We start from the raw sequence: 72,089 nt of genomic DNA, 5'->3' as shown, positions 1-72,089 counted from the left end.
AAGGATAGATTTTGTCTTCTCTTACTTATGGCCCCCTTATTTTTTTCTCTTGTCTTATTGATCTAGCTAAGATTTTGGCACTATATTGAATGTGAGTGGAGAAAGTGGCCTCATTGACTCATTCCAGATTTTAGAGGAAATTTTTCAATTATCCCCCCAAAATGTAAAGCTGGCTCTAGGCTTGTTGTCTAGAGCCTTTAAGATAATGGCTTGTGCTCCTTCCACTTCTAATTCCTTCAGCGCTCTTCTCATGAAGGCCTTTTCTGGGAGCCAGTGAGATTGCTTAGTGAGTAAAAGAACTGTTTTAGTTAGTTGTCCTCTGAACGCCACATGCATGGAGTGTCATGAGTGTATGAACATGCCCATACAAATATACACTAACAAACCATACACATACACACAACAATAATAAAAGGTTTTTTCTACAGAAAAAATTAAAGGAAGTAGAAAGGGGACTTGTATTAGTTGGGAACAGTAAGAGGATTGGCAGAAGCGGGAGGGGGACAAGAGGCAGCCAGGAGTGACATGGCCAAAATGCAATACATACATGTATGACAATGTCAAAATGAACCCATTATTTTCTATAATAAACACGTAACCATTGAAAGAGTGGATTCAGAGCTGTGTGGTAGCATGCCCCTGCAGTGCCAGCTACTCGGAAGGCTGGAGCTGGGGGCTCACTTGGGGCCCTGAAGTTCAGCCCCAGCCTGGGCGGCCTGACATGACTTTGTTTCAAAACAAAGAAACATGAGTCCAGGTCTAGGGGTGGCTATTAGTGACAACATGCTTACCTGGCACATGCTGGGCCATAGATTCAACAGTCTCCGCATTACACACAGACACCCAGGAGATTCACACTCAGGTTTAGACGTGTGCCAGCAATTTGAGTGACTCTGAGTACTGCCGGGCCGGGAATAGGGGAGGAGGCAAGGTTATCACCCTCAGTACCTAGTCTTAGCTAAAGAGCAAAGAAACTACGGAGTGCCAGGGCTTAGAACGGTACTGGGGGACTGAGGAGACAGCTCACGCAAGCACGGGAACCTGAGTTTGGATCCCCAACTCCCATGTAAAAAGCCAGGCACAACTGTGCATGGCTGTGACTGAGAAAGCAGAGGCAAGAGGATCATGGGGACTCATGTTTGCCATTAAGGAATTTCTAGGGTCACTGAGGGATTTTTTTTATTGAGCTCTAAATTTTTCTCTGCTCCCCTCCCTACCTCTCCCCTCCCCTTCAACCCTCCCCCAAGGTCTCCATGCTCCCAATTTACTCAGGAGATTTTGTCTTATTCTACTTCCCATGTACATTAGATCTATGTAAGTCTCTCTTAGGGTCCTCATTGTTGTCTTGGTTCTCTGGGATTGTGATTTGTGGGCTGCTTTTCTTTGCTTTATGTCTAAAAACCATTTATGCATGAGTACATATGATATTTGTCTTTCAGGGTCTGGGTTACCTCACTCAATATGATGTTTTCTAGCTCCATCCATTTGTGTGCAAAATTCAAGATGTCGTTATTTTTTTCTGCTGTGTAGTACTCCATTGTGTAAATGTACCACATTTTCCTTATCCATTCTTCAGTCGAGGGGCATTTAGGTTGTTTCCAGGTTCCTCTGAAGGATCTTGTCCAAAAACCAAGGTGGAGAGTAACAGACAATGAGAAAGGAAGATACCGATACCAACTGTAAATGAAGACACTCGCTGCCCTAGTCTGCTTCTCTATTGCTGTGATAAATATCATGATCAAAAGCCACATGTGGAGGGACAGGTTTATTTGGCTTACACATCACAGTTTATCACTGAAGGAAGCCAAGACAGGAGCCTGGAGCAGAAACTGAAGCAGAGACCATGAGGTACGTTGCTTACTGGTCTGGTTTCCCAGCCTTGGTTGGCTTGTGCTTCACACAAGCCAGGACCACCTGTGACGGGATGGCACTTCCCACAGTGGGCGTGGCACTTCCCACAGTGGGCGTGGCCCTCCCACATCCGTCAGTCAGTCAAGAAAATGTCCTAGAGCCATGCTGGCTGGCCAATCTGATAGAAGCAATTCCTCAGCTGACAGTCCCTCTCCCCAGGTGACCAGTTTGTGGTTCCATAACCAGAGCAGCTGGGCGAGCTGAGCAAAGCCCAAACTGAGTAACTAAAATAACTTGTCTCCTGAAGTTCATCATCCCCTGTCAACTCCTCGGTGCGGAGGCAGGAGGGAGAGCCACTGAAGATGAAGAGATGAATAGTTCAATCTCCGGATGCCTCAAACCTATGGGAACGACAAAGCCTTCCGTGGGTGAGGCTGGCCTGGAACTCTGGAGACCAACTTGGCCTTAAACTCACAGAGATCCGCCTACCTCTGCCTCCTGAACACTGGGATTAAAGGTGTGTGCCACCACCACCCTACTCCAAAACAGAAATTATAAATGGTGGAACTACTTCGATTTTAAAACAGTAATTAAGAGGACCATGAGGACAGAAAAACCATCTAACTTTGGTGGCAGGATTTGCTGGCACCATAGCTAAGGATGAAGATGCCCATACACTGCAGGGATGTTGAAAGACTTCACCTGCAAAAGGACATTCAGTTCTTGAAAATGTCCCCTGATTACATGATTTCCAAAATTAGGGCTCTTCTGAGAACTGTGAACTCTGAAAGAAATCAAAATCTTTTCTTCTTTTTCAAAAGCCACATAGTGAAACTGCCGACAAAAACACTAATGATTTCTTCACATTGAAGGGGAAAATATCCAGAAAGAGCAGCTTCTGCCTCCGTGAGGTGACAGTGTGCTGGAAGCTGCTTGTCACCTCTGCTGTTCTTGGCATTTGTGTCATTATTTGGTGACATGCTTTCAGCACTTACTTCGGTTTTCCTTTTCTTTTCTTTTTTTCTTCCAACCTACATGTGTGATTTCTCACTGAGCATAGTTTGGTGAGGCATGGGCGAGCACAGTAGAAGACTCCAGGAGTGTGGGACCACCGCTTATCCAGGGCACCACGATTGGGGACACAGGTGACCTCATAGCCACCAAGAATGAGCTGTTTCTCAGCTAGTATGTCTTCAGTTCATCTGCATCAAACTGGCTGAAGCTCGGCATCTTTGAGGTATGGATCGTCAGGCAGACAGAGAACTCGAACTTGGCTCTATAAAGGGCCTCAATCACGTATTTCTTCTTCTGTAGTTTGGAGCAGGTGGATATGATGACCTAGCCGGTGTGAAGCCTGGTCGGTGTGCACAGTGCCTAAAGGCACTCATACCTGTCTGGAGCCTAGACTGGGGTTAGCACTGAGATTAAAGACGTGCGTGCATGCATGCCAGGAAATTGTCTCCAAGGTCTGTCCCTTAGGACAACCCATATAAGCAAAAGGCTATGTAAAACTACTAAAGAAGCCACTCTTTGTAACCACTGCACACTAGGCCCACATGGGGTTGCTTGGCTTTTGAGACAGTCTCCCTCCGTAGTCCACAGTGGCTTTGAACTCACTGCCTCAACTTACTGAATGCTCTGACTCAAAAGCAGGCGCCACCATAGACAGCAAGAATGGGTAGGTCTCAATGTTATCCTCCACAAGAATGGGTAGGTCTTAATGTTATCCTCCACAAGAATGTAATTCTTTTTTTTCTTTTTTCTTTTCTATAATTCTTACTACATAGGAAAACACAAGTCAAAATTTATTGTTAGAAGCAACAAGAATTAATCATCACAATTTTTAAAGACAATTTTATATTTTCAGAACATACTTAGGTCAAGTGCAGTGGCACATGCCTTTAATCCCAACACTTAGGAGGCAGAAGCAGGTAGGTCTCTGTAAGTCGCAAGTCAGCCAGAGTTATTACCTAGTGAAACTGTCTTTTAAAATAACAACAACAAAAAGAAAAGTGCTGGATGTAATGGCACAGGCCTGTAACCCCAGCATTAAGGAAGATGAAGCAAGATCAGGAGTTCAAGACCAGTTTGAGCCACATAGAAATCTCTCAAAAATAGTCACTTAACTGTATGCAGCTAGGTTTTTGTCTTGAAAAGGCATTGAAAACATAAAACATTGTAGCAAGCAATCAACACTATTTTTTTTAACGCTCATTAAGATACCATGTATGAGAAATGTCTTCATTATTAGCAATCCATTGTTTCATGATGCCAATATCACTGTTTTAAAAAGAACAGCTCAGCGTGGTGGTACACACCTACTTTTCCCAAGACAGGGGTTTTCTGTGTAGTCCTGACTGTCCTGGATACCAGGCTGGCCTCGAACTCCCAGAGATCCACCCGCATCTGCCTCCCGAGAGCTAGAATTAAAGGTGTGTGCCACCACAGTCAGCTGGTAACACACACCTTTAATCCTCGCACTTGGCAGAGAGAGACAAGCAGATCTCTATGAGTTTCAAGCCAGCCAAGCTACATAGGGAGACACTTTCAACTAACTGAAACCAAATACACTTTGTGTTATGGGGTATTCACCAGAGAAGATTGCTCAGACATGGGTTTAGCCAATAGAAAGTCTTCATTAGGGCGCCAACTACACTGGGTGTTCAGGATCCCAGTGTAGCCCTGATCCTTTCTCAGGGTGAGCTTTTAAGCACAAAAGCCATGTCCTGAGTTGACATACTTCAGCTAACAAGAACAGTTAGCCAGAAGCAGAACTACAGAAGCCAAAAAGCAAAGTTAGTACATTTAGAACCTTTCCCAGAACTATGGACTTTGATGGATTGGGTCTTTGTTTTAGTTTTGGCAGGCGGTGCTGTCTATGTTCTCTGAGTATTACAGCCTGAATGGTACTTCCATCATGGAGTCAGTTGTGCTAAGGTCTGGGGCCCTCTAAGTCTTTGCGTGTGATAAAATTGTGAAATTAAACTAGGAGCTTTTTGAGTATGGTAGTGGGCACTTGTAATTTCAACTATTTAGGACACTAAGGCATGGGGAGAGGATCACGTGAGCCCATTAAGTTGGAAGCCAGCCTAGGCATAAAAGAAAAACCCTGTCTCCAAAGACAACTAGGAGGGGTTGAACACTATTATTGAAACATGGTCCACAGTAATTTTTCAACTTGAGACAAGTTTTACCATCTTGGGGTGAGTTGCTTTTTTGTTTTATTTTTTATTTTTTGTAAGAATTGACATGATGTATGTGTAGATTGTTTATATAAAATAGAAAGGGGTAAATATGTCTTTAACTGAAATTTTCCAGAGAGTTGGATAATTTATATAAAGGTGATTTTTCTTGAGGGAGGGTCATCTTAGCTCAGGGTTATCTCAAAATATCTATGTAGCCCAGACTAGTCTTCAGCCCATGATTCCCCTGCCTCAGCCTCCCAAACACCACCACACCCTACTTTAATACTTTTCATCTCTGCATCATTTAAATTCCCTTCATTTCAATAAATTTAGTAAATATTTTAAAATAGAGATCTGGGGAGATAGCTCAGTTGGTAAACAGTTTGCCACACAAGCTTGAGGTTAGAGATGATCCCCCAGATCCCACATAAAAAGCAATACATGTTGGCACCTGCTTGTAATCTCATTGCTGAGAAGGCGCCAACAGGAGGGTCCCTGGGGCTCACTAGTCAGCCAGCATAGTCTAATTGCTGAACCTCAGGTGTCAGTGAGGGAGATACTGTCTCAGAAAACAAGGTATCCAGTTGCTGAGCTAAAACAACTGAGGTTGACTTCTGACCTTTATACCCCCCCCCAACACACACACACACTTGCATTCCCTACCATTTTTTTTAAAAAAAAAGAGTATGGTACATGGGAAATGGCTCAGTGGGTAAGAGCACTCGCTGTGAAAGCATGAGGCACTGAGTTCAAATCCCCAGCACCCATGTGAAAAGTCGGACATTGTTATCTGAGTCTGTAAACCAAGCATTGGAGGGACAGAGACAGATCCCAGAAGTTTCCTAGCCAGCCAGCCCAGTGAAGACAGCTAGCTTGTGATTTAGTGAGAAATCCTATCTTAAAGAGTAAGGTCAAAAGTGATGAAAAAGATAGCCTGTGTACACCTCCGGCCTAGAGCTCTTAAACTTGTACACACATATGCATATGCGAGCCATAGTCCAAACTTTCAAGGGTTTGGGGGGCATTTCAAATCCAAACTGTGGGCTGGAGAGATGGCTTAATAGCTAAGAGCAAATGCTGCTCTCGCAGAGGATCTGAGTTTGGGTCCCAGCACCTATATCAAGTGGCTCACAAGCATCTGTAACTACACTTCCAAGAGATCCATCATCCTCATTTGGCCTCCGAGGACACCTGCATACAGGTAGCATTCATTCACACAGGCGCACATGCACACACATATTTTAAAAATAAATTTTTAAAGAATATTTTTAAGATCCAAATCATAGCACACAGTAAATAAGACAATGTGGTGTTGACACGGGGATAGACATATTTCTGGGAGAAATAATCTTGCTGCATTTCTGTGGGCAATTTGGTAAGAAAAGGAAAGTGTTGTGGAACAATCTTTTTGCACACTGTGAAGATGTGTTGCTCTCATTAGTTTAATAAAGAGCTAAATGGCCAATAGCTAGGCAGGAGGAGGTATAGGCAGGAGAGGCAGACAAAGAGAACTCTGGGAAGGAGTGTAGAGTCGTCAGGAGACGTAGGGAGAAACAAAATGAACATGTCATGCTGAAAAAAGGTACTGCCAAGTGGTTGAGTGTAGAGAAGAAATATGGTTAATTTAAATTGAAAGAGCTAGTTAGTAATAAACCTAAGTTATTGGCTGTGCATGTATAACTAACAATAAGTCTCTGTGTGGTTATTTGGGAGTTGGCTGGCAGGACAGACTGTTCTGCCTACAGGAAAGTATTTACAAGTAGCATCAGCACAATTGAATAACTAGAGTATTTTTGCTAGAGAAATGAGAACTTATGTTTACCGAACCTCATGCACACACGCGTATGGCAGCTCTATTAATAACAACTCCAAGCTGGAAACAACCCAAATGCTCTTCAGTGGTTAACTGGATAAACAAACTGTACCACATGTGTGCATAAATATAATAAAAAGAATAAAACATTGATTTGCTCAATAACTTGGATGAAACTCAATGGAAAAAGAAACGCAGTGAAATCGTGCCAAGTGCAATAGTCTCAAAAGGTAAGAGACTGGATTACCTCATTTGTAAGCCTTTCTTGAAAAGACAAAAGCAGAGTGGTAAAAGACTGCAGAGACTTCGGGCCAAGAAGAAGGTGTGGTGACAAAGAGATTTTAGGCTGTGGGATCATTTCTGAAATGTTATCCTGTCAGTTACATGAACCCATGCAGGTGGTAAACTACATAAAATTCAAAGTGAATTCAATAGGTTTCTAATATATTCATTCACTCACTTTCTCTTTTTGTTTAAGAAAATTCTTATTTATGCCGTATCAATTCCATACAGGTAAGGAATGTATCTTGACCATATTCATCCCAAACTTCTCCCCTCTTGCTCCTTCCAGTCATCCCTAATATATGTTTTTTTTTTAATTTTCCCCAGTGAAACACATTAAGAATCCTTGTTTTCTCCAAAACTGTTTTTTCTGCAGGTATTTATATGCCTAGAGATTAGTTCTGTTTGCTTCTGAGCCATTCATTTTTCTCCACGATATTTGTAAAGAATCCTGCTGCATTGCCTCTTTTGCATCTAGGTTTTTTTTCTGGGTATGACATAGCCCTAGGTGTTGAGATAGCACAATCAACTTATGCATTTTCTGTTGCTATAGCATCAGGCAGTTTTCGTCTTTTTTCTATTACAATCAGTTTTAGTGCATGAAGATTCCTGTATTTCTTGCATGGGCAAGAATACGAGGGGTTAGGGTGTAATGCATTGTTAGAGTGCTTTGCCTAGCACGTTTAAGGAACTGGGCTCAATCCCCAATATCACACACACAAAAATAATGTTCACTTTCGCTAAACTAAGACAGTAGAAAAGTAAATCACTGTCTATCCATCATGTAGAAAGATAGACAATGTGACGATAAATTAAGTCAAGTCATGAGAAACATTTGAGACGACACTAGCCACCACTTGGATACATTACACAAATGTCAGCTTAGTCACTCTTGTAATGACAACTCGTGACTCTTGATGGTCTGTGGGTCAAAGTAAACAATGTGACATTAAACTCCCTCACATAACCTCAGAGTTCCCGTGATTAGATACGAGGACCAAGAGGCAAAGTCTTGTGACCGTAGCAGCTGGTTTCATCAGAAAACCATAGAGATGACAGGCCCATGGTTCCTATTGCAGCTTAAGCACTAACTCTACCTGGTTACCCTGGGCCTCTAGCGATCTAAGTCAGCCCGTCCCCCATCGACTCTGACCTGCTCTTTCTGATCTTGGGCCAAATCTATTCTCCCATGGCTTCAGCTGTCTCCTCCCCATGAACACAGCCTGCAGGCTGAGAATGTCCTTACACCCAACATGCAGATGAGGGTGACAGGAGCTGGGCCTGCAGCTGCATTTTAGGCCTGGGGGCAGCTGGTGGGTGAGATCCTGCTTACCAATAGCCAGACATCCCTTGAGCCACATGGAGATTTGTTGGTTTGGCTTTTCCAAGTGGGATCTCAGTCCCTAGGCTAAGTTGGCCCTGAGCTTGTGGCGGTCCTCCTGCCTCAGCCTTCTGAGAGCTGTCACACCCAGATCATGCAGAAATCTTGATCCCTTCACTTCTGAAGAACCCTCCTGGCCTGCGTGTCCATGCAACACCAGCTGGGGCTCAAGATAATAAAAAGAATGAAATATTGACAGGCTCAGCAACTTGGATGAAACTCAATGGAAAAAGAAACTCAGTGAATTAGTGCCAAGCAAGTGAAACAGTCTCAAAAGGTAAGAGACTGGATTATTTCATATTTTTATTAATAGCATTTATTATCAATTTATTTGAATTATAACTTTATTAGATACTAAATTTATTAAGTAATATTAAATTTTGAATTTACTAAAATTACAAATTTACTAGATATTAAATTTATTAGGTGATATTAAATTGTAAATTTATTAAAATTATAACTTTATTAAAATATGTATTATTTTTACAAATATCAGGCTTTGCTGGTACTCAGTATATTCACAGTCCAGGCATGCACTCTTTGAACTGCTCACAGAGCCAATATGGAAAAAAATAACGCATATTTCTCTTTTACTCCCTTTTTGGAATGGGAGATAAAACTGAATCTCATGTAGCCCAGGCTTGCCTCCAACTTGCTATGTAGCTGCGGGTGATCCTCCTGTTTCCACCTTCCAAGTTGTGGGTAGAATTACAGGCATGGGCTACCACACCTGGATCAAAAAGTAAATACTAGTAACAACAATAATAAGTTTTAAATGGAAAAAAGGACTCAAAATATGAACTCTCCCTTTAGTAACATAAACAAACTCCTAGTAGGAAGGAAGAACAGAAGGATAAGGAAGAAGAGGACTGCGTATGCAGAACACACACACACACACAAGCACCAACTGGAACCTGAACCCTTCAGGAAGCAGTGGAGCTTCTGCCCACACCTATCCACACACAGCAGGCTCCGAGAAATATCCCGGCCTCTACTCAGGAACCCAGAGGTCTGCAACCCCGACCAGGCGTGCATGTTTAACACTGAAGCTGGCCTGCTCTGGGCTCCGCAACTCCAAGGAGGAGCAAGCCTGGGAATCTAGAGTGACAGATATCAGGCCAGAGCACCCACCAGCTAGATGTCTTGATATCAGACAAGAACAGCCTTCAAAATCTGAGGCGTACAACCTTGTGGTTACCTCTCACTGGCCCTGTTAAGAGTCTGAGACATTGACTTTCAATGCTCAGGTAAGGATCATAAGAACAGCCCTATTACACGTGCTCAACTATGTTCATAACAGCATTGTATGTCATAGCCAGAAGCTTGAAACAACCTAAATGCCCCTCGACTGAAGAATGGATAAGGAAAATGTGGTACATTTACACAATGGAGTACTATGCAGCAGAAAAATATAATGACATCTTGAAATTTGCAGGAAAAGGGATGGAGCTAGAAAACATCATTTTGAGTAAGGTAACCCAGACCCTGAAAGATAATTATCACATGTACTCACTCATAAGTGGCTTTTAGACATAAAGCAAAGAAAAGCAGCCCACAAATCACAATCCCAGAGAACCTAGACAACAAAGAGGACCCTAAGAGAGATATAGATGGATCTAATGGACATGGGAAGTAGAAAAAGACAAGATCTCCTGAGTAAATTGGGAACATGGGGACCTTGGGAGAGGGTTGAAGGGAGGGAAGAGGCAGGGAGGGGAGCAGAGAAAAATGTAGAGCTCAATAAAATCAATAAAAAAGAACAGCCCTGTTTTCTAGATCCACCTAGTTAAAAGAACCGAGAGTATTGTGACAAGAAAGGAGGGCCAGTGAGCTGGCTCATCAGGTAAAAACGCTGACTGCCAAAACCTGACTACCAGAATTCAATTTTCCAGGACCTACAAGGAGAGAACCGACTCCCACAGGGTGTCATCTGGCTTCCACACATGTAATGTGGCACATATAAGCATGCATACACACACACACACACATACACACACACACACACACACACACACACACACACACAGCATTTTGGTACAAACTGCATTGCTATGTGGTAGATAATCCCCAGGCAAGTAAGAAAAGACAAACTGTCCTAAATCTGGTTGAGGAGTCAATGAGTTTTGTCCATGTGATTCGCACTGCTCTGGGGAGGTTGGGACTGTGGCTGGAGTTACCACAGCAGGTGCATCTCAGAAAGACGTGAGATCCAAAGAAAACAAAGACAGGCCATGGAGTAGTCATAGCTCCCATAGGAGTGATTCTGCTGTCTTAGAGAACCATCCATGTCCATCCCAGAAGAGACACTACCGCACACCCACCCCTCCTACAGCCAGTGGCCCAAGGGCTGGGAGTGTAGCCGTTGCCTAGGACACTGTACACTTAAAATCATACGTTTGCAGTCCCTCCATATCTCTTTGCCTGCAGCAGGCTCTTCCTCCAGTCAGCCATCTAATCCTGTGCTTTTGTAGCTTTCCAGCAAAGTTCCTCTCTAAAATTAATTAAAATTTTAATTTGAGTTAATTTAATTACTCTCCTCCTGCTGCTACCTCAGCCCTCACCCCATCCCGGTTTGGAAACGACGTTGGCAGTCTTTTGTAGTAGAGGGCTGTTTTGTGCATTATATAATATTTGATCGCATCCCTGACCCACCCTAGTTCTGACACCCAAAAACGTCTCCAGAGATTGCCAAATGTCTTGAGGGGACAAACTACCAACAGTTGGGAATCACAGCTCTAGTGTCAAAATGTGTTTCTCTTAATGAATTTCCATACATGTGGCCTCATCTGGCTATTCATCTTAAGCTTAAGCCTCGGTTGAGCTAGGAACCCCTTGTAGAGAAAGCTCAATAGAGCTGAGTGTAGTCCCTATTCAGATATGCTGCTTGTGCTCGCCAGGGCTCAAGCCTCTGTGATGGACATGTACATGTTCTTCATTTTTGAGCTGCGGAAAAGGGGTTCCTGCATTGTGGAAACGTGAACAGTGTACGCGAGGATCGGAGACGTGGGGGACAAGGCAACAGAGACACCTAGCTAGGCTGTCCACTGTCTCTGTTTCTACTGGTGATCCTTGAACCAAGCACACAAGTCCGGGAATTTTATTGGAAGCTAAGTCCTACTGCCAAGATGGCTGCTGTATGTGAGAAAGCAACACTGGAGCGGAGCTTTCGGGGCTCTGAGTTTCAAATGTGTTTTTGTTCTGGCCCTTAGCTTGCAAGGTAATTAGAAAAGCCAAAGCAGACAGATGAGCTCTGACCTTTCTCTAGACAAGAGTCTGGGGTGCTCATTAGCTCTGTTTCAGGAAGCCAGTTTATGGTAATGGGGTCATTCTTGCTGGTTCCACCTTCCATCTAGTTTGCCCCACTTAGCAAACTGAGGCTTTTAATCTTTTCAAATGTCAGTTACTTTCTATAGATTTTCAGGCTCTGAGCTCAGCCATGGTGCTCCATTCCCAATTTATTTTTGATTCCAGTCAAGCTACTTGCTCTGAAATGAGGGTTGCGCTGTTGCCCGAGTCTGAGGTTAGACTGGCATTCTAAAGGGCTAGCAGATAGGGGCAGCAGAAAGGGTGACCCCCAGTTACTAGCCTTGTCTGGCTCTTTTTCCAGTCTCCACTTCGGTGTTCTCTTGCTTTGGGCTGCCTTCTCTACTGTGTACGATACCCCGCCCCGCCCCCCCCCCGCCCCCGCTGCTTTAAACAGGTCACTAGCATGAATGTGAGAGTCATGATTTACGTGAAAAAAAATGTTGTGGAGGAGCTGGGGAGATGTCTCAGCATTAGCACCCGGATGGTGACTCCAGTTCCAAGGGATCTCATGCTCCCTCTGACCTCTGTGGGCACCAGACATGCATGTGGTACACAGACCCTCATAACACAGAATAAAGAAATGGCTCTTTAAAATGCACTTGCTGGGGGCTGGAGAGCTGGCTCTGTGGTTAAGAACGCTTGCTGTGCAACCATGAGACCCGAGTTAGAGTGGCCAGCAATCACACCTGGTCTGATCTTGTGTGTATCTTGTCTGACCTCCATAAATCATGTGCATAAATGTATACATGCTTGCACACACACACACACAATAAAACAATAAATTGCTGAAATTTAAATAATTTTTTTTCAAAATAATAGTAATTTTTTTCACTCAGTGAGTTTGAGGCCAGTCTGATCTACGAAGTGAGTTCCAGGACAGCTAGGACTATTACACAGAGAAACCTGTCTCAAAAAACAAACAAACAAAAACATGTTTTTCAAATAACAAATATAAAAAGGAAAAGACTGACCCTCCTTTGTGTCCTCTGAAGCCTTCCCTATTTGGAGATAGGTGGACATTGCTATAATGTGGGCTGTCCAGGGCTAAACCATGTCTGATGGCAGTACAGCCCCACTGCAGGACCATGACCACCATGGGCCACAGGCTTCCCTGGGGAAGGGAAGGGAAGGGAAAGGAAAGGAAAGGAGAGGAGAGGGGAGGGGAGGGGAGGGGAGGGAAAGGAAAGCAGAGGAGAGGAGGGGAGGGGAGGGGAGAGGAGAGGAGAGGAGAGGAGAGGAGAGGAGAGGAGAGGAGAGGAGAGGAGAGGAGAGGCAAGGCAAGGCAAGACCACTTTCATTAACAGGAAGGTCAGCTATGGAACTGTCCTCATTCTGGACCACAGCCACCCTGTAGAATGGAGGTAGATGTCAGCTGGGCTGAAAACTGAGAACAGAAAGAACAGGGACCATTATGAGGTGCAGATGCTAAACAAGGAAGAGGAGGGAACGGATGACCCGGAAAGGCCACAGCGGACTGTGCTCAGGGCTGAGGAGAACACAGAGCCCGCAGAGCCTTGGTTTCTTCATCTGTTAGTTCGTAGTCAATGTAGACTCTCCATTCCTGGGCTTGGTGTAAGGAAAACACGGCTCATGAGGCATGCTCAGCCGCACCTGGGGCAGAGGGAGGGCGGGGGAAACGCTCACAGTGTCATTACCACCAGAATAGCTCCCTGTCATTTGACTTTGCTATGCTGTCCACCACAAATTCTGTTCTCCACTAGACTGGCCATGACTGGCTCCGAATATTGGGCATGAGAACGTGAGCCAAGGGCTGCAGGATGCAGCTACAACTCAGGGAGGCAAGAAGATGAATGCTCCCCCTGGAGCAGGAGCGTCAACCATTTAATACGACTCCTCATGTCGTGGTCACTCCCCCGCCATGAAATCATTTTCGTCGCTACCTCATAACTGTAATCTTGCTACTGTTATGAATTTTAACGTAAATATCTGATGTGCAGGAGAACTGATATGCAACCTCACAGGGGTCCCGACCCACAGGTTGAGAACCAATGCCCTAGCTCCTCCTGAAGGACCAGCCTACAAACCTGTGAGACCTCAGACTGTTCGAGTAAGCCTTGACCAAACTCTGCCAAACCCTGATCAAGACCCTATGTTGAAACTCCAGCCCCTCCTCCCTCACTGCTCCTGTCACTCAATCAGCCACTATCACCCACATCCTGGTAGCCAGGACAAAGCAGTTTCTAAAGGAAAAAAAAATTGCCTTGTCTGGACAAGCGACTCCATGAAGGCATACATGTAGCACCAGCAGCTGCATTTAATTGTCCATTCTCCAAACCTACTATAGAAACCCTAAGTACCCCTTCCCCTTCAGCAGACACCCTTTTCCTGCTGTCTGCTCCTTGCTGCTGGAAATATACAGTCCAGGGCTTAGAATCAGGGTCTGGAGAAGGGGGTGTCTGGAGGCGCCATATGGGGCAAAAAGAAGCCCCTGAAGCAGCCCAAGAAGCAGGCCAAGAAAATGGACGAGGAAGATAAGGTTTTCAAGCAAAAACCAAAAGAGGAGCAGAAGAAACTCGAGGAGCTAAAAGCCAAGGTCGTGGCGAAGGGACCGTTGGCCACAGGTGGAATTAAGAAATCTGGCCAAATGTCAGCTGTTCCTCATACCTGAGATGATGGTGACCCTCTTCCATTCCTATTTAAACATCTGGATTCCCTGCCATAACATCTTTGCCATCTACAGCTCGGATGAAGTGTTATCCTGGAGCCTGTGAAACATCTGGATTCCCTACTGTAACATCTTTGCCACCTATGGTTAAAATGAAGTGTTTATTCCGGAGCCTGTTGTACATTGTAATAAACTTTTTAAAAAATAATAAAATAAATAATACAATGAAAAAAAAGGAATATACAGTCCAGTCTGTTGAAGTCAGTTTCTAGTCTCTTTTGGCTTCATGTCTCTTTATCTCAGAAATCTAACATTTTGCTGCTTCAGAAATCTAGCAGTGACCATTTGTTGGTCTGGGCCTTTCTAAGTTTATTGTAAATCTGCAACAGGAGCAGAAAACTAATTCAGGCAGGAACATGAGCCAATCTCTCATCCTTCCCTGTTCCTCTCCCTCCCTCGGGGCCATCTACGTCAGAAACACCCAGCCTACCATGTGGTGGGCCTATGCCCTAATCAGCCTCAGTGACAGAGCCACTGGGCAGGTGCTAGTCCCCAGAGACCAGGTCAGGAGGTCCTTGGAGGTCCTCACCCTGCACATCATTGACACTGTAACAATCCATGCACAGATTGGGAACAATTGTTGTGAGGACATCAGCTAGAAATCCTTATGAGAGATGACAATGGCAAGCTCAAAGAGAAGCTTGTTCTGTGAAAAATGGCCATTGTCACTGGCTGCGGTGCTTTTGGTCCCCAGTTGGTGGCTGTTTGGCGAAGCTTAAAAAATGGGGCCTTTCTGAAAGGAGACAGAGACAGAGACCCACATTGGAGCACCGGACTGAATTCTCAAGGTCCAAATCAGGAGCAGAAGGAGAGAGAGCACGAGCAAGGAACTCAGGACCGCGAGGGGTGCACCCACACACTGAGACAATGGGGATGTTCTGTTGGGAACTCACCAAGGCCAGCTGGCCCAGGTCTGAAAAAGCATGGGATAAAACCAGACTTGCTGAACATAGCGGGCAATGAGGACTGCTGAGAAGTCAAGAACAATGGCAATGGGTTTTTGATCCTGCTACACGTACTGGCTTTGTGGGAGCCTAGGCAGTTTGGATGCTCACCTTACTAGACCTGGATGAAGGTGGGTGGTCCTTGGACTTCCCACAGGGCAGGGAACCCTGATTGCTCTTAGGGCTGACAAGGGAGGGGGACTTGATGGGGGAGGGGGAGGGGGAGGGAAATGGGAGGTGGTGGAGAGGAGGCAGAAATCTTTAATAAATAAATAAATAACAAAAAAAATGCAGCCTTTCTGGAGGAAGTATGTCACAGGAGGTGGGCTTTGAGGTTTCAAAAGACTTACTACAGCCGGGCGATGGTGACACACTCCTTTAATCCCAGCACTCGGGTGGCAGAGGCAGGCAGATCTCTGTGAGTTCGAGGCCAGCCTGGTCTACAAGAGCTAGTTCCAGAACAGGCTCTAAAGCTACAAAGAAACCTTGTCTTGAAAAAAAAAAGACTTATGTCATTTCAAGTTCCACTCTCTCTGCTTCCTGTGTGAGGTTTGAGGTGTGAGCTCTCAGCTGCTGCTCCAGCCAGCACGCCCGCTGCTGCTTGCTGCCATGCTGCCTGACCATGACGGACTCTTAGCCCTCTGGAAATGTAATCCCAACAGAAACCCTTCCTTCTATAAGTTGCTTTGGTCATGGTGTTTTATCACAGAAATAAAAACGTAAGTCAGTGACTGACAGACTTGTCTCCTTTCAGTTTCAGAGAACCGTTTGAGTTACTCCCTGCCAACAGATGAGCCAAGGGAGGCAGAAAGAACGGATCCATTAGGCGATGGCTGGGAAGACTCAGTCCAGGACCCTGTCATTCTAGCCCCTGCCCTTGCCCGTCCTGCTATGCTGTATCAAACACTGCATCCACTAAATGAATGTGGGTCTGAGGAAGGTCGTGTTACAAGCGTCCCCCAGAGGGTGCAATCACCCAGTCCAGTGGGTACCAAATCCCTCTTAGGAATGAAGAACTGAGGCTCTGAGAGAACTAATAATACTCTTCTAGCCCTACCAGGCTTTTGGATGTCCTGGTTAATGATGGCAGTAACGAGGCCCAAGAGGACATGAACTTCATCATCTGAGGACAAGATGAGCATGTGTCACCCGTGGCCTGGGAGATAGGAGGCCCTGCTTCACAACCATTTCAGGATACAGGCTAATTCCTCATGGCATCACCTACCCAAACAGGGATGAGGAAGCTCCTGGGCAGCCAGGAAAGAAGGCGAGAGACTGAACCCAGGGGGGCTTCAGAAGGCTGCAGGTCCCCTGGGATTGCTGGGAGCCTTGTGCTACTCCCTCTCCTCACCAAAGTTTGGCTCGATTCGTTTTGTTGCCTGAGACTCTAAAATACAAATATACATTTTAAGATCTACAATGTTTTAATTATGTGTAGGTGTGTATGTGTGTTTGTATGTTCATGTGTCTCGTGCATGCATGAGTGCAGGTGCCCGCAAAGGCCAGAGACATCAGATCCCCTGGAGCTGGAGTCAGAGACGGTTTGTCAGCTGTTTAATGAAGATGCTAGGAACTGAACTCAGGCCCTCTGAAAGAGCAGCAAGTACTCTTAACTACTGAGTCATCTCCTCAGCCTCTAAACGTACATAATTGAAAGTGAATGACTAGACAAAACAAGCTGTACACCCATGAGTCACAGCCAAAGTGAACGATATTGAATGAGGGACGGCTCCTTCCTAGCCACACCCCTCCCTCCCACAGAGGGAGTGCACAGTGACTTTGTAATCACCCCCTCACCTTTCTTTACATTTCTTTTCACGTGGTAATGCATTAGTTTTTCTTGTTTACGAACTTTGATTAAATGGTTCACATAATGTATTAATATATATTTGGCTCTTTTTGCTCAACATCACAGCCGTGTGATTCACCCAGGTCAGGCAGCGGGAGATCTTTCCTTCTCGTTGCACAATATTCCATTTTGTGGGCGTCACAAGTCATTAATATACCTGCTTGGGCCCTGGGTTTTCTCTTTGTAGTTTTCAACACATTCTAGGATTAAGCCCTTCATCAGTTAGACATGCTTCCATTGGCTTCTCCCAAAATGTCACTTGTATCCCTTGGTCAGTAGGCATTCCTGATGGCATTTAATGTTTTACAGTTTTCATATATGGTTAGTGCTCTTTGTGTCTTGTTGGCAGAAAATTTCTCTATCCTGAGCATACAAACGCTTTTCATGGCTGAGGGTTAGGTATAGCTGGGTTAGAGTGCTTATCTTTGCACAGAATGAAAAACTTGACCCCCAACACCTCAAAGAACAACTTTGGGTCATATTATAAAGTGATTTGCTTTTCCTTTGCATATTTATGTTTTAATTCACAGAGAGATTTTATTTATGATCTAGGGATCAAAATTCATTTCTTCCAAAGTAGACACCCAATTGTTCCATTCATTAAAAGTTTCACTGTTCCCCTACTGGTCTAGAATCTTTTCTTGATCACTGATTCTATGTCTACATGTGAGTGTTATCTGAGACCACCTATTTACCTAGGCTTGAATGACATTGCATCACCTGGATTAATGTACCTTTATGTCTTATTCCATACACATTGAAGAATTAATTTGTCGCCAGACGGTGGTGGCACACGCCTTTAATCCCAGCACTCAGGAGGCAGAGGCAGGCGGATCTCTGTGAGTTGGAGGCCAGCCTGGTCTACAGAGTGAGTTCCAGAACAGATTCCAAAACTACACAGAGAAACCTTGTCTCGAAAAAAAAAAAAAACAATGCACCCACGAATGGGTTTACATTGAATTTACAAAAGAGTTTGGAGCAGTGGTTCTCAGCCTGTTGCTCAGCCCATTCACAGGGATCACATAGCAGCTATCCTGTATATGGTATATTTGCATTACAATTCATAACAGTAGCACAGTTACAGTTATGAAGTAACAACAAAATAACGTTCTGGCTGGGAGTCAGCACAACACAAGGAACTTAGTTAAGAGCCGGGCGATGGTGGCGCACGCCTTTAATCCCAGCACTCAGGAGGCAGAGGCAGGCGGATCTCTGTGAGTTCGAGACCAGCCTGGTCTACAGAGCTAGTTCCAGGACAGGCTCCAAAGCCACAGAGAAACCCTGTCTCGAAAAACCAAAAAAAAAAAAAGTTGCAGCATTTAGGAAGGTTGAGGACCACTGGTCAGAGGGCCACGACGGCGTTACCATCCTGATTCTTCCAATGAATATGTGAATCTATTTCAGTTTTTCAAATTCTTCAATTAGGTTTTGTAATTTTTCCAAAAAGATATTGCCCTCAGATGCTAAGTTCTAAGCTGTTTAGGAATTGTTTATTAAAATTTTCTGTGTTGTCTGACTATAAAACCCTATCTTTCTGGTCTTTGTGATGGGACTGGGGTTTGCACCTGTTAAGCATTCTACCACTGAACTACAGTCCCAGCCCAAGCCAAAAAGACTTTTAAATATAGATTTTGTATACAGAAATTTTTATCCATTAATCAATCATCCTAAACTCTTTGGCAGACTATTTTGGCTTTTCCACAGACATAATGGTATAACCTACAAATAATGATAATTCTCTTCCTTGTTTCCAACATTTAAATATTTTCTTCTTCATAAAATGTTAAACGTTTGTTTATGGGGGCCATGTCTCACAGCATGTGTGTGGAGATCTCTTATTATACCATGTGGACCTCAGGGATTGAACTCAGGTCATAAGGCTTGGTAGCAAGTACCTTTAACCACTGAGCCATCTCGCTGGCCCCTACATGTGTTTTGTTCATGCCTCATTGTGTTGGTCCTTGAGTACAATGTTGACTATAAATGACAGCAGCTCCAGTGTCAGATTCTATTCGACATTTCAGCCGAAGTATGCAGTCCATTGAAAATTTTTCTAGATAAGCTTTCTGCCAAGAAAATTCATTTGGCAGTTTTGCTAAGATTTGAAAAAAATCATAAATAAATGTTAAATTTTATCTAACTCTCTCTAAATATTGATACAATTGTAACTTTTCTTTTTTTATTTTGTGTATAGGTGTTTGCCTGAATGTGCACAATGTGTGTGCCTGGCGAAGGCCAAAAGAGGATTGGATCCCCTAGAACTAGTATTTACAGATGGTTGTGAGCCAGCAGATGTGTGATGGGGGTTGAACCCGGGTCCTCTGAAAGAGCACCACGTCCTCTTAGCTGCTGAGCCATCTCTCCAGTTCCTGTGGTTTTCCTCCTTTAATATGTGTTATTTCAAATATTAAAATACATGATATATTAGAAATAAATCCAACTTGGTCTTTCTCTTTTTTCCCCAAGTTTTTTGAGACAGTGTTTTGCTCTATAGCCAAGACTGGTCTTGAACACATTCTGTAGCAGAGGCTGGCCTCAAAGTTGCAATCCTCCTGCTTCAACCTTCAGAAAGCTGGGGATTGAAGCATATATCACCATGCCAGGCTCAATTTGCTCACTTTAGAATTTTTAAAAAATATATTGGACTTAGCAACCATTTGATTTAGAATATTTTTGTCTATATTCATGAGATGGTTTGTTGCTATTCATTTTCAGTTCATCATATTCTTAAAATATTACGATTCTATCAGCCCCATTAGATGATCTGAGCGTGTACTCCTTTTCTACACCACGGAATTACTGTTGGAAAAGTGGAGTTGTTTGTTACTTGGGTTTTAAAATAGCAAAACCATCTGGTCCCAGAGTTTCTGTGCAGGAAAACTTCTGTTTCTTCAATGGTTATAGAACTACTTAAAGTTTTCTGCTCCTTTTGGGGACACATTTCATAAATTATACATTGATAGTAATTTGTCTTTTTTTCAAACATTTTGGCATAAGGAACACTTTCAAACAATCATAAACTTATCAAATCAAAGTCAGGCACGCAATCCTAGTACCTGGAAGGCTGAGGCAGAAGGATGGACAGATCAAGACCAACCTGGGACTACAAAGCAACAGCTAGTCTCAAAAAAAATCACATCAAAAGAAACTCATAGATATCTGGACTGTGACCGCTGGTGATATGCCAACTTGACATACAAACTAGAGTCATCTGAAAGAAGGGGCATCAGCTGAGAAAAGTTCTCCATATGCTCCAGCTGTAAGGCATTTTATTAATTAGTGATTGATGGGAGAGGACCCAGCCCATTGTGGGTGGTTCCATCACTAGGCTGGTGGTCCGAGGTTCTATAAAAAAAGCAGGCTGAGCAAGCCATGGGGAGCAAGGCAGTAAGCAGCACTGTTCTGAGGCCTCTGCGTCAGCTCCTGTCTCCAGGCACCTGCCCTATCTGAGTTCCTGACTTCCCTCAGTGATGGACTATACTGTGGAACTGTAAGCTGAAATAAACCCTTTCCTCCGCAAGTTGTTTGTCGTCATGCTGCTTTGTTGCCAATAGAAACCATCACTAAGACACAGACATTGGTATTTGAGAAGTCAAAATACCTTCTTGAGGTCAGACATGGTAATTAATGCTGTAGACTCAACACCCAGGAGGCTAAAGCAGGGGGATCATTATTCAAGACCAAGTTGGGCTACAAAGAAGCTGTATAAAAAAAATAATGCTTGAAACCCAGGTGTGTTGAATTTCTCACTAGCTGTTTTTTGCTTTCATGCCACAAAGCTATTCCTTCTGACTGGTCCTCTTCTCCCCTTCACTCTTTGCCAGACTCTTCCTCACTTTGGGGAACTCAGGCCAGATATCAAATCCTCCAAGATTTCCAGCCCATAATACTTAACACTGTTAGTGCACTGAGCACACTGCTCAGGGACTTCTTATCTGTACCTCTCGCCACCACAGGACTGCGAGATCTTCACTTGGTGTCCACAGAGCAGAGATGCTCAGTCAGTCACTACTTGCGTAGCTAAGCTGAAACTGTAACCACAGTTGTCTGTATTTCTTTATATACATATCTGTTCCTTCAATGGTCATTTCCTAGGCAGACATACTTGATGGGCACTATTCTAGACTAGCTAGTGGATAGTGGGAAAACTAGGAGCGTGTGGCATCCTGGAAACTAAGTGAAGAAAAGGCTGGGAATAAAGATAACAACCGTCAGATGCTGCCGGGAATCTATGTAAGATGAGATCTGGGACGTAACTGTTGCTGGAACAGCAGCAGCAATTTTTAAATTGCTGGGGAAAAAGATACAGTTTGGGGCTATTTGAGGAAGGCATGGGGTGTTAGCAGAATAGAAAAGAATAGAGAAATATCTGGGGCGCAACTATTGCTATAACAACAGTGCCACTTTTTAAATTGCTGAGGAAAAAATACAGATTGGGGCTGTTTCGGAAAGACATAGGGGTATTGGCAGAATACAAAAGAATGGAGAAAGCTGTTAAAATAATTCTTTTAAAAAGTTTTGTTGTACCACTAGGCGTATATGCTGACACACATCTGTAACCTCACTGCTAGGAGGCTGCATCAGCAGAACAGTGAGCTCCCAGCCAGTCTGAGACCCTGCTAAATAAATAAATAAATAAATCACCAAAACAATTATCACTTTTAAAAGGTTTGCTGAAAAGGGAAGTAAATAAATATATTGTGTTTTATTTTGCTGTGCCAAGAGTTTTTATTTGCATGCAATAAATGTATCTAACCTTTCTATTAAAGCTTCTTAGTTTCCTGTTTGGAGCAGGAATGCAATGTCTGTGGACAGCAAATCTGATACAAATTTTTCACAGTACATTAATTCCTTTCTGGGGCCTTCCCCATTTAGGGGCTTGAGGGGTCTCTCTGCTGGTATCAAAAGCTTTTATTTTTCAGTAACCTCAAAACCTTGTGGCTAATCCATGTCTCCACATTTACAGATGACCACAGTCACCACTGCAGACATGTGACTAACACCAAAACTTCATGTGGTCAATACTCTTCTTCTTGGCTCCCACACAGACACAGGCTCCCACAGACAAGATATGCACGACCAAAGCACCACATATATTAGGACCACAAGGCAAAGAGATACAGATCCTCAAGAACACATTGAGGAGGCAGCAGTAGGCATGGCCATGGCCATCTCCACTCCCACCATGGACCATGCTAATTCCCCAGAATGTGACCACCCTACACACTCAGGCCCAAACAGGAGACCAGCACAGCAAGACACATCATTTCTCATAGAGCTCTATTGTGGCATATAATAATAATAGGTACTCTATATAAATTAAATTAAAAATAAAGCTCCAGCAGGTTGCACAGATTGGCTGTTAATAAATATATCTCTGGGTAATTGTGCCCCAAGACCAGCTCATGACCACTCTCCCTCATCCAGAGAATTATACAAAAATAAATACAGGCTCGGGGGTCGGGGGGGGGCATGCCTGGTTCATTCTAAAATTTCTCACACAATCCGCCATTCCTTCCACTGCACAAGCTCTACTGCGGGAAGCCTGGCGCTGACTACGGAGAGCTCAGAGCTGGGAAGGCCTCTCTCCAATCAAGCACTCTCAAAACCAAAGGACCCAAGTCCCTCACTACACAGGCTACATTTCACCTCCTTGGGGTGACAGAGGAACTGCAAATCTCCAGACCCCGAAGAGGAGGAAATCTGCTGTCACTGATCCTACAGGCAGTCCCTACGAGAACCAGGCCAGAGAGAGGCACAACACAAGCACCAGAAGGGACATACCACTGTTCAAAGCCACAGGAACCACAACTAGCCCAGCCAGGACACCCAGAGTTTGAGTCAAGGGCCCCCAAAGCTGAGGAGCCAAGCCACACATACATTCTGCAGGGGCAGCTGGCATGGGAGACCTCTCTGGGGACTCAGGGTTTAGGCTTCTACCCTCTTCATCCTGGGAGGTCACATGACGGTTGGCTACACTAGAAGGACAAACTTCAGTCCCTGGGGGACTAAGAAGAGCAGCGTGCTGCTCTGGCAGAGCTGGGGCAGCAGGCTCATTATCAGAAATACATAGCAAGCTGCCTGTCCACCCAGTAGGAACCTCCATCCGGGCTTCTGTCCCAGCTTCCCCTGGGGACCTGGCCACCCCAACTATGGGCCTATTCATATGCAAAGAGTTGACATCCTTGCCCACCCCTTTCTCTGGATTCTCAGTAAACTGTCCCTGTGTTCCCAGAATCACAGGGCTGTCACATCTGGAGCCCCCAGCCCATGGGAGCCACACATCTCCCACAGAGCGCGCCCCAGAGAGGATTTCTGGAGGTGATTCCTTAGGGCTGTCTCCGTCGGGGCTAGAGGGAGTGATGGAGAGCCCCTCTTCGCCCTCCCCCTCGTCATCAGGGTCCTCAGTGTCCTTGATGAGCTCCACGCCACACCCCAGGCGCGCATAGTGCAGCGTGATCTCCTCGGCCAGGGCACTGTTCAGGGCCCTCTCGGGGCCAGGCCACTTCAAGATCAGGTCACGGTCCGTGAGTATGCCCAGGGAATGGCTGGGGGACGTCCCTCCATCTGTAGAGCCCTCCCCGCCACCCCCTGCTGCCACAGCAGCCCGCAAGCGGCTCAGGTGAGACAGGTAGAGCTGCTCCAACTCCTGGTCAATGGTGTCTTCACCAAGCAGCTCCTCCAAGCCACTCACAATCTCCAGACCCCGAGCGGGCTCATCTGTCACAGCCCCCATCGTGGGGGCCTTTCGACCCCCTCCGCTTTCCCACGTGGCCTCCACCTGGTGCTGACTGGGTTCCAGGAAGGGCCCAGTGATTCTATCGCTTGCATCTGGCCCTGAGGCCTGGTCCCTGGGAGGGCCACCCAGGCCACGGGTAGATGGAGGAATCCTGATGGCTGGTGTCTGGAGGACCTCTGTAAAAGCCACAGGTGGGTTGCTTCTGGGGATGTCGCCTTCTTCTTGAGGGTTTCTGGTCACTGTAGCTTCAGAAACCTGTTTACAGTATTGCACAGGGAGAGAATGAGAATGGAAGTAGAAGAGGGGAGGGAACAAGAAGAGACAGTAAGAACTGGTAACACCCCACAACCAGTCCCTAGAGTTTTCCAGGCAAAAAGATGTCCAAGAACCCCCTGTGATTCTCTAGCTGCCAAAGACTTGATCGTGTTCGGGCAAGTACACAGAGACCTCTTCTTGCAGTGATAGTGTGAAGTGATTCACTGGGTATCCGTACTCAGTGAATGACTGTCAGGAGCAAATGAATTCATGATGGGTTTTCTCTTTTAAAAATATTTATTTATGAGTTGGTAGGATTGCTCAGTGGTTAAGAGCACTGCCTGCTCTTCCAAAGGTCCTGAGTTCAATTCCGAGCAACCACATGGTGGCTCACAGCCATCTGTAATGAGATCTGGCGCCCTCTTGAGGAAGAGACCTGGTCAGTCGTCCTCATCAACTTAGACCGTGAAACCCAATATGAACAAGTTCAACAGAACCACCATATACGGGCTGCCCACGCATGCTTCAGCATTGCCAAGGCAGACATTTCAAAATTTCAATTTTAGGATGGGTAACAGCATTTGCTGCCAAATATGATAACCTGAGTTTGATCCCCAGGGCCCCTGTGTTGGAAAGGAAAGAGCCAATCCCTACAAATTGTACACACACACATGAATGTAATAAAACATTAATATTTACTTCCTAATTGTCTTTTAAAACAATGCTCAGTCTAGTAGCAACAGTCCCGCTGAACCCCGTCTGAATCTCCAGACATGGTTCTCCACTGAAAGGAACCCAGGCTTCTTAGTAAGACTGCTTTCTCCAGGTTTGGAGCAGGCAAAAAGTACAAAACCGTGATATATAATCATAGCAAGATGTGAGAAGAGGTTCCCAGAATAACGGGAAGTGCTAATAAGTACAAAGAGACAGAAAAAAGACTACTCCTGGCCAGAAATACTTCCATGGAACCATGAAAATAAACAAATGCAGTGGATTCAGAGTCAACAAATAAGTTTTGAATCCATGAATGAATGAATGAATGTGTCATAAGTTTCTTCAGAGAAAAAGTCCAGCCAATAAAAGAAGTAGAATGATAGAATTCAATAGAACTTAATGGAATGAGCTCTGTTTAAGTCAATTTCATAATGCTAGACAACATTGAACAAATATATTTAGCAAAAATAATGGTTTAGTAAATGCAACTTAATAAAACACTAAAGTAAATAAGATTAATGAATTAATGAAAATAGAGTAAGACGGTTATGGTTAGCAAGATGTCTCAGTAGGTAAGGGCATGTGCCACCAAGCCTGAAAGTCACCATAGAAGGAGAGAACTAACTCCTACAAGTTGTCCTTTGACCGTGACACACACACTGTGGCATGCGCACACCTGTGCACATACACAAAAACACACACACACACAGTAAATAAATAGCCGGGCGGTGGTGGCGCACGCCTTTAATCCCAGCACTTGGGAGGCAGAGGCAGGAGGATCTCTGTGAGTTCGAGGCCAGCCTGGTCTACAGAGTGAGTTCCAGGACAGCCAGAGCTGTTACACAGAGAAACTCTGCCTCGCAAAACCAAAATAAATAAATGTAATTTTAAAAATTTTAAATGGAATGAGAAATGTAGTGGGTAAAAAGGAGGTTGGGGAAGGAAAGGGAATGGGAGGAGAAGAGGAAGTGGAAACTGTGGTTGGTACGTAAAATAAAGTTTAAAAATTTAATAAAAAAGAAAAGAAATGTGTTTCCACCTGAATGTAATCAGCCAAACCCAGACTGCATAGAACTCTACATGACAAACAGGGTTTAGTAATAAACAAATTGCAATGAAGAAACTTTGGGATATTAAAAAGTAAAGACACCTATTGAGAGGAAATATAATGTATCAGCTGGGCAGTTTAATCTCAGCACTCAGGAGGCAGAGGCTGGCGGATCTCCAAGTTCAAGGCCAACCTGGTCTACTGAATGAGTTCTAGGACAGCCAGGGCTACATAGAGAAACCCTGTCTCAAAAAAAAAAAAAAGAAAGAAAGAAAGAATAGGAAAAAATAAAGAAATAAGGAAGAAAGAAAAGAGAGAAAATAGAAAAGAAATTGAAGAAGAAATACAATTTATCACCTTGTTTGGGTCCTGGGAATACGCATAAGAAAATTGGATCACTAACCCAATCATTAATGATAAGAAGGAACACTGTTAATTTTCAGAGGTGTGATCATGGCACAATCATTGGGGTTTGTTTTGTTTTGTTTTACAGTTATTTTTCTGAGAAACAAACTACAGAATTCACAAATAGAATGGAATCTGAATTTTTTCCAAATCATTCTCTAGGAAATGGGAAGGGAAAGAGCTATGCTATAAAGTAGGAATGGGCACATGCCAGTATGTGTCGAAGCTGGGTGATGAGTGTTCATTATACTAGGCTCTTTACTTCTATATATACTTTTACTTTAAAAGTTTTATAAACAAAAGTTAAAACACGCACATTTTAAATGTCTCTTCCTCCCCTGCCAACAGCATCATGGTTCACCAGTTTCCTGTTCCCTGGTATCCCTGCTTCTCATCCTCCTCCAACAGGGTCTCACAGCAGACCGCATTCCTCTTCTGCTCATGACCCTCCCTTGTCTCCTCCTCACTGAGAGTGAAAATGCCTAAAGCCTCACCTTGCCTCCCGTGCCCCACCCAGTCTGTCCGCTGCCACCTCCCTGACCTCACTCCTCACCACTCCACTTTGAGCCCCACTTCATTCTACTTTCACAATAGTCTCCTTGCTTTGCTTTGCTTGTTTGTTTTTTCAAGACAGGATTTCTCTGTCCTGGAAGTTACTCTGTAGACCAGGCTGGCCTTGAACTCAGATTCACCAGCCTCTGCCTCCTGAGTGCTGGGATTAGAGGCTGTGCCACCTCTGGCTGGCTCACTCTTATTTCTAGCATACAAGAGTTGAAGCACACCTTAGGAACTTGGCACTTGCCTGGAAGGTTCTTCTCTCGGTTTGTCATGAGGCTCATTCTCTCACCTTTAAATTTCTCTCAAGCCTCATTTCTCAGGCCCCTCCCTCCTCCATTCCCCCTTCCATTCCCCCTCTTGCTCTCCCTCCCTCCATTTTCCCTAAGCAGTCATCTTCATCTCAAATACAATGTATGTAATTTATTATTTCATTATGTCTCTGCCCAATCATGTAATCCCCTTAAGGATGTCATTTGTGTTAAGTTTTCAGTGTCTATAATATGGAACAAGTATTCCCTAACTGTTTGCTAGTTAACAATTAAACCCAATGAATAATTCCAGCCTTCACTTACCCTCATCAAATTCTGGGATTTGTGATCTCACTCCCACCTCCAACTCCACCTCTAGGATAGACAAGAGCTTGTCAGCTCTACCACTGGATCCAGTTGTAGTCACACTGGGAGCTATCTATCAGGCTATTCATACCGAGGTTAAAAGGACCTGCTTACCTGAAGTGTCATCTGGGGCATGGACGGAGAGGGGTGGGGGCCACCAGGGGACCCAGTGACTCTTGAACATCAGGATGTTCTGCCAGAGAGAAGAGAAGGGCAAGGTTGAAGCAAGACAGATATACAAGCAGCCTCATCCTGTTCATCTAGGAAACCAACTGGAAGTTTGCACTGGAAGCTTTGTGTGGCAGTCCAAGGAAGGTGACCTTTTCTTTTTTATAGAAAGAAACAAGGAGGAAAGAAATAGTAAAAGGCCACTAGAAAGGTTAGGTGACATAGCTCCGTAGCAGAGCATTTGCCTAGCGCACACGAAACCTGGGTTCCACCCCCAGCACCATGAAAAATAGTTATGGTATGAAAATGGGCCAGAACTCCCAAAGCCTGGCAGATGCTTACCCCCAAGGGTATTGTCCTCCATGCTCTTCATCCTCAGCTCCTCCTCAAGAGGCCTGTAGGGCAGATGAGACAGCACATAAATCTGACACCCTGAGAGGACAGTTCTGCCACCTATGGGCACTTTCTGTGCCTCTGTGGTGACTCATCCTCACCTAACAGCTATTTTCTCTTCTGCTACTTTTTAATCCCTGACCATAAGAGTCCTATACACTCACTGTAGAAATTTTACAAAATACAGAAAAACATAAGGATGCCTGAAACAAAACAATCACGTGAGCCAGAGGCAAGCACTGTTACAATTTGGAAATTTTCATTCCAGACATTCCCTGAAACCATTTAGATTCTGCGAACATGCTTTCACAGCTGGCTTTGTCCATTAAACAGTGAGAAACATCATTATCGACTTTCGCAAACATTGAAAAATGGCAGCTTTATGCTCCTATCAAATGGCCTTACCATTATCTATGTAGCCATTCCCTTCCTACTGAGTAGCTAGCTTGTTTCCTTTATTTTATTGTTTCAAACCAAATATCAATGGGTAGTTGGGGATCGTTTCTTTAGGGTTTGCTCCTGGCTATCACAGAAGCTATTTTTAAGGGAAGGGCAGGCAGAAAAGACTAGGGGACACAGGAAGCAGCAGAGGCGAAGAAGGAAGGCAAAGGGAGAATGGGAATGGGAAGGGAGCCCGAAAGGCCTGTGTCCCCCTCTCCACCCCTCCTTGGTCCCCATACCAGTCTGGTAGGACCCATTGCCTCCTTGTATACAACATAGGGAACATAGGGAACTCCAGAGTAAGACTCAAAAGCCAGATATCTGGCCTGGCACAGAGCAGTAGCTAAATCAATGGGAGAAATCTATTGGTCTAACTGCTCCTCTGGCAGCCAAGTAAGATCCTTGAGAGGCCTAGGCCAAGTATGTCAGCCAGATCCTACCAGGAGCAGGACTTAATCATGGCGCAATCACTGTTCATATTCCTACATGGGAGTCTCAGATGTTCACAAATAAGACAAATGAAGGAAACAATGATTACAAGAGCAATGATGACAGGATTCAGAGACCTGAGGAGAACTGAAACGATCAACTCTTTCTTCCTAAGAGCTAATAGGGCGCTGCTGACACTTTTGAAAAAGGTTGCAACTGAGAAAATACCTAATCAAATGCCTCACTCACCAAAATTATCTCCACAGAAACAGAATGCCACTAGCAGGTCTGGGCACAGTACTCTGGTGTTAGCCAATGGGGTACATGTAACGCATGCACCGAATTAATAATCATGGTGACTGCAAGCCAACAACATATAAATTCTTTGAAGTGGGTAGTTCTGCTAGCCCCCCTTGTGGATAATGAAGCAGAGGCTAAACTCAAGATTCCACGGGCAGGATCAAAACCCAGAGTTAACCAAGCTCATGCTGTTTGGATAAGAGACTGTGATTGTACCCAACCCAGCCTCCAGCCCTATCTAGAAACAGAGGGAAGAAGCAATAATAACAGACAAGTAGATGCCCTCCCTCCCTCCCTCCCTCCCTCTCAAGGGGATTGTTTTCCAGCTGCCCATCACCCACAGTTCCATTACTTGTCCAGTTCCACGGCATGCATGGCTAGACTCCAGAGAGCAGTTACAGGAACCTGTTCTCAGCACACTGGAGGAAGGAGCTTTAACTAATACAAGGGCCTAGAGGCTAGAATCATTGGAAGGGGTACTTAGTCCTTCTCTGGAGTCTAGGACTCATGGATCCCAGCAGAGGTGCTTTTGTCTGAATAGTAGAGAGCCTTGGCAAGCGACTCTGGGAGCCCAGCCAGAAACTTCCACATAATACAGATGAGAAGATTCAGGAAAAACTACTTTAGTCCTGAGCCAGTCTATTCAGTGGGTCTAAAATCCAGGCCTTTGGGGCTACAGCTCCATGACTTCTGCCTGGCAGAAACACTTGCCTTCGTTTTTGCTCTTAGATCATCTTACTGAGGTCTTCTAAAGTAAAATCCTTCACAACCCGCCCCCCAACTGGACAAAAGGCAGCTCTTCCTCCCAGGCCAGCTCTACACAAGCATCCTGTAATCTGGCTTAATCCTGACATGCACAACGACCAAGCTTCGGTTAAGTATACATGTGCGTGAAAAGAGATACAAGCAGCAGCCACTAGCAGAAGAGACTTCTAGGCAGATCAAGAAAAATAAATTTAAAAAGAAGTTCTTCAGCCACCACACCTCTTCCACTGCTAAAGCCTTCCAAATACAGCCCAAACCAAGAGCCGCCGAGTCAGCAGAAGCAAGCAAGTTGTTTTCCCAGCCTCAAAGAGTTGGGAAGAAAAGAAGGAGTCAGGGGAGTCAGGGGCCATTGCGCCTCACCTCCTCCACTGTGGGCCTTTTTGTTACTACATCAAAGTCGATTGAAAAGCCTTCTTTCAAAACAGCAACTTCTCTTTCTCCCAAATGTAGAAACTAAGAATGAAGGAACTGTGTCTCTAGCCACTAACTACACTCCATACTGATAACATTCAGAAACGGCCCCACTTGAAGACACTGTCTCACAGTAGGCAGGGTATGCGTGCGTGCGTGCATGTGTGCGAGTGAGTGTGGTGTGTTTCAACGGTCTTTCACAGTAACCATTTTGGAGGCAGCTGTGAGTGCAATCAAAATGAGGAAAGGAAGGGAAGGTGTAAGTGCACCCTGACTCACAGAGCAGTAACAGTTCTTAGAAAAATGGGGAGGCCGATTAAGAACAAAACTGTACCTGCAATGTGCCTTTTAACTTTCAAGAATAAAACCTGCTCTTTTGGCACCAGTCCCACAAATGCCATGTGGCATCCTCTCAAGGGCCGCGAGTACACAGTGGGCCAGGACGCACGCTGCCGGGGATGTTTTGGCATGCCTTATCTGAGTGTCTATGAACATTAGTCAGGTCCATCTTCTCTAGAATGGACTACTCTATTGGGGGTGAAAATCCTTCCTGCCACTAAGAAACTCAATGGCTGCTTGACTTCAGAAAGTGGTAGCAATGGCCCCAGGCCAGGCCAGCCAAGGCAGAATAGAAAGATTGCCAGGGAGAATGAATGAATGAGCAAATGAGGGCTCACAAGTCCCAAAGAGAAGTGCAAAGTAGCCTCGGTCCTATGACTGCCACCACTGTCCTCTGGGTCCTGTGTGAGCACACCCAGCCCTCCAAGTTTCAAAGTGGGTCATGTGCTGAACCCCAAAGGGAAACACCACAGAGCCTGGCTCCCATGGAGACAACCTGATGATGCTGTCTGGGGTGTGGGGAAATGGCTTCACAAAGTTGCTCCGAGATACCTGGAATTCTAGTTACCCTAAGCCATGTGCTTTGGGGTGGGGCAGGGGGTGGGGTGAGGAGGCTGTGAAAGCCACCAAGTTATGTAGAACACTGTCTTGCCTTCAACAAGTATCAGCCCCAACTCTAGGTCTCGTGCACTGTGGAGCAACTTACCATACCTCGGGCTTCTTTTATCTCACTGACACTTTTATGCTCACAGCCCAGGGTGAGAAAACCATTTTTCCTCCTAACCCACCACATCCACACGAGTAAATACAGACACAGACACACTGAGAACTGAAACAGTTGTCCTCCGAAACGATACTTACCTCTACTGCACGGCATTATGTACTGTGCTAGTTCCTACACCACTTCCAATGTTTGTTGGAAGCTAGCAAACTGATTTTGCATCTCAATAAATGGCCAGAAAATGCAATGTTGAATAATCCCAGCTCTACTACAAGCCAGCTGTGTGACCTGGGGCACAGTATCTAACTGCCTGAACCTCAGTCTTCTCATCTAAAAGAGATGATGGCAGTATTTTACCAAGCTGTTGAATAGACTGGGGGAGCATGAAAAGCACCGATAAAGTGCTTACAACTAATTCCTTCTGAATTCCCAAAGAAACTGAAACTCGTAAGAGAAAAGCAACTTGTCCAGCTCTGCCCAGCTCGAGGACCTCTCTGCTAGCCTAGCTCTGCAGTTCCAAACTTAGGGCTACTACACAGTCCCAGACCCCTGCTCTGCCACTCCTGTGTGCAGCCTCCAGCCCACAGCCTTAACCACGATGCCCTAGCAGTTTTCTGTGGAACAAAGGGACATCACTTTCGCATGAAATCCTCTCTCCAGACAACTCAGATGAGCCCTAGCCCACCCTGTTTCAATTCATGTCCCTCAGGCTGTCGGCTCAGCTATGACTCAGCTATCCATTCAGTCACAGGGACACTTAAAAACCTCTGAGGCGTTGCTGTGCGTCACAGCTAGTGACAGGAGACACACTGGTGAGCAAACCCAACTATGAAATTTAGAATTTGATGTGGAGACATTTGAAAAAATACTCAAACTCATTATTTCAACAAATATTTATTGAGCACCTACTAAGTGCCATGCATCATGGCAGGCCTGTGAGAATACAGTGGTCACCAATGCAGAGCATGTCCCTACCCCTCACGGAGCTTACAGTCTAGCAGTGCAGTCACACAGTAACCCCTACTAAAGGTCTCGCTCCAGACTGAAGTCAGAGCCCCTAGAAAAGGAAGGAGCATGCTAGAACACTAGGCCCTGGCACACACTAGAATCAGCAAGGGTTTAAGGATGCTTAGAAAACAAATGAGGGGCATGTGTGGTCAGGAAATAAGAGGTTGTTTGGGAGCAGTATGTGGGAGACAGTTGAGCATGAGAAAGCTAAGGATTCAGTCAAGTGAAGACATCAAGTTGGTAAGTGAAGCTAAAAGAACGAGGAGAAAGAGAAGGGCCAGAGATTTCCGGGGAAAACTATCAGAGTGTGGTGGTCCTGAGGCCAGGGACAGAGGAAACCGAAGTAGGACTAGTCAGCCATTTCAAGAATGAATGAAAGCCACAAAGCCATCTCAGTTTGACCAAATCCAGGGACTACTAAACATGTGAGGTGAGCAAGCAGAGGAAGCAAGCGCTGGTGACTTTTGGGTAAAGGGACAAGGGTGACCATCAGGTACTGACCAGAAGCAGAGGGCAAGGTAGTTGGCTAAGACAGAGGCTCTGGCCTGAGGATAAGTCAGCAGAAAAGACCGGGTGAGAGGAACAGGGAAAGAGTTAACAGGACAGAAATGAGGCTTACGATCTCAGATTCTGGAGCAAACGGCAAAAACTGAAGCTCTGGGGCAAAGAACATGTGAGGTGAGCAAGCAGAGGAAGCAAGCGCTGGTGACTTTTGGGTAAAGGGACAAGGGTGACCATCAGGTACTGACCAGAAGCAGAGGGCAAGGTAGTTGGCTAAGACAGAGGCTCTGGCCTGAGGATAAGTCAGCAGAGAACAGCCTAAAACGGGGACAATGTGAGGGGTATTGGTGTTCAGAGGTGAGGGCTCTGAGTGATAGGGAGTTCCATTCTGATGGTATATCTATTATGTTTGGGCAAGCAAAAGGCAGAGTCTGAAGGTAAAGAATAAGTGAGAGGATGTCATGAAAGAGGAGCTGAGGGTGGGTCAGAGAACGGACAAGATTACCAGGCAGGGTGGAAGGCACTCCTGAACTAGGGGTAAGGCTCCCATTAGGCTCTGGGGCATTCTCTAACTTGACCTGCCCGTGTTGATCAGTGATACAAATAAAACTAGGAACTTAGAGAGGCTAGGAGTGGACAGGCTGCCCTGAGGAACCCCTCTTAGAACTGAGGGGTCTACACGAGGAGAATTTGACGGGTACAGGACACACATTCTCAGGGAAGCAAACAGTATGAGCAAAGACCCGGAGCAAGAGGAGTGACAGAAGGGACGTGGTGACAAGAGCTCAGGAAAACAGGATAATGCAAGACTACATGACAGCAGAAGGCAAGCTGGAGAACGGAGAGGAGGGTAAGGGCCCGTCAGACTTTGGTTGATCTTTATTTTGAAGAGGAATAGGACATCTCCTCAGAGTATAAAGCCAAGACAGACCAGAAGGCCTCCATCCGTTACCAGTCCTAGCACCGAGGACTCCAATGCTATTTACTCATGCAGTTAAGAGGGATTAAAGCAGTCTAGCCCACAGAAAGCAGTCAAGAATGAGACTATACAAAAATATTCAGCAAAGTACCTAGCAAAGAAAAGGAGCGCAGCCATGTGTCACTTGGTAAGGCTTAACCCTGCCTCACCACCTGGCTATAGTACAAGCCCTTGGGTATCTTAGATCCAGTCTGGGTCTTCTTTGCTTCTTCCTAGCCCTGTGCTCAGCACATAACAGGCCCTACAAAAAAATGCTTGCTGTTGGATTATCTCTAAACCTAATGGGTACTGAAAACCTGGTCCTGCAACCCAGGGAAAGCATGCCTGAGCCTCTTGACTATATCCTCATGGCTGCCAAACATCTCCACTGACCCCACCTGTCATGGCCCAGCTACACAGTGGGCCTGCAGCCAACATTTCTGAAGCCCTCTACAGCAGGCCTCCCACAGATAAGAAAAGAATAAAGACAGAGGTGATGGAAACCAAGGGGAGGGGAGGAGAAGGGAACAAGGAAGAGGCAAGGGCAATGGAGGGGAAGACAATGAGAGTGAGAGGGAAGGAGGGAGAGGAGAGGGTACAAAGGGACGGGTGAAAAAAGAAAATGATTCTCACAGCAATTTGAAAATCGTATGCATGCATTATCAGCATCTCTACGTTATGGGAATGGAATATAACATAAAAATAAGTTCTTGCAAACTAAAATCTAACCTCTGAGACACAGTCAATTAGAAGAATAAGAAAATAAAGTACAATAAGTCATCTCTCTCACTTCCTTCCAACAAAGGCAGGTGATGGAGAGACAAATATCTACTGTGAGTGTGTGTATAAATGTGTGTGTGTATAAAATGATGCATTATCAATTCTATACAAGTATAAATTAAACACACTTCATCATCTAATGAGGAAAACAGGAATAATTATCAAGGAAGCTTTTCGCAAGGTGAAGAAATACAGTGTTCATGCTCCAAGAATTTACTGTACCCTGAGCATAATTACAAAAAGGATGTAAATTAAGCCCAGACTTCTACTATTATCACTTTGTTCTTTGAAGTATCAGAAACACAAGGATAAAAAGAAAAGCCCCAAATATTCCGGGGTCAGTAAGCCCCACAAATAGACACAGACACTGTATCATATTAGCAATACGAGACTCTAGGAGATAATGGAATAAAGTCTCACAATTTTGAGAAAAATACTTTTTTATTTAAAATTCTGCATAAGCTAACTACCAACCAAATAAAAGATAGTTTCAGATATGCAAGAACTCAGATAATGAACCTCTTATTTCATGAAGAAGACAGTTTAGTTAGAATAAAAAGCAAGGGAGAAACAGGAAATATGAAAGAAAATGGTGGCACTGACCCAGAAATCCAGTGGAAAGCCCAAGGTTGCAGCTGTACAGCAGACCTAAAAGGCAACGAGTCTACATTAGAACAGGAAATCAAGAAGCTCCCAGAAAGACTCCTCAAGAAAGTGTCCACACATTCTGAGAAACGGACACAGTGAGGAGCAAACAGGAAGACATTAGAAAGCCACAAAGATGGTCACCATGGGAAGACAAGCAGGAAAACCTCTAGAAACAGACATGTAACAAAAACACAGACCCATCAAATCTGGCAATGATCCCAAAGAGCTGATTAAGAAAAGGCAAATCCACCTGAAGCAGATGCTGAGCCCATTCTCCTTGGATGAGAAGGGGCTACACTGGCCTTTAGAAACAGAGACAGAACGTTAATACCCTATTTCCTCTCCTAAGCTATCTTCTACCCTCTTGTCTGATCCACTCATTCTTTAAATCTCCAATGTCTGAAGTATTTGCTGAGCAACCTATTTGCTAAGCACTGTTCAGAATCTAGAAATGAAACAATGACCAAAATAAGCCGCAAGTGTGCCCCGTGGAATAAATTCAATGACTATTATTCTCGAGAGTCTGCTAAGCAACTGTTTTTCTCTGAACTGTTTCGGGCTGAACATTTCTTCCTTTCTGCTCTTTAAGAACACTTAACTCTTTCGAGAGCTGCTTTTATAATTTTACATTACCATCTAGGATGTAAAGAATATAAAATATTTATTAGTATTATTTACACCTACAGTAGGCCTCTATCAAAAAATGTGTTCCAAATCATTTCATTCAAATGACATATAAAGTTGTCAAACTTGTAAAGTACTATAAAACATTATTAGGAACTATACAGATGAGGAAGCCGAAGTCCTTTTCAGTTAAGATATCTGCCCCAGATCATCAGTCTAGTTCATAGAAAAATTAAAACTTAAATTCATCATGTTAAAGGTCTAGGTTCATTGTGTGTGAGTATACGTGTGTGCATGTATATATGTATTTGTGTATAATATATGCATCTATTATATACATGTATGTTATATATGACCTATACATATTATATTATATACATACACACATACATATAAAATAAACCCAGATCTTCAACATGATTCATCAACTCAATACATATTAGGTTGGATGGAAGCAAGTATCCAAAACAAAAATGAGCCTAAAGCTAAGAGAATAACCTTGGGCAACTTCTTAAAATGTTTCCAAGTATAGGATAAACCTCTAAAATATAGACTTTCTTCCACACATCATTGCACAGCTTCATTAATTACATATGGATCATTTTGAAAACCTCTAATCCAAACTGTAGTTCATCTTTTAAGAGCTTTAATTTCACAGCAATATAAAATGTTAAGATACATAAATGTTTAGAGATGTTAGGTGGCTCTTAATATAACTGGTCATTTTTAAATTCCTTCAAAAGAGACTTTCTAACATTAATCCCATAAATATGCTACATTACTCTTTTTAAATGAAAACTTAATAATGTTTACATTAACTTTCACTTACAACGACAGAACATAGTTGTTTATGAGCTGAAGGAGGTTGAGATTAAATCTATCAAGGTGGACATTTTTTAAAATAGGCAAAAAGTTAAACTCAAAAACACTACATAACTTTCATAAGTCAGAGAAAAACACCCTGGTGTTTCACATATACCAAAGTTATGAGCACGCCATTTTGGGGGCAGACCTTCTTTGATATATAGCCATAGCTATCCAATAATTGGCATTATTATACCAAAATATAATACCCATGCAAATTACAATTTATCATTATAACACCAAATAGATGGGTAATTATTTTATATTCACAGGAGGAACAGCCAATTGATCTTGTCAATCTAACAAACATTTATTAAAGCCTTGCTGACGTGAGTGCCTCTTCTAGGGACTGAATATTTCCTAGAAGAAAGTATTAACTCCTGGGGAAGGGAGCCATAACTACTCTTCCCCCACACATGAAAACATACTAATTAAATGTCATTTCCAAGTATATGACAAAACAGCTGAGCTAACTGAAGGGTCACCCAACTTAAAAGATAGTATGAAAATACTGAGGAAGCACGTGTAATACCAAAATTCTGTGATATGTTTATTGATCCAACCTCAAAATTCTGGAATTTATGCCATATGTACAGACACACCCCCAATAGTTACAAACTAAAGGATTCAAAGAACACTGACCAGTGACTAATGCTACAAGAATCAGAGAAAATGCACTGCCCACTGGGATACAGAAGTGTCCCTTTCATCCAAGTTCTAGTTATCACTACCATCTGATGACTCTAGTCTGCCTTGTGCAGGTGTCAACATTTAGACTGATAATTCACACCCTTCACAACCCACCCCAGTTGTAAGCACAGGGTTGTAAGACCAAGATTAAGTCTATATTTTGATCTTCTCTTGTATATTCCCCAAAGAAAGAGGGCAAGTCAAGTTTTGAAGATTTTTGTTAATATCTGTGCTCAAATCAGATAACTCAAAAGTTTTTAAAAAAAGATATTTGAAGCAAACTGCCAAACATGTTCTACAAATTGCTCAATATAGCCAAGAAGAACAACCAAGGCAAAGAGTGGCACAAAGAAATGTGAGTAAGATACCCTCAGCTTGCCTGCTGAGCAAAACAGGTACAAGACCAATAAGAACTATAACAGCAGCCATCACTCACTGTCTCCTTCAAGAACAGCTATGCTAACACACGGTTCTCAAGCTGTAGGGTGCAACCCCTTTGGGGGTCATATCAGATATGCTGCATATCAGGTATTTGTTTACATTACAATTTATAGCAGCAGCAAAATGACAGTTATGAAGTAGCAACAACGGCAATAACTTTATGGTTGGAGGTCACCACAACATGAAGAACTGAATTAAAGGGGCACAGCATTAGGAAGGCTGAGAACTACTCTGCTAGAAGATTTAATCCAATTAATCAATGGATTACTAAATAGATACAAACTGCTTAGGGAATAAAGGTTAATTTCAAATAAAATATAATGTTTTGTTGTTGTCTGGTTAATTGGCTGCTGACAGTCCTGCTATGCAGCTCAGAACTCTCCTGCCTCCGCCTCCTGCACACTGTAGAACTACAAGAATAGGAAAAGAGGGATACAGTGTTAAGCCAGGAATTTATGGGTGAAAATTATGCAAACTCACCAAGACCAGGAAATTGAGAAAACATGGTAACAGAAGGTACCAAACAGCTAAAGATGAGTTCATACTTGCCAGGCAGTGGTGGTACACATCTGTAATTCCAGCACTCGGGAAGCAGAGTCAGGAAGATCTCTGTGAATCCGAGGCCAGTCTGGTCTACAGAGTAAGGTCCAGGATAGCCAGTGCTGTTACCAGGACAAGGCTGTGTGTGACCAGGGCGAGGCTGTGTCTGTGACCAGGATGAGGCTGGGTGTGACCAGGACGAGGCTGTGTCTGTGACCAGGATGAGGCTGTGTGTGACCAGGACGAGGCTGTGTGTGACCAGGACGAGGCTGTGTCTGTGACCAGGATGAGGCTGTGTGTGACCAGGACGAGGCTGTGTCTGTGACCAGGACGAGGCTGTGTCTGTGACCAGGACGAGGCTGTGTCTGTGACCAGGACGAGGCTGTGTCTGTGACGAGGACGAGGCTGTGTGTGACCGGACGAGGCTGTGTCTGTGACCAGGACGAGGCTGTGTCTGTGACCAGGACGAGGCTCTGTCTGTGACCAGGACGAGGCTGTGTGTGACCAGGACGAGGCTGTGTCTGTGACCAGGACGAGGCTGTGTCTGTGACCAGGATGAGGCTGTGTGTGACCAGGACAAGGCTATGTCTGTGTGTGACCAGGACGAGGCTGTGTGTGACCAGGACGAGGCTGTGTGTGACCAGGACGAGGCTGTGTGTGACCAGGACGAGGCTGTGTGTGACCAGGACAAGGCTGTCTGTGACCAGGACAAGGCTGTCTGTGACCAGGACACCAGGACAATCAGGTACACTAGTGTAGTAGCAGTTTTCTGTTGTTGTTGTTGGTGGTGGTGGTTTTTCTTTTTGTTTTGTTTTTTATAATCTTTTGACTCTTTGGGGGCCCACTACCCAGCTACCAAATAAATACACTCATGGAGGCTTATTATTGCTTATAAATACCCAGCCTTAGCTTGGCTCGTTTCTAGCCAGTTTTCTTAAATTATCCTGTCTACCTTTTGCCTCGGCTTTTATCTTTATCCCATATAGCTTTCTTTACTTCTTACTCCACAGCTTGCTGAGTAGCTGGGTGGCTGGCCCCTGGAGTTCACATCCTTCTTTCAAGGGTGTGGGAAGTCCTTCTTCATATGTGTTGCTTTTATTGGTTAATAAAGAAGCTGCTTTCGGCCAATGGCTTAACAGAGTAAAGCCAGGCTGAAAGAGATTATAGAGAGAGTACACAGAATCAAGGAGAAGCCATGTAGCCACCGCCAGAGACAGACACCTCTGCTGAAGACCACTGAAACTTTGCTAGTAGGCAACAATATCGTGGTGATGCACAGATTAATGGAGATGGGTTAGTTTATGATATAAGAGGTAGCTAGAAATATGCTTAAGCTATTGGCCAAACAGTATTGAAAATAATATGGTTTCTTGTGATTATTTTGTGTCTGGGCAGCTGGGAACAAAAGAACAGCCTCCTCCAAAAGACTGGCATGTGAGCATGTGCCAGCTAAATCCACATAAAATGTGAAAGAGCTCAGAAACAATTCTAGACACAAAAGAACAGAGCTAAGCACGGCTTCTTGGTAGCTGGCAATTTTTTTTTCCGGATGAACTCGTTTGCTGGCAATGAGTTTAAGAGAAGTCTTCCTGACTCAGCATTGACAACAAAAACAACATGGCTCCTTTAAGAAGGCTTCCTAGTTTGAGCTAGTTGCATGAACAGCTCTGGATCTTTCAGGAGACTGAACACTTAAATGGGGTTTGTGAACAGAATGCTACAAACTGCTTAATGGTGTGACATAGACCCACTGCATACTTGAAACTGGGGCACTGTCCATGGCTGCAGAGGTGGTGAACATGCCTCTGCCATGTTGAACCAGGCAGGGACAAAAGGCAAAAAAACAAACAAAAAAAAACACCTTAGTCCTAGCCACACCAGCTTAGCATTAAAAAAAAAATGGCGCTCTTGGTCAGAAAATAATTACAGATACATTACACATGGATTCAGAAATAAAACGGAAGACTTCTAAATGGTCACAGTGTTGGATAAATGTACATAGGCTTGAAAGAGAGAGGAAAAAGAGTACAGACAGTTATAATTAAAAGATTACAGTCATATGTTCAAGGAATAAAGATAACAGCACAAATATTAAACTTGTAAAAAAAAGTAATAGAGTAAGAAAAATAAGCCACGTAAAGATGGAATATACACAGAGAGTCTGAATTAGGTTTATTATTGTTTTCTTTGAATGTTTTGACTATGAATGAGCTAAGTAGAGAGAAACATTTCATTGGCTGGGCTGCTAAACTAAACCAACATATATGTTTTAAAGGTATCCTGACTTCAAAATTTGGGTCTAAGGATTTGTTGCTTTGGAAAAGATGTTCTTTTGTTTCCACAGAGGATGAGAACCTGTGAATTCCTACCATATTAATGCGGTTTAATGGAACAAGATCCCCCGCAAAAGGTCACCATGAACAACCCCAAAGTTACTTCGCCCAACAAAAAGAAGGAAGCAGTTTGGAGAGAACGATGCCCAAATTCCCAAATATTGTTTATAATGTTTGTTTACATTTAAAGTTGAGATATGCTAAAGAGATGGATACTTTGCATTGGTATGGATCTTGGTTTATGGATACAAATTTAGGTTCAATTTTGCTATATATATTTATGCTCTTGATTAAGGTATTGTGTTTGTGCAGCCCATTTAAAAAATGTAATGTATAATTAAGAAATATAGGTTAATAGAAAATCATCAATAATAGTCAAGCTTGTAGCCATGTTAGTTAGGTTTTCTAGATATACAGAGATATATTTCAGTTAGATAGGTTTTCTTCAAACCTTTCAAAGACCTTTCAGAATATATCATTTAAAATATTTTCAAAACCGAGGCTTTTCATGACAGCAAGACTCATCTGCTCCTGGCAGTACCAATGTACTTCAAGAGAATGATAGGCACCGAAGAGACTCCTTATGAAGTTTGTTGGCCATTTGGGCAAGAGACTGCTCTTGCCTGGACTGCTTGATGGTATGCTGTATGAACTGGACATACAGGACCCACAAAAAAATGACTGCTGAACTTGCCTAAAATAGGTAAGATAGTCCTTCCTGCTTCACGGAAGAGTCTGTCAAACATTCTGCAGGACACAGAAGACAGTGACTGACAAACTGCCAATAAAGGCAAAACAGTCTTTCAAATTTCCTGCTTCATAGAAAACACTGCCAGATACTATGGGCCTGTAGGCTGAAGATGGATGCCCCAATGGTACAGAATAACTTTGGGTGGCTGTCCAGACAGCGAGATATCTCAATTCTAAAGTTTTAGAAGTTGTTTACAATATACTTCTTGTTTACTTAGGTGATATTATATCCTTCTGGAGTCTTTGATGGAGTTGAAGAATAGATAGTTATAAATATAGTTTTCCTTAGTTATGATAGAAGATAAAGCAGATATAAATATTTAACTGTAATTCTTGCTTGATACCTGTTATATGTAATTTTACTACGTCAAAGTTAAAACCTTCCTTTTTATTTAAACGGAGAAGGGGAGGTGATGGGGAGGTGATACATGGTATCAACATGTTTTATTGCCACTGGTTAATAAAGAAGCTGCTTTCGGCAATTGGCTTAACAGAGTAAAGCCAGACTAAAAGATTATATATATGTGTGTGTGTGTGTGTGTGTGTGTGTGTGTGTGTATACATATATATATATATATATATATATATATAGAGAGAGAGAGAGAGAGAGAGAGAGAGAGAGAGAGAGAAGGCAGAGTCGGGGAGAAGCCATGTAATTGCCACCAGAGACAGATGCCTCAGCTGGGGACCAATAAAACTTTGCTCGTAAGCCATGACCTCGTGGTGATACACAGATTAATGGGTTAGTTTAGGATATAAGAGCAAGCTAGAAATATGGTTTCTGTGTGATTATTTCAGATTGAAGCAGCCGGGAACGAACAAACAGTATCCAGCAACACCCCTCTTCCCAGATTTCTCTTCCTATTTTATTCTCTCACTGCCAGCCCTGCCTATCCTTTGTCCTGCCTCTATATTGTCCATTCAGGTCTTTATTAGACCAATCAGGAGTTTTAGAAAGGCAAAGTAACACAGCTTCATGGAGTTAAACAAAATGCAACATAAAAGAATGCATCTTTGCGTCATTAAACAAATGTTCCATGGCATAAACGAATTTAACACATCTTAAAATAATATTCTACAACACAGAAGCACCATCTTCTTTCTGAGCAAGAAGGAGGAAAGAAAACCAAAGAAACAAGCTGAGCAAGGGTTGCTTTCTCAAAAGATACCTATAAATTAAAAAATAAAGTCCAGAAGACAAAGACAAAGAACAAATTCTGAATGGGGAGGAACAATATTAGAAATCCAAACTTACCAAGAATCCACTTAGCCTTACTGTTGCAGGATACTTGGTGACACTGTGTAAAAGGCACCTTCTGACTGGTTTAATAAAGAGCCGAATGGAGGATGAAGATTAACAGAAACAGGTTAACTACATTAAAGAGCTCGTGGGGAACAAGTCCAAGCTAAAGGCGGAGCTCTCATAATTAGTGATAATGTTCTGTGTCATTATTTGTGGGCCAACGAGAAAGACCAACTATACTCTATACCCTAGATGTGAAAGCAGGCTAAAACCCACATCCGTATTATCTCTGCTCAGATTGAATTAATGTGGTCCAGAATTGCTACCTGGCAGAATCAAGCAAAAAGTCTTTGGTGGAAGAAGACATCAATATTCAGAGATCCAAATCATCTCTACTATTTTTATTTCTATTTTTGTAGCTGTTGCTATCACAGGGATTAAGCCTATGGCTTCATGCGTGCTGATGAAGCACCTACCAATAAGCTACATCCCTCAGCTCCATTGCTTTTAAGACAGAATCTTACTACATAGTCCTGGGTGGCCCACAATTCAATATGTAGACCATGCTAGCTTTGAACTTACAGAGTTCAAGATTAATAGAGCCTGCCTCTGCCTCATGAATGATGGAATTGGAGACACTATTTCACAGATAACCAGACACAGACCAAAACAATAAAAATCAAGAAAAAAATAAATGATCACAGAATCAGACTCACAACAGGTTGAGACAGGGAAAGAAAGAAAGGAAGGAGAAGGGAAATGAGAAACGGAGAGGGAGAGAAGAAGGGAGGGAGGGAGGGAGGGAGGGGAAAAACCTAAACACACAATGAGAACTCCAGACGAGAGGGTAAGGGTGCCCAAGCACTGTGTAGGTAACAGAAGCTAAAAGGCTCCCAACACTGATGGCAAATATCAAGTTGCAGAAACAAGATGCCCTGGGCAAACAGCTGGTAGGGAAACACCTAGTTAGCATACTGAGGCCTCAGCAACAGCACTAAAGTCAGAAAGGAAACCAAAAGAAATGTAAGAACTCTACAATGGCTAATATTAATCAACCAATCAATAAAGTCACTATACTAGGTACATAAAAACAAGGAATATATTTCAAAAAAAATTAGATAGATGATAGATAGATAGATAGATAGATGATAGATAGATAGATAGATAGATAGATATGAGATTCATCAAAACAAGACATAAATACCTGCAAAAAGTGTTTAAAGCCTATTCTAGGTACATCAAAGTAAAGTTTCTGAAATCCAAAGGTTAAATCCTAAAAATAGTAACGGATCATCTTCAAAGAAGCAACAGCAAAACTTAGTAGAAGAGACAAAGAAGCTAGACAGTCAAGCGATAGCATTTTCCATGCTAATGAAACTGTCAAGCAAGATTTACAAAGAGAGGGTGGGCTCTGGGTGCAGCTCAGGGGTGGAGAACTGACGCAGCACGCAGGGGTCACTTACATTCCGTCACCAGTACCACAGAAAAGAATAAATGCAACTCAGATTTGAAAATATACTTCAAAAAACACTAAGACTTTATCACCACCTTACACATTTAAAAAAATGCTGTTCTGCATGCAACTGGGAAATGTGGAGAGAAATAAAAAAGCAATTAAAGCAAAACTTCATGGCCAATTATAAACACTGCCAACGTAAATAAAACACCAAGTGTTTATGTATATACATATATATGTATGTACTGGAATTACATAGTAACAAAAAACAACACAGCACATAAACCCTAAGTGGCCACGTTCTCAGGAAAGCACTGTTTTATGACTATGAAAACAACTAGAGTCAATCTGATGGAGGGGGGGAGGTTAGGTTCAATTCCCAACACCTCAAAAAAGAAACGAAACATGTATTTATAGTCCTTTCAATAATAAATATGGAAACGGCCTTGTACTAGAAAGCAAGTCTTCTAATGCTCTTGAGAACTTACACACTGCCAAATGCAGTGACAGGCAAACACGGTACCCACAGGCCCGAGGGATCTCTTGTGCCACTCCAGGCTTGTTTCATGTATAGATATTAAACTACCCTGTGGAGACAGTAACCGGGCTGTTCTAATGCGGGGATCCCATCATGCCAGTGGGCTGAGTCCTTACAAAGGGTATGAAGGGGCAGGACCTCTCAGAGTTTAAGTGGTAAAGCCAATTCTTCAAGATCGTGGTCACATCCACGTCCATCTATAAGAACTGTACTTTGAAAGTGTGTAATTATTGGTACAAAAAAGAAACTTCTTGAATTAACTACCTACTCTGTACTCAAAATAGTAACATTAATATTCTGAAACCATGAAAATAGATGTTTAAAATTTTCTAATTCACATGCTTCTACTCCATCTCTCATCTGGTCATTTTAGGACCAAATGGAGTGAGGTTGGTTCTGAAATGATTTTATAACACTCCTCTAACTACGGGATAATTATTTGTAACACTCCTGTAACTGCGGTGTAACTATTTCAATTGTTCTGCCACTCAAGAATCACCTGATTTACATAAATGCTGGTTAAGAACAATAGAAATCCTAAGATACTTAATTAAAATGTCACAGATGATTTAATCCTCTGTCAAAACAGAGATTATTTAAACTTCTATTTCATTTCCTTTAAAAAAATCTTATTTACTTTATTTTCTCCACAGAAACAAAACTGGAATAAATGTCCAAGTATTTCACCAATCAAAACTTTAAAATGACTCTGGTTAACCACAAATTGATTCAAGTAGTTATGTACTTTTTCTGAATTTATTTTACTGAGACATGTTTGACAGCAATAGCATCATATAGAAACTGAATTACTGTTCTACAGAATTACAAATCATTTCACTGATAATTTTTCTTAGCCACTCACATTAAAAGGTCACTGAGCGTTAGATGTTAGGTTCTGTTAAGTAGTACATTCATTAAACTCACTTCGTGTGTGTGTGTGTGTGTGTGTGTGTGTGTGTGTGTGTGTGTGGTATCTAGAATTCTCATTTTCACACATCTGTTGGACATTGAAAAACCAAAAAAAACATTCAATTATTTTTAAAAATGCAGAAAAAATGACTTCAACTATTTACCAACTATAAAAGGTAATACAGAAAAATTAAGATGAGGAAATGTAATGAATGTCATAAAGTCATCATTTACTGTACTTAGATTACTAAGCATATAATTGCAGTACGAATAAAAATTACCCAGAGTCAGATACTGGGGTTCAGCCCGAAGATCAGAAAAGCAAGGTAGCCAATAACTTACTCTTACCTCTACCTCAGACCAAAATGGTGATCCTGCCTCCAGGAATCACAGAATGAAACTGAGATGTCTCCTCCCATCTTAAATTCCTCTCTACTGCTGGGAGTAAAGGTGTGTACCACCACTGTTCAGCTTCTATGGCTAACTAGTGTGGCTACTGGGATTAAAGGTATGTACCACCACTGCCTGCTCTGTATTGCTGGCCAGTGTGTCTGTCTTACTCTCTGATCTTCAGACAAGCTTTATTTATTAAAACACAAAGGAAATATCACTATATTTCCCCTTTCCTGCCTAAAATAAAAAGGCTATAACTAATATAATAAAAACTATATACAACAACTATATACAATATATACAGGCAATAAATATATCAATAATGTCTGGTCCATCTGCATCTGACAACTTCAGATAATCTGCTCCATATCTAGCCTACCTTGTGAGCCCAAAGTCTTGTACCTAATTTAGTTCCTATCATAACTTGCTTTCTGCGTCTGGTAAACAAGGAAAACTATAACTATCTAGTCTTCAACTCCCTCAGAGACCCAAGAAGGAAATAATATTAACTAAGTAAGAAGTGCAGGCAAGCAACTTTTGAAAATTGTGAGAAATGACAGAAACAGTTGGCTGCCTGGACAGTCACCCAAAGTTCCTCTGCAATATTGGGGGAGCCATCTTCAGCCTATGGGCAATATCTGATAGACTTTTCTATAAAATAAGGGTTTTGAAGGACTGTCTTGCCTGGTCTGGGCAAGATTTGGGAGACACTCTCAAGTGTCCTGCTTGTCTAATTAGGACTGTATATTGTCAGTAGTTAAAACAAGGGCAGTTTCTTGCCCAGTGGCTTATATTTGCCACAAAGAAAGCAAACTCCATTAGGAGTTTCTTTGATGCCCATCATCTTCTCTAAAGTAGACTGGTGCTGTCAGTAGCAGACATGTCTCATTATCATAAAAACAGAAAAAAGAGGCTATGTTATTAAAGCATCTTAAATGCCATATTCTATAGATATCTGAAGTGTTTGAAGATGACTTATTTAAATTATATCTTTGTTTCACCTTGAAAACATACCTAATGTGACAAGTTCAATTATAATAGGTGATTAACTACTAATCTGCATTTTCTAAACAATTGGTAATAATAATTTTCAAGGACTAAAAATTTGCATTACATTTTAAATGAGTTGTATAAGTACAATACCTTTAACAAGAGTAGAAATGAATATACAGTACATTCAAAAATTAATCTCAAATTTGTATCAATATGTAAAATTTGTATACAATGTGCAAAAGTCCAATCCAACATAAAACATTTAAAACTAGTAGTTGCTTTTTAAAAATAGATTCAATAATCTACCTTTCTATCTTATCTACATTCTCCCTTTCTCTTTCAGAGTAGATTCTACCCTTTTATCCTATCTTATACTGACTTTCGAAGGACAGGAGAGCCATGGCTGGTCCCCAGGACCTGAGAGGTCATCCAGTGTGAGGTCATCCGGTGTCTCAGTCTGCCTTAGAAAGATGTATGCCTATCCTCAACCCCCTTTCTCACATTAATGTTTTCTCTGTAACAAAATACGAGTCAGAGTCTAAAGTGAAACCTTTAAAATGAGACTAACAAGCAATATTAAGTACTTACTGTCTTGTTTCGTAACCGAATGATGTCTGAAACAGAGCCAGCTCCGCAGTACTCCATGACAATCCAGAGGTCTGTGTTCTTGAAGTAGCTGCCATAGTACTTCACCACATAGGGGCTGAAGAAAAGGACACTTATGTTCAGTCCATATGCAAAGATTTTTTCTAAATCCTAATATAAAGTATTCGCAACATTTCATGTTTCAATTAATAAAAGTAATGAGTTATCTTCTATTTACATTGAGTCATCTGCAGCTAGAGCCCAGCAACTGTGTATAATTAGGTTTGACTTCACGGATGAAAAGTTAACAAGATTACAAGCCAGAGGAGACCCAAGTGTTTCAAGTGATTCCCAACAAAAATAATGCTTCATTTTGGAGAAGTATTTACTACTTAATATTAGAAACAAATGGAAGAATTTTCCTTTAACAAAAACATGTTAAATATAACTGCTTTTATTAATGTTCAACTTCAAAATGATGTAAATTTCAATTAAGCCAAGCTGGATATTTTTTTCTTTCATGTTGTTCTTCATACCATTCTTGAGAAAAAAATCATTTACACAAATAGTATATATTCAATCAATATCATTAACAATTGAAGGGTATTTCTGAACTGATAGTTTAAATCTTCCAGAGAAAAATAAGCTGTTTATACACAAGTTGTTGATAGAAAAACTTAGAATCAAACAATAAACTATATTACAATTACTGATTATTAAATATATGCTACATACACTGGTATATACAGTATCTGTGGAAGAGTCCTTTACTCTGTGTGAATATATGTCACCGTGGTTGGTTTAATGAAGAAGCTGACTGGTCAATAACTGAACGAGGTAAGGTTAGGGGGAGAGCCAAAGAGAAAATGCTGGGAAGAAGGACAGACTCAGGGTAGCAAGCAGACAAAGAAGAAACAAGATGGACATGCCATACTGAGAAAAGGGACCAAACCATGTGGCAGAGCATAGATAAAAATATGGGTTAATTAAAAATGTAAGAATTAGTAACAACCTGAGTTATTGACTGAGCATTTATAATTAATATTAAGCCTCTATGTAGTTATTTGGGAGCAGCTTCCAGGACAGAAACTTCTGCCTACACTTACCTAATTCAAAAGAGACAGAGTATTCAAAATCACAGAAAACACAAATGGGTTAAACTATAAAACAGCGCAAACTATGTTGCACACAACTTTATATAAACAAATCTTAAAGGAGGACTAGATCGCAGTGGGACAACCAGAAGATGTGGTAGACAGAATTTCATCTAATTAAAATTATTTAAAAAATTATTCTAGGGGCTGGAGTGATGCTTCAGTGGTTAAAAGAACTGGCTGCTCTTCCAGAGGATCCAAGTTCAATCCCGAACACCCACATGGTAGCTTTACTGTGACTTCAGTTCTATGGGATCTGATACCTTCTTCTGGCCTCCACGGGCACGAGGCACAAATGTAGTGCAGAGACAGACATGCAAGCAAACCACCCACACACATGAAATAAAATAAATAAATCTAAAAAAGAGAAAAAATTTAATAACTCCAACCCATGGGTGGCAAAGAGAGAGACGATGCTTTGAAAAATGGCCTGGGGAGAAGAGCTAGAAGAACCACAGTTTGTTCAGAGGACGGCTCGTGTACAGGACGCATCTTGTAATGGCCATTATCAAAGCGAGGCTACTTTACTAGGTGTCAGTGTCAGAGAAACAAAATAGAAGAATGAGATAAGAAAGTGTTACAGGACCAGCGAGATGACTCAGCAGGTAAAGGCTGTTCACCTCCAATCCCCAGGATCTACATGACAGAAATCTAAAGCTGGCAAGTTCTCCTCTGATCTCTACATGCGCACATGGAAAACACAATCAAAACACACGCAAACAAACAAATGCAAATTTTGCAAAAGGACACAAGAAGACACAAGTCAGTGGTCGGGAACATGCACTGCTCTTACAAAGGACCCAAGCTCAGTTCCCTGGATGCAACCTGTGAGCTTTCTCTGGCCTCTGCAGGTATCTGCATCAACATTCACATACTAGAGACTGCTAAGTCTCAGAGACAGCAAGCTCCTCCCAGTTCTCCCAGAATCCCTCTGTACCTGTGGCTCCTCCCAGCCCCTCCCTCCCAGGGGCAGAGCTTCCACTTCCCTCTCCCAGCCTGATCCCTGTATAAAAGCCATTTGGGCTACTGCTCTTCCGGCCTCTTGGGTGGTGGTTCCACTCTTGCTCTCCCTCCCCGTCTTTCCTCTCATGGTCTGGTTTAGACTGCCAGCCATGTTCGGCCTGGACTCTTCCATCTACCTGCTTTCTCCCTTACATCTACGATAAAATCTTCTCCATACTTTAGGAGTAGCCATGTCCTCCTCCTTTAATTTCAATTTTTCATTCACAAAGACATTAAAGAGCCTTGAGACTGTTCAGAATACTTTTTCAGTATACTGAAATACTTAGAACTATACAAAATCTTCAAGTACAAACAACAGACAGAACAGCTGATACTTAGGGCTGAGCTGTAGCTACTCTATTTTATTAGGCAGCTACTAGGCTGAAAAGTAATGTCTTACCCCCACTGTTTCTCGGTTCCCTCTGACTTGCTTCCCCAGGTTATAGGTGCCTCCCCATCTCCCCCATTATAATAAATGTTCCATAAAGCTGCCCAGTTGACACAGTTACCTTCCTTTAAACAAAAATAGGCTAATCATACTCTTCTGCTGACTTAGGCAGAGAGAGGGGAAAAAACAAACAAACAAACAAAAAACCTCTGATGGTTCTTCATTACCTAAAGGTTAAAAAAGTTTGAACTGCTCTGAATCAAATACAACATCTTTCAAACTCTACCTCTATATCTCATTTTTCATTATTTCCCATCCTGTGCCTTAAGTTTCAAGTTTTGCTGGATGCTGGGAAGAAAAGGCACTACTGAGTTCATGGGTGTTCACGCAACCATTTAACCAAAGCATTTGTTTGGGAATGTAAGAACCCAGTGAAGAGCATGAGAAGCATGGAAACTGCTTCCTTCATCTCACGTCCTCCTTGGTGAACGCTGTGGACACTTTCTAGTCCGGCTATTCCAGAACCACCTGTGAGCCAGGCCCTCTACCTTACAGGCTCTCTCAAAGCTCTATGCTAGGTGATTCTGAAATAGACCAGAGCTGACCCAGTCCATGGTGGATGAGTCCCTGGGCTGCTGGTCCTGGTTCTATAAGAAAACAGGCTGACACTGTCATTAAGACAAAAAGGCAACCCACTGACTGGGAGAAGATCTTCACCAACCCTGCAACTGACAAAGGTCTGATCTCCAAAATATATAAAGAACTCAAGAAACTAGACCGTAAAAGGCTAATCAACCCAATTATAAAATGGGGCACTGAGCTGAACAGAGAATTCTCAACAGAAGAACTTCAAATGGCCAAAAGACACTTAAGGTCATGCTCAACTTCCTTAGCGATCAGGGAAATGCAAATCAAGACAACTTTAAGATACCATCTTACACCTGTCAGAATGGCTAAAATAAAAAACACCAATGATAGCCTTTGCTGGAGAGGTTGTGGAGAAAGGGGTACACTCATCCATTGCTGGTGGGAATGCAAACTTGTGCAACCACTTTGGAAAGCAGTGTGGCGGTTTCTCAGGAAATTCGGGATCAACCTACACCTGGACCCAGCAATACCACTCTTGGGAATATACCCAAGAGATGCCCTATCATACAACAAAAGTATATGCTCTACTATGTTCATAGCAGCATTGTTTGTAATAGCCAGAACATGGAAACAACCTAGATGCCCTTCAATGGAAGAATGGATGAAGAAAGTATGGAATATATACATATTAGAGTACTACTCAGCAATAAAAAACAATGACTTCTTAAATTTTGCATGCAAAAGGATGGAAATAGAAAACACTATCCTGAGTGAGGTAAGCCAGACCCAAAAAGAGGAACATGGAATGTACTCACTCATATTTGGTTTCTAGCCATAAATAAAGGACATTGAGCCTATAATTCGTGATCCTAGAGAAGCTAAATAAGAAGGAGAACCCAAAGAAAAACATATAGGCATCCTCCTGAATATTAACCTTCATCAGGCGATGAAAGGAAACAGAGACAGAGTCCCACATTGGAGCACCGAACTGAAATCTCAAGGTCCAAATCAGGAGCAGAAGGAGAGAGAGCACGAGCAAGGAATTCAGGACTGCGAAGGGTGCACCCACACACTGAGACAATGGGGATGTTCTATCGAGAACTCACCAAGGCCAGCTGGCCTGGGTCTGAAAAAGCCTGGGATAAAACCCAACTAGCTGAACATAGCGGACAATGAGGACTGCTGAGAAGTCAAGAACAATGGCACTGGGTTTTGATCCTACTGCACGTACTGGCTTTGTGGGAGCCTAGGCAATTTGGATGCTCACCTTACTAGACCTGGATGGAGGTGAGTGGTCCTTGGACTTCCCACAGGGCAGGGAACCCTGATTGCTCTTCGGGCTGATGAAGGATGGGGACTTAATTGGGGGAGGGGGAGGGAAATGGGAGGCAGTGGTGGGGAGGAGGCAGAAATCTTAAAGAAAGAAAAAGAGAGAGAGAGAGAGAGAGAGAGAGAGAGAGAGAGAGAAGAAAAAAACAGGCTGAGCAAGTCGGTAAGCAGCTCCCCTCCATGGCCTCTGCATCAGCTCCTGCCTCAAGGTTCCTGCCCTGCTTGAGTTCCTGTCCTGACTTCTTCAATGGTGAACAGTGACATGGAAGCATAAGCCAAATAAACCCTTTCCTCCTCAAGCTGCTTCGATCACGGGGTTTAAACACAGCATAACGTAACTAACAGGGGCTGGAGAGATGGCTCAGTGGTTAAGAGCAATGGCCACTCTTCCAGAGGACCCAGGTTCAATATTCAGCACCCACATGGCAGCTCACAACTGTCTATAATTCCAGTTCCAGGGGATCTGACACCTTCACACCAATGCATATAAAATAAAGTTAAATATTTAAAAAGAGAGAGACCCTAAGACACAACTTCAGAAAATAAACTACATACTCTTCAGAAAGATCTTTGAATACTAATATTCTTATTCATAATTTAGAATAGTGTTAGCTACAGGATGATCAAGAGTATCCTCACTGGCCAGGAGTGGTGTTGAAAGCCAATAATCCCAGCATTAGGAAATTAAGGTAGGAGGCGTGGGAGTTCCACGGTGAGTGTGAGGCCAGCCACAACACTAAAATAGAAGATCGTGCCCACTGTAAAGCACAGACCTGGAGATTTTACATGAATTGTCTTTTGTCATTTAGCTACCTCAGAACCAGGATGAGAGCGCACATTTACTGACCCCAGTGTTCTTAGTACTTCTAGATCCTGACACAGTATTTGTTCACTAGGAAATGATTTATAAGTGCTTGTTGAATGAGTCAGTTTACAAAAAAACAATTCTATATCAGATAGGGCAGAACATGTCTATCATTCCATAACTCAGAAGGCTGAAGCAGAGGATTCCAAATTTGAGGCCAGTCTAGGCTACAGGGAAGTTCAAGCCCAGTCTTAGGCTATATAGGAAACTCTGCATAGAAAAACAAGAACAAAAAAACAAACAAATAAAAAACAAAAAAAGAAAAAAGAAAAGAACAAAAATGTAATACAGAATTAAGACGAGCTACTTAATATAAAAAACACAATATCCATCCATAAATTTTCCTGAAGAAAGAAAGGTTGGTTATTCCCCTCCCTGTAGTCCTCTATATCATCCCTGTTTCCTAGCAAAGAGCTGTAAGTCCAAAGGGCAATTCAACAAAGTTACCCTCAAGTTCTTTAATACTGGTCTTGTTTCCAATGCGATGTCATGACGGAACAATTTACATATGCAAAAAATACATCTTATTATAGAACTAATGAAAGTCATCAAAACGAACACAAGGAAGGAAATGTTTTCATACCTGTCACATTGTTGCATTATGGAAATTTCTTTAATTATTTCCTGAAGATCTGACTCAACAGGTACTTGCTTAATTGCAACAACTTGACCAGATTCTTTATGTATTGCTTTAAAAACACTTCCATAAGACCTTAAAAAGAAAGCCAAGACATTATTTTTTTCATATCAAACATTGTATTAAAGACTACTGTGACTTTTATGCACATTTTGCATACTGTATTTTCTAACTTAAATCATCATGTAAATGATCAAAAGCAAAAGTGAAAAAATAAGTTAATGAAGCAGCTTTACTGTTCAAATTACAAACTTAAAAGTTATTATATAAAAAGAAAATGAGTTGCTATTTTTTTATGGTTAGGTGGAGCAAGAGGTGGAGGAGAGGGAAGGAGGCAAGCAGACTAACTTACGGTTCGTCAATTCAAACGCAGCTTAAAGAGATAGAAAAGGAAATTACAAGCATGAAAATTAAAAACAATCCACGCCCAAGTCTCAGGTTAAGAGAAAAAGATCAATCGAGCAAAAGTCCCAGGAAGACTTTCACTGTGAACCTTTTTTTTTTCTTTTTTGATTCTTTTGAGGCAGGATCTCATGCAGCCCAGGATGACCTTAGACATACTGTACAGCCAAGGATGATCTTATATTCCAAAGAGTGGGATTTCAAATGGGCACCACAACACCCAGCTACTGTGAACCATTTAACACTAAAGTAAGTGGAGAATCTTCAGCCAAAGCCCCTTCAAACGCTTTTTTCCATATTGTCCCTTCAAGAGAAAGACCACATGCTCATTCACATAAAAGGACTTAATCTCCACTTCAGCTCTTGAAGGTCTGTCAACTAAATATTCAGTACTTTACAGAGAAGACACAATGAAGAAAGAAGTCCTCTGTAATTTAATTATCAGCTCCAAACCAAGGTTTACAGCTACTGAGTTCTAAAAGAACACCAGGTACTATGACAGGGTTTTATAAGCATCATCAAGGTTTTTTCTCTCTCTATTATAAGAAAAAATATAATTCACATCACTGAAAGATGAGGATACAGACTCATAACTAACAGGTCCACACTTCATCTTCTGACCCCAGAGACCATGGTCTTCTCATGACATTGCTTCCTCAGAAAAGAACAAGACATAGAGGTTCCCTGTGTTTCCTAACATTATAAACACGCAATAATCACTCCCAAATTTACAATGTTTAAAATAAGTAGCATTGTCACAAGCAGTCAAGAAGATGGTTAACCAAATGAATCAATACTACATCCTGCTGCTTAGGCTCTCAGAAGAGACTTCATACAGTATGATAACAGTCACACTTGGGGAAAGAGGTGGCTGTATCTTTCCTCAAAAACTTGGGTAGAGGCCGGGTGGTGGTGGCGCACGCCTTTAATCCCAGCACTCGGGAGGCAGAGGCAAGCGGATCTCTATGAGTTTGAGGCCAGCCTGGTCTATAGTGTGAATTCTAGGACAGCCAGGGCTACACAGTGAAACCCTGTCACAAACAAACAATTGAGTGGGGGTGTATGTATATACAGAGAGGGGGGGAGAGGAAGAGAGGAGGAGGGAGGGAGAGGGAGAGAGATTACTTCTCTAAAAGGCAGTGTTACCATATCTATCATAATCTGATTTTTAAAAATTGACATTAATTGCCAAATTGAATTGGTATTACTCAGCTCCAGCAAACATACTCCAGCTGACGAGACGATGCTGTCATTATCCAAGAGACACTTTCTTGTTTGTGTACTCACCCTTCTCCAAGCTTCTCCAACACATCAAACACTTCTTCAGGCTGCTTAGTCAAACTGTCTTCACTCAGCTTTTTTAGCTTACTGATAAGATTTAAAAAGAAAAGAAAGAAAATACTTTCTTAAAAGCTTTTACAAAAAATGTAATAAGCATATAATCAGGTGTTCAAAATCAAATAATATGAAAGCTATAAAGCAAACAGTCTCCATCCAAGTGGTATCCCTCATGTGCCTAGGCAGCACACACTGATACAAACCTCTTCCATTAGTATAGAACTAAAAGGTTACTAATTGAACTTAAGCAAAGACAACGTTTCCGAAGTATTTGTCAAGTGAAAACACATGATGTACTTTGTTAAACAATTCATGTTTTCTGCCATTTGTTATTATTTCCTCTTTCTGGTATTTTAAATAAAAAACATCTTTTCATGTATGGTTTAATTTAAAATAATTTTTACATTGCCTGCTTTCAACACTCTTGGCTGAAAACAAGTTTTCATGTTGAGAAGTTGATCTAGGGCTGGAAGTACTGTTGTAGAATATGATTGTAAGGGGGTTACTTTTGTTTACACTGTGGAACATTGGTTTAATGATGTAAAGATGTGTTGCTTTTGTTTATGCTGCGATTGTTTAACTCTGTGAAGCTGTGGTTCTTTGTCCAGAATACCTGATGGTTTAATAAAGAGCGGAATGCCCAAGAGCAAGGCAGGAGAAAGGTAAGAGGGGCTGGCAGGTGGAGAGAATAGGAGCAAGAAAGGAGGAGAGTATCAGGGGCCAGACACCCAACCAGACTCGGAGTAAGAGTGAATGGAAGATATACAGAAGTAAGAGAAGGAAAAGGCTCAGAGGTAAAAGGTAGTTGGAATAATTTAAGTTTAGAAAAGCTAAGGCTGGACATTTATAAGACTGAATAAGATTCCATGTGTGACTGATCTGGAAGCTGGGTGGTAGGTACCCCAAAGAGTAAAGACATAGTATAGAAATGGGATAAAAGAGTGGATTGTTGAGTCTACTTTTGAACAACCACTAGTCTCAAATATTTTACACTGGTATGGATTACTGTATAATGATATAAATTTAAAGTTATTTTTGTTATACTGTGTATATGTTTCAATTCTTGTTTAAGGTATTGTACCTATGCAGTCAAACTTCCTAATAGTGCAATTCCCCAAGAGCCAAGCATTCAAACACATAAACTATGGAGGCAATCCTATTAAATCCTATTAAAACCACCACAGTTTGCTTTCCTCTTTATGTATGTGAGTACTTCACCTGTACTGTATACACGCACCACATGGATGCCCTCAGAGGCCAAAAGAGGATGATACATTCCTTGGAAATGAGCCGCCATCTGGGTACTAAAAACCAAAGAGTAGCAAGACCCCCTCTCACCCCAGCCACTTGCAGCAGGCAAGGCGGCAGACCCTCCCCTTTACCAGCTGCAGCTGGAAAGCGGGCCCTGTACCTCATCTGGGCAGCACAGTAGAGCTGTGGGATGGGGGACGGTGAACCAGACAAAATCATGACTTCAGAGATTTGGCACTGTCTCTCATCTGCCATATGGTGGCATGTGCGAGGAAGAGACGCCCCCCACCCTGCCACCTGAGGCCGGTGGAAGAGCTGGTCCTAAGCTCTAAAGAGCAGGAGAGCTGTCCCTGTCCCTCACCAGCTGCAGCACTTGGGATAGTGGCCCGTGTCCCCTTCATCTCGCCTGGGCAACACATAGAGCCTGCCCTGATGGTTTTGGGGTTGATGAGCTAACCCTGAGGACATGAGAGCAGAAGAACCAGTCCCACCTCTTGCTCATCACTGCACAGGGCAAACTAGCCAGGGCAATGCCAGAGAGCTCACTGTGGTGGTGAGGACCAGGGAGAGCTAGTGGGCCGACCAACCCTGCATCTACCCATGCGCTGACCCATCCCAACATGCACCCCATCTGTAACCTGCTGGAGCACTTAAAGGGGCACCTCCTGCAGATCAAAGCTGCAGGACTCCATGACACAGGGCAACAAGAGAAAATCCAATAGAAGCCCAAAGAGAGCCCAGCATTGATGGTGTAGCAGAAACCAGAGGACTCAAACCAGACCAACGACCCTTTGCAACGAATACTTGCAATTAAAGACATAAGGACTAATGAAAAAGAAAAGAGAGAGTAGCAAGCGCTCATAACCAGAGTTATCTCTCCAGCCACAGGTTTTTAAAAGGTTAAAGAATGTAGCAGTGTTTAATGGTTCTTTTCCCACTTCTTGTATGATTCCTGGTGCCAGACATCTTGTCATGGAGGACGTGGACATTCGTGTATCTTCTTTAGAGAAGTTTTCTTTTCAAGTCCTTTACTCTTGATTCTTTTTGTCGCAACTTAAGGGAAAGTGGCAATGGTTCTTTAAGTGTTTACAGAACACAGCAGAAAGGCTGTGAGGTCTGGATTCTTTGTCACTAAGATCCTCGCAGGCAGTGGGATTCACTGTGCTGCTTCCCTAACCCCCGGTGACCTTCTTTACTTCTGTGCTGTCAATGGAAATGTCCCCATCTTCTTCATCTAACCGACTGTTCTTTTTCTCTAATTTGATAAGAGTTTGTCAATTCTGTCTTTTTAAAGATTCAGCTCTTCGTTGACCTTTTGTATTTAGTTTCTATTTCTATTCCAGTCATTTATACTTTGCTATTTATGATCTATCTCTGTCAGCTAATTTGAATTTGTTCTTGTTCGCCCAATGCTCTGAGCTGAAATCTTAAGATGTTTATTTGACATCTTTCTGTTTATTTTTTTATTTAGGTTACTTGCCCTAGTTGCAGCTTTTGAAGACATAAAGGAGGCTTTCTATTCAGCTAGTTCTAGCTCCCCAGTCTCGGGCACATTGTCCGAATGCATACCTCAAAGCTGAAGGCTGCAGCTACATGTTGCTCGGGCATCGCAACACAGCACTTCTCAGGACCTGAGTTTGTTCTCTGCCATGGCTTTAGAATCAAAATATTCTCAACAAGAAACATTCTCTAGGCTATACACAGTGATAAATATGACTTGAATCTACAACAGCAAATGTCTTTTCTATGTCAACTACCGGAAGTACATTTTTATTCAACTAATAAAATTCAGGGGTCATTTTTTTTCTGCTCCTTTTTGCTTTTCAGAAGCTAAACAATTTATAAACGTTCAGTAAATGTTTATCTCTAGACTCCTATCTACCCAAGTGAAAGCTGTCCTTGTAAGCCCTCGGAGAGTAATGAATATCCCTAAAGACACAGGCAATACCACAACCCCATATTCTAAACATTTTGGGAATTATCTTCAAAAACATACACTTTACAACTTATATTTTATTTAATTGCCCTGTAGCCCCCAAAAAAGTACTATTACAGCCACCATTTTACAAATACACTAAGACAGAAAAGTACAATAACTGGCCGGGCAGTGCGGAAAAGCTGTGGTTCCCAGAACTAAGTCCTACCTGACTCTGATGCTCAAGCACCATGCTCCATAATGTGCTGACCACTAGAAAATGTATGAACTCGGGGAACTAAGTTAATTATTGCCACTACAATGGCCTAAACCACCTAAGAAAACAGATAAAGTAGAAGAAACTTTCAGAAAATAAAAGTGTTGTTAGCTCTGTCTCCTCTCAGACTGGGCTCTTTGCCCCCCAAAAAAAATCTATTAAATGATAGTTTCCTGACAAGGAGCTAAAAGAGAAAAGATTTGATTCCTTGATTCCTTTCTCTGCTTCCTCCCTAAACTCTGGTTTTGTTTTCTGAGAATGAATTTTATTAACAATCAGCTGGAAAGTGACATCATTCCTTTTTAATATCTTATAAGAAACTTACATGAGGCTAGATATTCCCTGCCATGAAGCATTTTACTGCCGTCAGTTTCTTGATTACTAATTTTCCAAAATCTGTAGGTCCAGAAAATATAGACAAAACAGACTTGAAAATGCACTCTGTAAATCCAGCACAGGGGCCGTCCTCATTACACAGCAAGTTCAAGGCCAGCCGTGGCTACAGACATATTGACTCAGAGGGGAGCTTGCTTCTATATGGCACTTAACACAGTCACCATGATGTGCCCATGGATCCACCACAGAGAGAAGAACATAAGCTGTCAAAGGCACTCTTTTCACGTCACACCTAGTCCTCATTTACTCCCCAAACCTCAAACACTAACCACTTATACATCACTGAAATAGCACCCAAGATCAACACCCAACAGAACCTTCACGTCATTTCTGATTCAGTGCCGTATACAGGTGTCATGAACAAGCAGTCTGTACAGACAGACATCTCTCTGCTTGACCCCTCAGTGCTATCCAACTACACAGCAATGTCACCCAGGGTCACCTCTGCTGTGGGACAATCCTCTTGTACACTGCAAAGATTTGTCACTCGGATTGGTTTAATAAAACGCTTATTCGCCAGTAGCCAGGCAGGAAGTATAGGCAGAGCGACCAAACTCAGGATGATGGGAAGGAGGGCAGTCAGGAGGTGCCAGCCACACAGAGGGAGCAGGAGATGAGCGTGCCTTGCTAACAAAAACACTGTCACACAGCAGAGCATAAATAAGGAATGTGGGTTAAAGTGTAAGAGTTAGCTAGTAACAAGCCTGGCCTATCGACCCAGCATGTACGGTTTATATTAAGCCTCCGAGTCAATTATTTGGAAAGTGGCTGCCAGGTATTTAGGAACAGGCAGGTGAGAGAAACGTCTGACTACACACTTCTCTATGTTCCATGGCGGTTCCATTCCTTAGAATCTTTTTAATCTCTAGAAAAACATATCAAATTTTGTTCAAAGCAATAAAATATCTTCAATCTCTATAAGCTAAACTGTATAGGTGTTGAAAAATGTAAGAACTCTAAAGTCCTCTACATTTACTTTGTACACAGATACACTTTTAATTACAGAAGAAACAGCAAGCTAAAACTCTATTCAAACCTTAAGGCCTGAAATCTGACCTTACCAATAATAGTAAGTCTTTTATTTTTCTAGACTCTGCACTTCCAAGTAGTTACCTCAAACATTTAAAGGTGAAACTGGGAGTTCAGATCAGAGTAAACAGAGAACAGTGAAAGTCTACAGTCTCTAGTGTGCCATGAGTCCATACATACCCAACTTCTGACTCAAAACTTTACAAATACATGTGATTCATACATTATCCGCAGAAAGGAGCTCTGTCTTAATCAATGCTCTATTACTGTAAAGAACACCATAACCACGGGAACTCTTATAAAGGAAGACATTTGGCTAGGACTGGCTTACAGTTCGGAGGTTTAGTCCATTATCATCCCGGCGGGAAGCATGCTGGCAAAAAGAGACATGGTGCTGAAGGAGCTGAGAGTTCTACATCTGAATCCTCAGGCAGCAAGGACAGCCACTGGACCAGGCTTGAGCTCACCTCCAGTGACACACTTCCTCCAGCAAGGCCACACCTACTCTAACAGGCCACACCTTCTAATAGTGTCACTCCCTAATGACCAAGCATTCAAATATATGAGCCAATGAGAGCCATTCCTATTAAAACCACTAGCTCAAAATTGTTAGTGCCATCATATTTGACAGAATGTACTGGCATTTGAAAGACTTACTGGGTTCTCCTACCTACAATTAGTGCCAGGATTAGAGTTTTAATATACCATTTTTCACCAAAAAGAAACCAGAGCTTCTTGGAAAAATGGTAAACTCCAAATCTGGAAGAGGAAATATACCAAATGAGTCTTAAGTGTTTTGTCACAGTTGGCAAGAAAATAATCAAAGCCCCTCAGGGCTGTATTCTCTCCTAAAATGACTGACAAAGGATGGGACAGTCTGAGCTTAAAGATAGGAACTGCAGCAGGTGAAAATCCATCCGCCCTCAACAGCACCTTCCTTATGAAGGAAGAGACCTGAGTCATTACCTTAAGCCAGGCGTAAGAAGTAACAGGAAAGAAGCAAGCCTCTGTCCTGTATGCTTGCATAAATGACACCACTGGGAGAACTGAACAGAAAGTGAGAGGAAGTGGCTTATAAATACAATCCAATATCAAATGAAATCAAAATAGTCAAGACAGATTTTCACCATTCTGCAACACCAATAAATTAAAAGAAATAAACACTAACCATTAGCAGCTGCAATCCAGACAACCTTAGATCAATGAGAAGACGGACAGAGGACTAAAGGGACAGGGGCTCCTGTTGTAACTACAAGTTATTCTGTGAATGCCAACATAATGGCTACTTTGTGGAGAAGTGTTTCTGCCTGGTCATTAGAAATGTGTCTATCTTAGAGCAGCTTACCTGCAATACAGCTGTTCTGTACAGTGTTTGGTACCGCAGTGAAAAGGCTTCTTTACACAGCAGGTCACCATCACATCTGAACATACCTAAAACAAGTTAGCTATGCTTCTATTCTTTAATCCGGTTAAAGCAAGAAGGGAAAAAAACACGAAGCTAGTGCCCATTGTCTCCTACTTACTTGCTTCCTCTTTGGAGGGAATCCCCTAATATCACACTTCAGATCGATACCAATAATTTTTCTGGCAGTGTGGAATTCCAAGACAGAGATTATTGCCAACCCTGTGCTTTTACTTCCCCCAACCCTAACTTCCAAGTTGCTCAAACACAAACAAGAAGTCAGGATTTATTCTGCCTTCTTCATTCACTACACATTGGCTATCAGTGAATATTTCATTTCTAAATCCAAAATATAAATAAATCTGTCCACTTCTCCTCCTCTCTCCACTGCCTGTTTCTCTGTGTGCACTCTTATGTTTTTTGAGTGTTTTGCTTACATAAATGTATGCACATTGTGTGCATGCCTGGTGCCTACAGAGGCCAGAAGAGGGAGTTAGATTGCATAGAACTGGTTTTCAGAGAGTTGTGAGCTGCTGCGTAGGTGCTGGGAAACAAACTCAGGTCCCCTGCAAGAGCATTGAGTGTTCTTAACTGCTGAGGCAGCTCTCCAGCCTCTGTTTTTATTATAAACCCTTCATAATCTGCCCAGAGTAAACATAATAGTCTTTTTAAAATGTAAGTTTCTTAAAACCCTCCTTTAAACCCTTTAATGACAGCCCACAACATCCTGGTTTAATCCACATTCCTTCCATCACTGGCATCACTGCCTCTGCCCGTCTCTGACATCATCCCAACCACTTTCTCCCATTTACAACCCAGCCATAATGGCCTCATTTCAATCCCCCTTCAGGCATTTGCATAGCTTTCCCTCTGCCACCAGCACCAGCACCACCGCTGCCACCACTGCCGCCCTCCAATTGAATTTCTCAATGTCCTGTTGCGTCTACAAATCACCCCATCAGAAAAGCCTCCTTCCACTTCCCTAGGAGAGTTCCAGCTGTGTGTGTGTGTGTGTGTGTGTGTGTGTGCGCGCGCGCGCGCCTACACATGCGCATACTCACTACTTCCCACTCATCACTCAGAGAGCAATCAATCAATAATTACTGAATGTATGAATAATAAGTATACGTGTGAAGCCAAGTCCAAAAGCTGTAAGCCATGAGTGATCACTAAGAAAACCAGTGTCACAAGAAACGGGAGAAGGAACAACCAACATATTATGCGGCTCAAGAGAGGCAGAATTCAGAAAATTTTCTGTTATCTTCAGTTTGTCTTCCTCAACTAATATAATTACTCAATGAAGTTCAACAAGTGCAACTTGCATTCCTTTCTAATTATAGTACGCTCAGTCTGATGATTTCAGAGAACTAAAGTGACCTGTATAATATTCTATGTCTTAAATAGGATATTTAAAACATCCTTGGAACAAACACTTAACAATTTCCCCAATACACTTGTGTGTATCCACATTCTGAGTACTGGAAATTTTATTCATCTTTATTTACAAAGATGTCACATGAATCCATAGATAAATTCAAAACCCAGCAATGGTAACTGTACAATTAATTATCAGTTATCATCCTGGCAACCCTCATTTTCCTCTGAAGTTAATTTTTAAGACATAATCTTTGATGTACTTTCAAAAACTCAAAGTAATCTGAACTTTAATATCATCGTACATAATAAACATCACTTCAGACATGTCTTGTTATTTCCATTCATTCAACTTGAAACTATAGTGTTATTATAAGAAAACATTTTAAATATAGACTCTTTGTTCTAAAAGCTTTGAGCTTCTTGAAATTAGAATAATCCTAATATACGAGACAAGAAAAACCACAGCAAGGAGGAAGCTTGGAGCCAAAAAGACAATCTAGCAGAGAGCATGCATTTCCTCTCAGGAAGGAAAATGGAAAGAGCCGAGAGCCTTCATCATTACAGATGGTGGAGCCGTAGAGTCAGAAACTGAGGTCCCAGCATCCTTTGCCTCACAGCAAACGTCACACATCACATAGTCCTTTGTAAACCATCAAGTATCATAGATCATCATTTCACATTTCCTACCCTTAAACTGGGCATACAGAATTAGTCCCCAAACAGTAATTTTATATATGAGTATCCTTGGTCTCCATCAACTTTTCCGTTCCTAAAATCTTAAAAGAATGTTTCCACAGCATCTTAAGTCATCACAGAACCACCAGTCTGGGCGCCCTGGTGATGTCATCACCTCTACCAAGTATGAGGAGATGGTGATGAAGTCAGTCCCTGACCAGCACTAAAATACATACCAGCCATGGTTTTTCAAACCATAAATAACTCACTAGTGAATCATGAAAATAATTTGGTATAAGACCATAATTTTTAATGAAATGAACAAAAAATAGAAATCAGAAAATAGTAGATTTCATAAAACTTCTATTTGAGATATAGACACACATGCATAGGAATTGCTATATTTATGTTTCAAAAAATGTATTTTGAAAGTCATTAATGTATGGTCATCTGATGTGACATCTCTATTACAACAAAGACTTCTTTCAAACTAAGTTTTCTTAAGTCTTCAAATTCTAACCACTCACTTTTTCCCCCATCACTCCAAACTAGAGGGATTCAACTTAAACTTTTTAATTTTAATTCAAGAATATCATAGGTGAGTGCACTGTACTTAAATAATTTCTACCTCCCCATTCCCCAACCCCCTCTCAAATTTACAACCTCTTCTTCTGTAATTATTATTGAATATATATATATAATACATAGGTATAATATTAAACACACATAACATGCAAACAACCTAACGAATCCAATTGACTGTTGCCCATCTGTGCTTAGTGCTGATCACTTAGGGTTGGGCAAACAGAGTTTGTCCTGAGGAAAACCCTCGCTCGATGGCTCTGGACAATCTACGAATCTTCATCTAGGGATGGGGCCTTGTGAACTTTTCCTCCACCCATGCTGGCATGTCAGCAGGTATGGTCTCACGCAGACCCTATGCAGGTAACCACACTGATGAGAGTTCATAATGCAGTGTCTTGTTATCATGTGCAGAAGACACACTCTAGCAGTCCTCTGTCACCTGGTTCTCTCCATCCCCTCTTTCATGGCATTTCCTGAGCCTTAAGTGCAGGAGCTGCAATAGATGCATCCCATTTGAGGCTGAGCATTCCCTACCACCTAGCCTCAGCATTGGGACTCACAACTGTGAACAGCTGGGAAGCTCTGTAATAGCCTCCATCTGCTTGCTGCAAAAACGCAGCTTCTTCAGTCAAGGACAAGATTGGCACTTAACTATAAGTATTTAGAAAGAGGTTGGAAATTATAGTAACTTGGGAAAATGATAGTAATAGGTTCTCCTCTAGGGTGTACAGCCTCTCCAGCCATGGGCTCTTAGCTAGGTTTACAGCACTAGACATGATGTCTCCTCCTACTGAGCAGATGCTAAGTCCAATTAGGCAGTTGTTGGTAGCCCCAAGACATAAGTGCCACTATTGCCCTGTTGGGGATAACTTGTCCACAGGTCTTGTTATGGTTCTCAGGCTTCAGAGATATGGAGGACTGCTGATAACTCCTCTCCTGTGGCAGCTTGCATAGCACCTTCTATCTGTGAGGGCCAGCCCTCCAGGAGGAGGCTTCCAGGTCAATACCAGTTTGATTTCTCCAAGTCCTGGACCACGTGTGCAAGTGCATGTGCACGTGTGTAACTCACACACACACAAATAAACACATGTGACAGATCACTTCAGAAAAGCTCATTTCAACTATCTTTACTTTTTTTTCTGTACAGCCCTGGCTCTCCTGGAACTCACTTTGTAGACCAGGCTAGCCTTGAACTCACAGAGATCTGCCTGTCTCTGCCTCCCAAGTGCTGGGATTAAAGGTGTGTGCCACCAGCACCCAGCCCCTTTACATTTCTAACAATTACTTCAGTGTTTACCAAGCCTAGGCCTCATTCCTAAAGAACAGCAGATAAGCTGATCATTACTCAAAGCCACCCAGAGGCGCAGCTCGCCTACTGATGTGGGAGTGTCATATATCAATCTGTTGATTTCATTGGTTAAGCAATAAAGAAACTGCTTGGCCCTCATAGGTTAAAACATAGGTGGGAGGAGTAAACAGAACAGAATGCTGGGAGAAAGAAGCTGAGTCAAGGAGTCGCCATGATTCTCCCACTCCAGGCAGACGCAGGTTAAGATCATTCCTGGTAAACCAGCTCGTGGGCTACAGCAGATTATTAGAAATGGGCTAGTCCAGGTGCGAGAGCTAGCCTAGAAAAGGCTAGATAGAAATGGGCCAAGTGGTGTTTAAAAGAATACAGTTTCGGTGTAATTATTTCGGGGCATAAGCTAAAGCTAGCCGTGCAGGCGGCCGGGTGCCGGGGACGCAGCCCCGCTGCCGTTATTTCAACAGCCTACTGTCCCAATGGACAACTCAAGCCTGCTCCCCTGGAAGTGTTCAATACTCCACCTTGACAATCCTCTCCAAAAAGAAAAGTCTATTTTATTCACTTATCTGATTCTGGATGTGAATGTTTCAGGTCTGTGAGTATAGATCAGCACAAGTGTGTGCCAGCATATATGAGACTCTGGAGTCTGAGTCCCCAGTGCCACAAAAGTTAGAATTGAACAGACTAAAATTAAATGGAGTTGGAAGCTTGCCTAACCCCTTCTCCCTAAGTCAGTTGTCTGCTTTACTTTGTAAGAGTTCTCTAAGTTCATCAAAGACAACTCTAGCTCTTCCCTCGGTCAGTCTGCACAACAGGACACAACAAGAACCAATATATGACAGGACAGACAAGTCAGTTCCCTCACTGCAACCTCTGCACGCTGTCATGACAGTCGTGCTATCAACTTCAGCACTGCTGCTTTATCCACCCATGCCAGCACCTGGGTGCTCAGACTTCTCAGATTTACACTTCTAACTCCCAGTCTTGGATCCGGCACACAGACACCACAAGCTAGTTCATATTCAGGACACACGAATACTTTCTGTGATTCCATATAACAATTTCCAGCTTCAGGCACTAATAGAAATATCTGACTTAAGATTATTTTCATTTTTTAATTATGTAAATATACTCTGAATCCCCAATTCTTTTACTACAATCAACCTTACTTCTCCCAAACTACCCATTCACAGCATACCATTTCTTTAATGCCTACAGCTGAACTGAGCTCAAAGACGTCTGCTACCCTGAACGTGCACGTCAAGAGCCTACTCACTCCCCTTCCCACTGTTCCCGCTGCTCCACACCGACTTTCCCCTGCTACTCCCTTGACAGCTAATTTTAAATTTACATAACTGCCAATCCTAAGTATGGCTGAAGAACAAGATACATTTGGTAAATCATGTCTCCCTGGCAAGGATATTTATCCTCACTTTGACAAGAATTATACTAAACTACATATACTTCCAACAATCAGAGTTCTCACGTTTCTAAAGTCCAGTATAACAAAACTTAAAACTCTGGGCATCTAGAAACCATTGTGGTACCTGGAATAAACGACAGGGATGGCTACATGTGTTGTCTATGTTTCACACAGCCTTGCTAAGAACACCGAGTCCGAGAATTTGAAGATGAGAGGTGCCACATGGGACAGCCTGGGAATCCTGAGCTAAATCTAAAGCCTGGCTGCACACTAGACTCTCCAGCTCCCAGAGAAGAATGACAGCAAAAGGACATGGTCATGCATTCTATAAAGGCATGTATAAAAATGTCAAATGCCCACCTCAGGCGGCATCCTCTGGGTGTGGCAAGGAGATGCAACCGAGAGACACACAACAGAGGGCTTCACACATTCAGAATATCTCATTTCTTAAGCTGGGTGCCATGCTGATACACAAATATTTTGTAAATTGGCTCTCACTAAGTTTTAGATGCATAAAATTTTGTAATAAAGAAAAAGAATAAAAGGAGACAGCACATGATAAAATCCTGAGAGGCATCTCGGGGTAGAAAGAAGGACCCAGAGAAGACGCTTTATAAAGCAGGCCTTGACAGAACATTAAGACAGAACACAAGAAAATGATAATGGCAATAACAACAATCTTTTCCTTTTTTTTTTTTTGAGACTGTCTTACCCAATAGTCCAAGGTGGCAAGGTACTCACTATGTACAGGCTGGCCCCAAATCTACAGTGATCTGCCCTTCTCAGCCTGTGTGCTAAGATCACAGGCACGCGACACCACAACCAGCTAACACAAACTTCTCTAAAGGAACAACATGGACCAACGTTAAACTGGGAGCACCCATGGCTTACAGCCTGAATAAAGAACACCAGGAAAGCTTTATGAGGCCAGGTTCACCTTGTCGCATAATAACAGAGGGACTTAGATTACATGGCAGAACCCAGCCCCATGCCCGACGCTCTACCTCTAATGGAGGAGGAAAAGCAAAGGAAGCGACACACAGGACAAACTGAAGCAAACTGTGTTCTATGGAGTGTTGGTTCTACAAGACAGCAAGGAGGCAAGGGTCTGGAATGCAGGTCCCATGCCCTGCCACTATCCCAGATACAGCTCTTCGGCTGTTAAAATGTCTCAACTATTAAACAATTTTTGAAAAGTACAACACACACTTGGCCAGTTCAGAGGTACCGCTGCAATCCCTGTGTGCCGTGACACTCTGAAACACAGCAGTCATCTTATCAATGAGAAGTGGAGAGAAAAAAATTAATACACAAACTTTTAAAGCATAAAGGGCTAGTCCCACATGAAATAACCAAAATGTCAACTGAGCAGCAGCAACTGGTCATGTGGGCTTGGGCAGGGGAAACAAACACAGCACCATGAGAACACATTTGAATGCTCGGGTAGCGGGCGCTACTCCAGGCAGAAAGGATGCACGGCACCCTCACCAAGATGAAGAAAAGGTGAGCAGAGGGTCCAGAGGCTGCAGAAAAGATGACCACTACGTTACAGGATTATAAAAGGTACCACTCTACGTAATAATGGACTACACCACCTTAGCAGCCCATCAGACTAAGGATTTTGGCACTCTTACTTAACCAAGTTACTTAATCTCTCTGAGCTTCATTTATGAGTAAACACAAGCTAACAATGACATAGTACTAATACACTATGAAACACTTTACTAAGTGCTTTTGACAAGCGAGCCCGTTTAATTCCCATGATAGATTTTTACTGGCGATGACATTTGAATTTGGAACTAGTGTAAGTGGTAGGATTAGGATTACTATTTCTCAAACTGACTAACTAAAGGAGGAGGATGTACCGATCACATTACATAATACTGTTTCAGTCAATGACAGACCATAAGGTCGAGGGTGCATAAACCTTCTCCGTTGCTTTGTACAAGTACACAGACACATGCACAGCCTAGTGAGTCTCAGAAGAAGAAAAAAAAAGCCCCAGTCACAATGTTTAAATTTCCTGGCAAACTATACCACTTCAAAAATGGCAGCTATACTCTATTATTAGACTGCGATGATCAAAAGAGCAGCACAGAAATTCCCCGTCAGTGACCCCCGGCTTCTATCAGGCAAACCTGTTGTATCTTCACCTATATATCTATATGTTTTCTGTAACCCGGTCTGCTCCATAGAGTTGGTGTGAGCATAAAGATCGTGAATCTGCAAATGCTATGAAAAACACTGAGATATTAAGATACAAAAGATTAGCATCCCATATCCTTTGCAAAATATCTCAGTAGTAGGTAAGGGCACTTGCCACCAAACCAGACGACCTGAGTTCAAGCCCCAGGATTCACATTGGTGAAAGGAGAGAGGCAACTCCTCCAAATTGTTCTGACTTACACATAAGACATGGGCTTACATGCACAAGAGTGTACACACACGAGTGCCACACACACACACATGCACACACGCATGCAAGCACATGCACACACGCACTGGTGGGAAACGAGGACACTAAATAAACAAAACATAATTTTTTTAATAAAACTTGCTTTCCTGGGCAAGAACTATCTATCCTTCTAGTTCCGGCTACTCCTGTGTAAAAGGCGGGAATTCTTCAACCCATCCAAACTAGCAACACAGGAGGGGAGGAAAAAAAAGAGAGCTAAAAGAATTGTATTCCTAGATTAAAATGATGAGTCTCCGAAAAAAAATGTAAAGCTAGAAATAAGTCTGTTTTATTGGCAACCACCACTTTCTAAAGTATAAACCACCACGGAACTTATCACACCAAGCACAACTTCTGATGGTCGGAATTCACCGATGTCAAGTGCATGTATTCTCTTACAGCTATACTGAAACTGACAATTTACAACAGAGCTAATCAATAAAGAGGTTCTACTTCGATTCAGTCATTCAAGTCGGCCTATGCTATGGTTTCAGACACACACACACACACACACACACATCCCTTACTGCCCTTTCTTTCTTACAGAAAGAAAAAACTAAGTTTCATGTTTTCTTCTATGTTACTGGTGGGGAGGGGAGTACCTGGTGAATCCTAGCCGACAGGCACCAATAACATGTTATAAAGAATCCATCAACCGACTTGCTTCCAGGGCTCAGATGGATAGCCTGTCCCTTCTGGGAACCTGTCCACAGCCTCCCTTTTACTTGCGCGTGAACAGATGGTTTCCAGGCCCCAAGGCTCACGTATCTAATCACACAATTCAGACTTGTTCTCAAAGTCCCCACCTTTTTAATTGTTCCATGCTCATGAGTCTGACACTTCGCATCTAAAGATCTCTGGCTATCAGAGCACAAGAAGTCTACTCTTCACCACACGGCTCTCTAGAGAGAGCTGTGCAAATTAAAAATGGAAGAGTGAGGTTCGATGTTTTATCCAGCATCAAGCAATTAATTGATTCATTCTTGGGGCAGAGCTCGTTATGAACTTTTATCGATGGGCACTTCCTGAGCTTCCTAAGATCGCTGAAATCATTAGTTCAAACATGCTGTACACATATGCATCCAACATGTCCAAGATTAAACATAAACAATACATAGCATACCAAAGTGCCACTATTTTTACATGCAAAACTGTATGAGGGAGGGGTTCTGACTTAACATTCCTCCAATCTTGTATCCATAAATTCTTTAGAACTTGAGAGGGAGAGAAGCACCTGTCATTGCGACAATATTCATAGTGTGTTGCATTCTGCGTGACTATTAATATATTTAATTCCTTAAACTGTAAATAAGCAATCCGTCTTCTGAAGGTGAAGGGTTTATTATATTATGAAGAACTTGACCAAAAATAAAAAATTAAAAGGAGAGAACGAAAGAAAAGCGTGCACTGATGTCTTCGCCCTAAGTCTCCAGGTTCTGTGAATGTGCCACTCTAACCCTCCTAAGCCCCACAAGCGGCGGGGAGGCCAGCGCTGGCCACTCGACTTGCGGCGCGCCAGACCCCGTCAGCTGTGGGCAGCGGAGACTCGGTGTCCCCTCGGGGCCCCGGGCCTCGCGGAAGGACGCGAACGGCTGGGCCGAGGGCGCCAGGGCCAGGCTCCGCTCGGCGCCCAGCAGGCGGGGACAGGGTCGCAGCAGGCCTGGCCTAGCCGCCCCCGCCCCGCGGCTTCCGTCCTCATCCCGCTCCCGCTGTCATTACCTCTTGGGCGCCGGCGGCTGCTCCATGGCGGCCGGTGGCAGAGAGAGGGGTCGAGTGGACCGTGAGAGAGGTAGGGAGGAAAGGAGCCTGGGAGCAACCGGCCGAACACGGGGGAGCACACCGGGAAACTCCCGGGAACTCGGACCAACTTTCCCGTAACTCCGTGGCGGATCTCCCTCCCGCTCCAGAACGCGGTTCCTCCCGGCCGCCCCGCCCCTCCGCCGAGGCCTGCGCTAGGAGTTTGGGAAGAGCCAAGACAGTGGAGGATGGGCGGGGCCGAGCTCAGCCGAGCGGGGGGCATGGGCGGGGCCGAATGCAGCTGAGAGGGAGTGGGCGGGAACTAGTGCGGCCTGGAGAAGGTGGGCGGGGCCAAACGCGGCCGAAAGCGAGTGAGCCGGGCCGAACGCGGCCGAGCGGGGGTGTGGGCGGGGCCGAAAGCGGCCGAAAGCGAGTGAGCAGGGCCGAATGCGGCCGAGCGGGGCTTGGGCGGGGCCGAAAGCGGCCGAGAGGGAGTGAGCGGAGCCAAACGCTGTGTGGAGGGTTGGGCGGGGTCTAACGCGGCGGGGAGGGGTGGGCGGTGTCCTCCGAGGAAGGCAGCCTGGATGAGGTCGCAGCTAGCTCAGAGAAAGAAGCATGGAGACCTTCCCCGCCCAAGACCTGCTCTGCAGGAGGAGGGGCGCTTGAGGTTTGACTCATTTCTCTGGATTCCTCAAGGATATATGCCA

The 72,089-nt window shown here is 43.0% G+C and overlaps 1 protein-coding gene and 1 non-coding gene across 2 annotated transcripts; both read right to left on the bottom strand.

The window, feature by feature from the left end:
• Positions 1-3,304: 3,304 nt before the first annotated feature.
• LOC121442689 lies at positions 3,305-3,436 on the bottom strand. Its single transcript, XR_005973585.1, has one exon. It is a non-coding gene; the product is annotated as a small nucleolar RNA SNORA70 (small nucleolar RNA).
• An 18,955-nt stretch (positions 3,437-22,391) lies between these two features.
• Positions 22,392-71,514, bottom strand: LOC121442623 (protein phosphatase 1 regulatory subunit 3F-like). The gene is given in 10 exon segments (XM_041644229.1): positions 22,392-24,291; positions 27,745-27,764; positions 27,767-27,823; positions 28,141-28,193; positions 33,107-33,150; positions 33,225-33,398; positions 47,855-47,969; positions 53,761-53,889; positions 55,504-55,584; positions 71,365-71,514. Coding segments are annotated over 10 exon segments (1,962 nt in total). The 5' UTR covers positions 71,391-71,514; the 3' UTR covers positions 22,392-23,028.
• Between the last annotated feature and the right edge of the window lie 575 nt (positions 71,515-72,089).

Source organism: Microtus oregoni, unplaced genomic scaffold (genome assembly GCF_018167655.1).
Source record: "Microtus oregoni isolate MIOR12 unplaced genomic scaffold, Mior012 000092F_ref0000046, whole genome shotgun sequence".
Taxonomy (NCBI): domain Eukaryota; kingdom Metazoa; phylum Chordata; class Mammalia; order Rodentia; family Cricetidae; genus Microtus; species Microtus oregoni.
The sequence above is the reverse complement of the archived record's forward strand: the minus strand, read 5'-3'. Positions and strand labels throughout refer to the sequence as shown.